Source organism: Equus asinus, chromosome 3, assembly GCF_041296235.1.
Source record: "Equus asinus isolate D_3611 breed Donkey chromosome 3, EquAss-T2T_v2, whole genome shotgun sequence".
NCBI classification, from domain to species: Eukaryota; Metazoa; Chordata; class Mammalia; order Perissodactyla; family Equidae; genus Equus; species Equus asinus.
Genome location: NC_091792.1, coordinates 108,528,229 through 108,585,288, shown reverse-complemented (window position 1 = coordinate 108,585,288; position 57,060 = coordinate 108,528,229). Strand labels below are relative to the sequence as shown.

Below are 57,060 nucleotides of genomic sequence, written 5' to 3'. Positions count from 1 at the left end.
GAATTTTATTTGATCATGGTGTATGATCCTTTTAATGAAATGTGAATTCAATTTGCTAATATTTTGTTGAGAATTTTTGCATCTTTATTTATTAGGGATATTGTAATTTTTTTATGTGATATATTTGTCTAGTTTTGATATCAGGGTAATTCTGCCCTTGTAAAATGAGCTTGGAATCATTTCTCCCTCTTCAATTTTTGAGAATAATTTGAAAGAGATTGGTATTAACTAGTCTTTAAATGTTTGTAAGAATTCACCAGTGAAGCTGTGACTGTTGCTTTTTGGGACATGTTAATTAGTGATTCAATTCATTACTAGTAAGTCTTGTACTCAGATTTCCTATATCTTCATGATTCCATCTTGGAATATTGTGTATTTGTTGATATTTATTTTCAGTTTTCTGATTTGTTGGTGTATAATTGTTTGTAGTAGACTTTTAGTATTCTTTTTCTTTCTGTGCCATCAATTGTGGCAACTTCCACTCTTTCACTTCTGACTTTATTTATTTGTGTCCTCTCTCTTTTTCTTGGTGAGTCTAGATAGATGTTTGCCAATCTTCTTCCTCCTGTCAAAAATCAGCTTTTGTTTCATTGATATTTTCTATTATTTTTTCATTTTTATTTTGTTCATTTGTGCCCTGATATTCATTATTGCCTTCCTTTTACTAACTTTGGGCATTGTTTGTTTTTTTCTACCTCCTTTTAGTGTAGAATTAGATTGTTTATTTGAGAGTTTTCTTGTTTCTTGAGGTAGGCCTGAATTGCTATCAAGTTCTATCTTAGAACTGCTTTTGCCGTGTTCCACAGGCTTTGGAGAGTTGTGCTTCCATTTTTATTTGTCTTGAGGTATATTGTTATTTCCTCTTTGATTTCTTTGTTGATGCATTAGTTGTTTAGTAGCACATTGTTTAGTCTTCACAGATCTGTGTTTTTCTCATTTCTTCTTGCAATTGATTTCTAGATTCATACACTTGTGGCCCGAAAAGCTACTTGATATGTTTTAAATCTTAAATTACTGGGACTTGTTTTGTGGTGTGATATGTGATCTATCCTGGAGAATGCTCCATGTACACTTGAAAAGAATGTGTATTAAGTAGTTTTGTATAGAGTGTTCTGTACTCTCTTAAGTCCAGTCGGTGCAGTGTGTCGTTTAAGGCCAATATTTCCTGATTGATTTTCTGTCATGATGATTTAACTTTTGATGTAAGTGAGGTATTAAAGTCCTCTACTATTATTGTAGTATCGTCAACTTTTCCCCTTGTTTCTGATAATATCACCTTACATATTTAAGTGCATCTATTTGGGTCTATAAATATTTTAAATCATCTTGTCAGATTCACCACTTTATTGTTATGTAATTTCCTTCTTTATCTTTTGTTACAGTCTTTGTTTTAAAGTTGTTTTGGTATGATATAAGTATTGCTATTCCAGATTTCTTTTCATTTCCATTTACATGGAATATAATTTTCCATCCCTTTCTCTTCAGTCCTTGTTTGTCTCTGGATGTGAAATGAATGTCTTGTAAACAGCATATAGATGGGTCTTGTTTTTATCCATTCAGCCACCCCGTTTCTTTGATTGCAGCGTTTGGTCAAGGGACATTTGAAATCATTATTGATAGATAGGTACTTATTGCCATTTTGTTAGTTGTTTTCTCATTGTTTTTTACAGTTCTTCTGTGTTCTTTTATTTTTTTATTGATCTGCTCCCTTGTAGTTTCATACATTTCTTTAGTTTTATATTTGAGTTCCTCTTTATTTTTTGTGTACCTATTATACATTTTCTTTTGTGGGTACCTTGAGATTTATATACAGCAATCCATATATATAACAGTCCATTGTAAGTTGAAAGTCATTTAAATACAAATTTGAGCGCAATCAAAAACTTCACATTTTTACTCATCCCACGCATGGTTTATAGGTTTCATGTCATATTTTACATCTTTGTATTTTACGTATCCCTTAACTAATTAATGTAGTTAGTTTTGAGTTTACTACTTTTATCTCTTAACCTTCATAATAGTTTTCTAAGTTATTGATCCACTACCTTTACTATATAATTTCTTTTACCTCTGAAGTTTTTCCCTTTCATATATATATATTTTTTTACTTCTAGTTATGTCCTTTTCTTTTCTTTTTAATAGTCTCTTTAACATTTCTTGTAAAGCTGTAGTGGCAGTGAACTCTTTTAGTTTTGGCTTGTCTGAGAAACTCTTTATCTCTCCTTCAATTCTGAATGATAACCTCACCAATTAGAGTATTCTTGGTTGTAAGATTTTACTTTCAGCATTTTAAATATATCATGCCACTCCCTTCTGGCCTGTAATGTTTCTGATGAAAAATCAGCTGAGAGCCTTATGGAGGTTCCTTTGTATGTGATTAGTTGTGTTTTTCTTTCTGCTTTTAAGCTTCTCTCTTTATTGTTAAGTCTTGACATTTTAATTATAGTGTGTCTTGGTGTGTGAATCTCTTTGGGTTTGTCTTGTTTGAGACTCTCTGTGCTTCCTGAGTGTTAATGTCTGTTTCTTTCTCTAGCTTAGGGAAGTTTTCAGTCGTTATTTCTTCAAACAAATTTTCTGTACATTTCTCTCTTTCTTCTCCTTTTGGGACCACTATAACACAAATGTCAATATGCTTGCAGTTGTCCCAAATGTCCCTTAAACTTCTCTCATGTTTTTAAATTCTTTTTTGCTTTTGCTGTTTTCATTGGGTGATTTCCACTATGCTGTTTTCCAGCCCACTGCTCTGTATTTCTGTATCATCTTATCTGCTGTTGGATCCCTCTAGTGTATTTTTCATTTCAGTTATTGTGTTCTTCAGCTCTGATTGGTTCTTTCTAATATTTTCTAGTTCTTTGTTGATATTTTTGCTGTGTTCATCCATTGTTCTGCTGAGTTCAGTGAGCATCCTAACCACCATTACTTTTCATTCTTTATCAGGTGGATTACTTATCTTGTACCATTAAGGTCTTTTTTCTGAGGCTTTCTCCTGTTTCTTTGTTTGGAGCCTATTTCTTTGCTTTTTCATTTTGCTTGGCTTTCTGTATTTGTTTCTATGTATTAGGTGAAACTGCTACCTCTCTCAATATTGATAGAATGGACTTGTGTTGGTGACGATTCTTCTTTTTCAACCTTACCCTAGTTCTTTGTTCTCTCTCTAACCTTTATGGTTATGTAAACCTCCTGATTTATACTTCATAAGCCCCTGTTGTTAAGGATGTGCCTAGTCCTTCAGTGTTCCAAAGGGTGTAATCTCATTCATTGAGCATCTAGTTTCAATGTGATTAGAAGCTAGACATTCAGGCAGCTGCTTTGAAAGTATGGAAATGTATATATAGTCGTTTGAGGCCACAATCATAATCCCTGCTGACCTCCAGACTAGGAGATCTAGATGTGTCCCCTGGGCAATAGTTGCTAATATCGGGCCTCCTGATGAATGTATTAGCGCCTTTTTGGAGAGTCTCATTGAAGCACAGTGAGGCCAAGGACGTGCACAGGGTTGGTGTCTCTCTGTTGGACTTCCCGGGAAGTGCCTCCTTAGCATCTAGATGTGTTGGAAACCTGAAGTCTGTCCCTCAAGGTGATGCTCCAATATTAGTAAATAGACCTTTTTCTCAGGAAAGTGGGCCTTGTGTTTCTGTCTGCTGTCTGTACAGTGCCCTGGGTCTGGTGACCTGCCAAGAACTGTCTTTCCAATTGTTACAGTGCCATGGAGGTCAGGAACTCCAGCCCACCCTGGTCATCAGGGCCAGGCAATCAAGGGGTATCCCTTATGTGGATTGCACAACTCTATTGGCATTAATTAGGCAGTTTGAGAGTGTAGAGGGCAGGACTCGCTATCCAGCTTCAGAAAAGGCAGTGAGAAAAAATGACTTGAGAACTGGTGCCCACAGATTTCAGCAGTACAACAGGAAAGTCCCTTGTCTGAGCTCTTACCTCGTTTTTAGGCTAAGCGTGGCAGAGTGGTTCTGGGCTGGGTGTGGGAGAATGTGGACTAATCCTACTCTCTAGCCCTAGGCAGGCCGAGGGGGAGTCACAGCTTCCTGCCTCTCAGTCTTCAGGTAAGGAGCAGAATAATGCCTTCTGTTTACACCTTCCCATGCCAGCCAGAAAGTAGGGGAGTGCTGCAACTGCCATATCTCTCTGGATTCAGCAGGGTGGTGAGATAGTGCCACCACAGCTTGTCCCTGCATCTGAGTACCACTATCTGTTCTGTTATGTTAGGTGGGAGCTCTACAATGGTGTCTGCCAGCATCTCTGTCCCTGAGGAGTGTTTCAACAGTCAAGCCCCTCTGGCCATTGCTTTTAGATTCACAAATGACTCTCCTTCACATATAGTATTGGTACTTTTCAAACTGCTATTGTTTTGCTGGGTCTCTGTGAGAGTGAGACCCCACACAAGCCCTTTAACAAAGAAATCTCAGTTTCTCATAGCATTTTGGGTCCCCTGGCTGTCAGCCCCAGTGGCTTTCTAAGTCAGTTTTGAGGGCTCATCTCTCTGATGCAGATCCCAGAGGCTTGGGCTCCTGCTGTGGGTTGCCAACCGCTTGCTCCTCCAGGAGATGTGCCCATCTTGTTACAATCCCTCACTATAGTTGTGTACTTCAGATGAGGATCCATTCTGAAAAATGACTCTTTAGGTAATTTCATCATTGTGACAACATCACGGAGTATACCTAAAAAACCTAGATTGTCTATCCTACCATACACCTGGCTATATGGTACTACTCTGATGGGAACACCATCATGCATGCAGTCTGTTTTTGAATAAACATCAATATGTGGTGCATGACTGTATTGTGTGTTGTATAGCCAGGGTTGGGGTATTTGGTGAAAGCCTTTCTATGCCTCTCCTACCAGTATTGCTCTGGTCCTTTTCATCCTTAATTGTGGACAAGGTGTTCCTTCCCCTCTCAGTTTCTCTTCAGGGGGAATTGATACAGATGTAGCTGTACATTTGTTGTGTCTATGAGAGGACACAAATTCAGACTCTTCCTACACTCTCATCTTGAATCCACATCATTTAGTGCTCCTTCTTTCTTGTTTTAGAAAATTTATGGAAATAAAACAGACAAGATTTTGTGATGATAAATTTATCACTTGCCACACAGGTCAGCGGGAACCCAATCACATCCAAAGAATGGTACTGGAACCCAGTGAGGTCAGGAGAGGCTGGCTGCATCTGTTTGGTTTCTTTGTGGTGCATGGAAAACTTGACCCAGAAGACTGTTTCATTGGTTGATCATAATGAATTCTTGATAATATTAAAATATTCATTTCTTTATGTAAAAAAGAAACACAAGGATATCAACATTGAAAGGAAGTTAATTTGCCCAAGCATATTATTCCCATGAAGGTTTGGACAAGTGTCATACGTATGACATAAAATGAATGATGTAGAATTGAAGAAGAAGTAGTATATTTTTTATTTGGGCCTCATAGTAATCTGGCTTCTAAATTTGAGTTTTCTCTTTGACAAATATTTTAAAAACTGAAGATGGAAGTTCTGGTGGGTAAGTTAAATTTACTTTAGCAGAGGAAATGACAGGAGCCATTCTAAGCTCTGTAACCCAGATGGTAGAAATGCATACTAAGGATGGTACTCTTGAAGTTGTTAAAGAGGAAATGTGTCATCGTGGAAGAAATGCCTCCTCACCAGTCCCTGTGCTTCTACTCTTCTTTTCATAGCTCTACAGTCTATTTTCCAATCAGTAGCCAGAGTGATTTTTTTTGAAACACATCAGATTATGACACTTCCCTGTTCAAAATTTCCATCTGGTTTTTCATCTCATTTACAATAAATTCCAATCTGTTGTTTGCCCTATAGGATTGTGCGAGTTCATACTCCTGGCAACCTCTTTTCCTATCACTTTGTCCTATGCACACTCTGTTGTAGGCACATTGACCTTCTAGGTATTTGTTGATACTGCCAAATGTGTTCCCACTTCAGCACCTTTCCACTTTGTGTCACCTCTGTTTCTTTCCAGGGGCATCATTCACACCAAGGCTTGCTCCTAACTCCTGATGGAGGCTTTGGCTTCAGTGTAACATCTCAGAGAGGCTCTTCCTTGCCGCACTGTGATAGCATCTCTAGGCATTTCTTCTTGTTCTTTTTTTTTTTTTGCTATTTGATTCCTAGAATTTATAAATACATTTTGTAAAACCTACTTTTAATTTAAGTTTGAAATAGGTAAGTAAAATGCACATATCCTAAGAGAACAGGTCAAAATTTCATAATTAGCTAGAAAATTGTCACAAAGTGAGTACAACAACTTACCTACTATTGAGATATTGATATAGGATATCCCAAGTTACAAAGAAGAACCTGATTTTCCTAATGTTTTAGTCAGTTTTCCTTGCTGAATGAACTATTATCCTTACTTCTTATCACTTAACATTAGTTTTTCTTGTGTCTATATTGAAATCATATAGTAAGTACTCACTTGTTTTCATCTTTTCTGTGGAGTTTTTGGTTAATTCCATTACTGTATAGTATCCATTGTATGACTGTACCACTGATTATCGTTTTGCTTAGTGATTGACGGACATTTGGATTGTTCATAATTTTTTGGCCATTTCTACTAGTGCTGTTATAAATATTCTTGTATATGCCGTTTGGTTTACATTTTATACATTTTGTAGCATATATACCTGAAATTGGAATTGTTGAGAAGTATGTGCATGTATGATTTTGACTTATTAGTTGATGCAGAATTATTTAGAACTGTACTGCTATTTTTTTTTTATTTGAGGAAGACTGGCCCTGAGCTAACACCCAAGCCCATCTTCCTCTACTTTATATGTGGGACGCCTACCACAGCATGGCTTTTGCCAAGTGGTGCCATGTCCGCACCCCGGATCCGAACCAGCAAACCCTGGGCTGCCATGAAGGGGAACGTGTGAACTTAACCACGGCACCGCAGGGCGGGCCCCAGAACTGTATTGCTTAATTTTGAAAATTTAGAGGTTTTTTTAGTTATACATTTTATTGATGATTTCTAGCTTTATTCTAGTCAGGTGAGATAATATACTGTTCATGATTTGAATGTTTTCAAATACTAAGTCTGGGTGTATTCCCCAACATGTATGGTCAATTTCATTAATTATTCTGTATGAACTGGAAAAATGTATGTTCCCCATTGTCTTATATATGTATACATACAATACAAATATATTATATACATATATATAGCTATAACTAGTTACATTTTAAAACAGTGATCTTCAGATATTTCATGTACTTATTATTTATTTTATCTTTTTCATAATATAGAAAAAGATCTTTAAAAATATCCTATGATGACAGTAGATTTGCATGCTTTGGATTTTCTTTTTTTGTCTGCTTTTGCTTTATGCGTAGGATTTATTAGTAGGCGTTACACTTTGATAATTTGCATTGTTGTGAAAGATTTACCTATTTATCACTGTGAAGTATTTTTCTTTATTTTTATAGTGTTTCTCATCTGCCATGTCTGATATTAGCAGAGCCACATACCTCTTTCTCTGGTTACTGTTGAAATAGATATTTTCCTACCTCTGCACATACAATACTCTTGTAAACTTCTATTTAAACACGTCTTGTAAATAATATATATAGTTAATTTTTAAAATCCATTCAATCTTTCTGTTTATATTATTCAGTCTGTTTAGATTTACTGTAAGTACTGACATCTTTATATGTATTCAGACAAAAGCATATATAGCAAGATTTGTGACAGCTAAAAGTGGAGCAACCAAAATACCCATGAACTGATGAATGAGGTAATAAAATGTGCTATGTCCTTATTGTAGATAGCATTCAGCATTAGAAAGCTACAACAGGGAAGAAAGTCGAAAGCATTATCCTACGTGAAAGAATCCAGTTGCAGAAGCCCATTTATTGTATGATTCCTTGTATATGAAATGTTCAGAAGGGCTAATCTACCAGGACAGAAACTTGATTAATGGTTTCTTGGGCAGGGTCGAATGAGAAGTGTCTTTTAAGACATATCAGTCTTCTTTTTGAGGTGATGAAAGTCTCCCAAACTTATATTATGATGATGGTTTCACTGCTCTATAAACATACTGCATATATTTCATTTTTCTATTTAAGCAGGTGAATTTTATGGTGTGTAAATTATATTTCTTTACAAAATCTGTTTAAAAATGATAATAATGAAATAAAATTTTAAGCACAAAGAGATTTATGGTTTCAGAAATTTTAGGTACTGAATTGATATATTTTATGGTATTTCATCTAGTTCATCATTCTTTCCTTCTATGTATTCTACTATAGTTTTAAAAATATGTCTTTCTTACCATTACCTGTATAACTTTCTATTTTTCATGTAGAAAGTTTTTGCACCAGTTGGCTACCCACTGTTTCTATGTGGCTAAAATACAACTTTGAAATAAACATCTGAATAAAATAAAAGTAGATTCAAGGTGGATTGTCATGTTAATAATTTCTAAATTAGCCTCTTAAAATGGGATGAAACTCATTCTCAGTATTGACAAAAAGCTGTGTGTAAATACTATCTATTACGTAAAAATTGTAATACTCACAAAGGATCATTAACGACTGTCTTTAAAGGATTGAGCAAATCTGTACTTGACGTTTTGTTGAAGATCAATCTAACAGCTGCTCCCTTGGTCTTCATATGAACCATCTTACCAGGTTGATTCACAAAAGAAGGAACGGCAGGCATAGGGATCTCATGGTAGATCACCTCATGGTTGCTGTTGGTTCCACCATGAGTTGTAAAGGCTTTGGTTTTGGATGACCTAGGACCAGGTGAATTTCAGCAAACTATTAAGTATAAGTCTTAGAACAAAATGAGAATAGGGCAGTATAAGGCACTGAAGAAGCATTGCATTCTATATAACAGATCAGTATACACATACATTAAAAAGTCTTTCAGAGCTCAAAGGTAGAAGTGCTTAAGTCTGCTGTAGAGGTAAGTGAAGGCTACTTACCTCTACAGGTAAGTAAGAAGGTAAGTAGAAGATTAGTGTATGACTTGAGATGTGAAGAACGAACACAAGATTGCCAGGTGGACAAAACTTAAAAAGAGCATGCTGGATAAAAAAGGAAAGGGTTAGAAAAGAAGGGGAGAGGGTATATGCTAGAATATATTCTCTTAATGAAATAGTGAAGTCACTCAGCCTGATAAGTAGCATGTCAAGGCGCAGAAAGTTGATGATTGTGGTGCAGGAATCAGAAGAAGGAAAGGTTACACTTATCCTTTCCCCCATGACTGGGAAACAAATATGACAGTAATTTTTTATTTTTTATTTCCAATAATAAATGTTCAATAAATTTGTTTCCTGCTGAAGTATTATGATCTGGTTGGAGTTCCTCTCACCTCAGTGGTTCCAGAATCGTACCGAGAAGGTTATTCTGGGGGATCCATTTATAGAGCCAAGTATTTGACCCTAAGGTATCTGGTTTCTTGCCACCAAATCTCCATATAACCTGTTAGAGTAAAGCAAATGCCTTATTCCATGAGTTCAAACTCTAAGATATAGCATGTCAGAATCTCAATAGACTAAGAGACATCTGTTTAAACCCATTCATTATGAGAGATGAGGAAGTGAGGATATAAGATGGTAAGTAAAAAGACCTGCTAAAACAGTGGTATAATAGGAATATTCATCTTTCCTGAACTCTTTTCATATTCAATCTTGTATGAAAGCAATCCTGATGTTTCACTTTTGGAATAGACAAATGAGATTATGAATGATGAATTCAAGTGTATATAAGTTTTTTTGGGCAGTGATTATAATCCTAGTGCATAAAACAGTAGCAAATTACTAATGATATGTATATTTATTTTCTTCTAACTATTATCTTCCAAATTAACTATTAACCTGTTTATCTCCTTATGAGTGATATGGAAAGTGATTTACTTATATCTGCTATTCTATAAGTTATTTTATTAGAGTTTTTCAACTTCGATTTAGGAAAAGGAAATGTATGCAATCAGATATCTGTGAAAATTAAGTAATTTTGATATTTAATAATTTATTTAATAATAATAAATAATTCCTACCTGATAAGGACTTTTACTTTGCTTTAGACTACTAATTCTTAATCACTACTTCCAAGAGAATTTTCAACTGGTAATTTATGGCCTGTATCCCGAGTATTATCACTCTTGCTAGGTTGGAAAATTCTTTAAACGTAGAAAGGAAGAACCTCTTGGCACTTTATGAATGACAGTATAAGTTTTTCATAAAATTCAAATATCATGGGGATGTTAAATTTTATTCAACTGATGATTAATACTTCAAGGATGCACTCTAAACATTGAAAGCATTGATTTCTTTCTTTTTTTAATTGAAGTAATATTGGTTTATAACATTATATAAGTTTCAGGTGTATAATATTGTATTTCAACTTCTTTGTAGTTTAAATCGTTTTCACCACTCAAAGTGTAATTACCACCCCTCACCATACCCATGTGCCCTATTACCCTTTTGGCTCTGCATTCTCCCCCCTTCTCCTCTGATACCCACCAATCTAATCTTGGAATCTATGGGTTTGTTTGCTGTTGTTGTTATTGTTTTTATCTTCTACTTATGAATGAAATCATATGCCATTTGACTTTCACCATCTGACTGATTTCACTTAGCATAATACCCTCAAGATATATCAAGGTTGTCATCAGTGACCAGATTCCTTTGTTTGTTATGGCTGAGTAGTAGTCCACCGTATATATAGATCACATCCTTTTTATCCATTCATACATTGATGGGCACTTAGGTCGTAAATCTTGGCTACTGTGAATAGTGCTGCAATGAACATAGGTGTGCAATTATCTTTTGGACACAGTGTTTTGTATTCTTTGGATGAATAAACAGAAGTGGAGTAGCTGGAACATATGGTAGCTCTATTCTGAATTTTTTGAAGAATCTCCATAGTGACTGCACCAGTTTATATTCCCATCAGCAGCATATGATAGATCCCTTTTGTCCACATCCTCTCCAATACTTGTTATTTATTGTCTTGTTAATTGTAGCCATTCTCATGGGCACAAGATGATATCTCATGGTAGTTTTGATTTGTATTTCCCTAATAATTAGTGATGTTGAAAATCTTTTCATGTGTCTGTTGGCCATCTGTATATCTTCTTTGGAAAATATCCCTTCAAATCTTCTGCTCATTTTTTGATCGGGTTGTTAATTTTTTTGTTGCATTGTATGAGTTCTTTTCATACTTTGGATATTAAGCCCTTATCAGGTATCTTATTTGCAAATATCTTCACCCAATTGTTGTCTTTTTGTTTTGTTGAGGGTTTTCTCTTTGATGTGCAGAAGATTTTAGATGGTGTAGTCCCATTTGTTTATTTTTTCTTTTGTTTCCCTTGCGTGGTGAGACATTGTATTCAGAAAGATACTGCCAAGACCCATGTCAAAGAACATACTGCCTACATTTTCTTCTAGGAGTTATATCAGTTCAGGTCTTACATTCAAGTCTTTAATCCATTTCGAGTTAATTTTTGAGTATGGTGTAGATAATGGTCTATTTTCATTCTTTTTCATGTGGCCGTGCACTTTTTCCAAGACCATTTATTGAAGAGATTTTTCTTTCTCCATTGTGTGTTCTTGGCTCCCTTCCCTTGTGGAAAATAAGCTGTCTATAGAGGCTTGGGTTTATTTCTAGGCTACCAATTCTGTTCTATCAATCCACATGTCTGCTTTTGTGCCATTACTATGTTGTTTGTTTGAACTCAGGGAATGTGATACCTCCAGCTTGTTCTTTTTTCTCTAGATTGCTTTGGCTATTTGGGGTCTTTTGTAATTTCATATGAATTTTAGGATTCTTTGTTCTTTTTCTGTGAACACTGTCATTGGGGCTTTCATAGGGATTACACTGAATCTGTAGATTGCTTTAGGAAGTATGGACATTTTAGCTGTGTTAATCCATAAGCATGGAATATTTTCCGTTTCTTTGTGTCTTCCATGATTTCTTTCAACAATGTCTTGTAGTTTTCAGTGTACAGGTCTTTGACCTCTCTGCTGAAATTTATTTCGAGGGGTTCTATTCTTTTTGTAACAATTGTAAATGGAATTATATTCTTAATTTCTCTTTCTGCTATTTTGTTCTTAGTGTATGGAAACAACTGATTTTTGTGTGTTGATTTTGTACCCTGTCACTTTACTGTATTCTTTTTTTATTTCTATTAATTTTTTGTGTATACTTTAGGGCTTTCTCTATAAAAATCATGCCATTTGCAAATGTTGATAGTTTTGCTTCTTTCTTTCCAATTTTTATCTGTTTTATTTATTTGTCTTTCCTGATTGCTTTGGCTAGAATTTCCAACACTATGTTAAATAAAAGTGGTGAAAGTGGGCGTCCTTGTCTGGTTCCTATTCTTTCTGAGATGGCTTTTACTTTCTCACCATTGAGTATGATGTTAGCCATGAGTTTGTCATATATGGCCTTTATTATGTTGGATTACTTTTTTCTAGACCTATTTTATTCAGAAGTTATATCATAAATGGATGCTGTATCTTGTTGAATGCTTTCTCTGCATCTCTTGAGATGATCATAGGATTTATATCTTAATTTTTATAATGTGACATATCACATTGATTGATATCCCTAAGTCGTACCATCCATGCATCCCTGGAATAAATCCACTTGACTATGGTATATGATCTTTTCACTGGATTGTTACGTTGGATTTCCCAGTATTTTGTTGAGGATTTTTACATCTGTGTTCATGAGCGATATTGGCCTGTAATTTTCATTTGTTATGTTGTGCTTGTCTTGTTTTGGTATCAGGGGAACACTGCCTTGCAGAATGAGTTAGGAAGTTTACATTATTCTTCAATTTTTGAGGAGAGATTGAGAAGAGTAGGTTTAAGTCTTCTTTCTTAGCATTCACCAGGGAAACTGTCTTGTTCTGGGCTTTAGTTTTTTAGGAGGTTTTTGATCAGTGTTTCCATCTCCTTACTAGTGATCAGTCTATTCAGATTCTTTTTCTCTTCTTGATTCAGTTTTGCTAGACTGCATGGTTCCAAAACTTTATCCATTTCTTCTAGCTTATTTAATTGTTTGGCATATAGCTTTTAGCAGTTCCTATAATCCTTATATCTCTGTGATCTTTGTTATAATTTCTCCTTTTTCATTTCTGATTTTATTTGCCACGTCTCTTTTTTTCTTGATGAGTCTAACTAAAAGTTTGTCAATTCTTTTTTATCTTTGCAAACAATTAGGTCTTCATTTCATTAAGTTTTTCTCTTACTTTTCTTAGTCTCTATTTCATTTATTTCCACTCTGATTTTTTTTCTTTACTTCTCCTGATTTGGCACTTTGTTCTTCCTTTAGTTGTATTGTTAGATGTTTATTTGAGATTTTTCTTCTTTCTTGAGGTTGGCCTCTATTGCCATAAACTTCCCTGTTATTACCACTTTGTGTATCCCATAAACTTTTGTCTGGCATACTTCAGTTTGCTCCAGGTACTTTTTGATTTCCTCTTTGATTTTTTCATTGACTCATTGGTCGTTTTTTGGCATGTTGCTTAGTCCTCACATCTTTGTGTTTTTTTCCAATTTTTTTCTTAAAGTGATTTCTAGTTTCATTCTATTGTGATCAGAAATGATGCTTGTTGTAATTTCAATCTTCTTATATTTTTTGAGATTTATTTGTGGCTTAATCTGTGATCTATCTTGGGAATGTTCCGTATGCACTTGAAAAGAATGTGTATTCTGCTGTTTATGGATGGAATATTCTGTATCTATCTATTAAGTCCATCTGGTCTAGTGTTTCTTTTAAGGCTTATTTTCTGAGTGATTTTCCTTATTTATTTATTTATTTTTGAGGAAGATTAGCCTTGAGTTAACTACTGCCTGTCTTCCTCTTTTTTGCTGAGGGAGACTGGCCCTGAGCTAAAATCCGTGCCAATCTTCCTCTACTTTATATGTGGGATGCCTACCACAGCATGGCGTGCCATGCGGTGCCATGTCCTCACCTGGGATCCGAACCAGCAAACCCCGGGTCACTGAGAAGCAGAACGTGCGCACTTAACTGCTGTGCCACTGGCCTGGCCCCTCCTGAGTGATTTTCTGTCTGGATCATCTGTCCATTGATATAAGTAGGATATTCAAGGTTCCTAATATTATTGCATTACTGTCAATTTCACCCTTTATGTCTTTTAAAATTTTCTTTATATATTTAAGTACTGCCATGTAGGTGCATAAATATTTGCAAATTTTGTATTTCTTCTTGGATTGGCCTATAATTACTACGTAGTGCCCTTCTTTGTCTTTTGTTACAGACTTTGTTTGGAAGTCTGTTTTTTCTGATGTGAGTATTTCTCCTCCAGCTTTCTTTTCATTTCCATTTGTATGGAAGATCTTCTTCGATACCTTCACTTTCAGTCTGTGTGCATCTTTCGATCCAAAGTGAGCTCTTAGAGGCAGCATATAGATGATTCTTGGTTTTTTACCCATTCTGCCACCCTATGTCTTTAGATTGGAGTATTTAATCAATTTTCATTTAACATAATTATTGATAGGTATGTACTGATTTGCATTTTGCTAATTGTTTTGTATTTGTCTTTGATATTCTTCTTCTTTCTTCTCAGCTTTGTGTCTTCCTTGCATTTTAATGCATTTTCTTATTATTATGTTTATATTTCATTCTACTTATATTTTTTGGAAGTTTTTAGGTTTCTGTTTTGTGATTACCATGAGGTTCATATGTATCAACCTGTATTCATAGCCATCTATTTTGAGGGGATAATTGCTTAATTTTTAATGCTTTCTAAAAGTACTATCTACGTATGACACTCCATGTCTTAAGATTTTACCTCATATTTTACATTTTTTTATTCTGTGTAACCCTCCACTACTTATTCTAGTTATAGTTAATTCTACTACTTTTGCCTTTTAATGTTCATAATAGCTTTTGTCCGTGTTTATGAGGAAGATAGGCCTGGAGCTAACATCCATTGCCAAACTTTTTCTTATTTTTTTTTTTTGCACGAGGAAGATTGCCCCCGAGCTAGCATGAGAGGCAATCATCCTTCGTCTTCCACATGGGATGCTTCCACAGCACGGTTTGTTGATGTAGGTCAGCACCTAGGATCTGACCCTGCGAATTCTGGGCTGACAGAGTGAAGTGCACGAATTTCACCACTATGCCAGCAGGTTGCACCCCCCTAATAGCCTTTTAATTGGCTCATCCGTTGCCTTTACTAAATGTTTTCCTTTACCACTGAGATTCTTTTTGGTACATTTTCTTATTTCTAGTGAATTCCTTCCTTAAAGAAGGTGTTTTAACATTTCTTGTAAGGCTAGTTTAGTGGTGATGGTATCCTTTAGCTTTAGCTTTTCTGAGAAACTCTTTATCTCTTCTATGATTCTGAATGATAACCTTGCTGGGTAGAGTATTATTGGTTGTGTTATCCTTCAGCACTTTAAGTAATTCCCAACACATCTTCCTAGCCTAAAAACTTTCTTCTGAAGAATCGACATGTTGTCTTATGGGGGTCCCCTTTGTAGAGGCTTCTTGTTTTTCTCTTGCTGCTTTTATTTATTTATTTATTTATTTTTTATTGAGTTATTGATAGGTTACAATCTTGTGAAATTTCAGTTGTACATTAATGTTTGTCAGTCATGTTGTAGGTGCACCACTTCACCCTTTGTGCCCACCCTCCACCCCACCTTTCCCCTGGTATCCACTAAACTGTTCTTAGTCCATAATTTTAAATTCCTCATATGAGTGGAGTCATACACAGATTATCCTTCTCTCGCTGGCTTATTTCACTTAACATAATTCTCTCAAGGTCCATCCATGTTATTGCAAATGGAATGATTTTGTTCTGTTTTGCAGCTGAGTAGTATTCCATTGTATATATGTACCACATCTTCTTTATCCATTCGTCTGTTGATGGGCACTTAGGTTGCTTCCATGTCTTGGCTATTGTAAACAGTGCTGCAATAAACATTGGGGTGCATAGGACTTTTGGGATTGCTGACTTCAAGCTCTTTGGATAAATACCCAGTAGTGGGATGGCTGGATCGTATGGTAGTTCTATTTTTAATTTTTTGAGGAATCTCCAGACTGTTTTCCATAGTGGCTGCACCAGTTTGCATTCCCACCAGCAGTGTATGAGGGTTCCTTTTTCTCCGCAACCTCTCCAACATTTGTTGCTATTAGTTTTAGATATTTTTGTCATTCTAATGGGTGTAAGGTGATATCTTAGTGTAGTTTTGATTTGCATTTCCCTGATGATCAGCGATGATGAGCATCTTTTCATGTGCCTATTGGCCATCAGTATATCTTCTTTGGAGAAATGTCTGTTCATGTCTCCAGCCCATTTTTTGATTGGGTTGTTTGATGTTTTGTTGTTGAGTTGCAAGAGTTCTTTATATATTATGGATATTAAGCCTTTGTCAGATATATGACTTGCAAATATTTTTTCCCAGTTAGTGGGTTGTTTTTTTTGTTTCAATCCTGTTTTCATTTGCTTTGAAGAAGCTCTTTAATCTGATGAAGTCCCATTTGTTTATTCTTTCTATTGTTTCCCTTCTCTGAGAAGGCATGGTGTCCAAAAAGATCATTTTAATACTGATGTCAAAGAGTGTACTGCCTACGTTTTCTGCCAGAAGCCTTATGGTTTCAGGTCTCACCTTTAGGTCTTTGATACATTTTGAGTTTATTTTGGTGAATGGTGAAAAAGAGTGGTCAATTTTCATTCTTTTACATGTGGCTTTCCAGTTTTCCCAGCACCATTTGTTGAAAAGACTTTCTTTTCTCCATTGTATGTCCTCAGCTCCTTTGTCAAAGATAAGCTGTCCATAGATGTGTGGTTTTATTTCTGGGCTTTCAATTCTGTTCCATTGATCTGTGCACCTGTTTTTGTACCAGTACCATGCTGTTTTGATTACTGTAGCTTTGTAGTATGTTTTGAAGTCAGGGATCGTGATGCCTCCCGTTTTGTTCTTTTTTCTCAGGATTGCTTTAGAAATTCGGGGTCTTTTGTTGCCCCATATGAATTTTAGGATTCTTTGTTCTAATTCTGTAAAGAATGTCATTGGGATTCTGATTGGGATGGCGTTGAATCTGTAGATTGCTTTAGGTAGAACGGACATTTTAACTATGTTTATTCTTCCAATCCATGTACATGGAATGTCTTTCCATCTCCTTATATCGTCATCCAATTCTCTCAGAAAGGCCTTGTAATTTTCATTATATAGGTCCTTCACTTCCTTAGTTAAATTTACCCCAAGGTATTTTATTCTTTTTGTTGCGATTGTGAATGGTATTGTATTCTTGAGTTCTTTTTCTGTTGGTTCATTACTGGAGTATAGAAATGCTACTGATTTATGCAAGTTGATTTTATACCCTGCAACTTTGCTGTAGTTGTTGATTACTTCTAACAGTTTTCCAATGGATTCTTTTGGGTTTTCTATATATAAGATCATGTCGTCTGCAAACAGCGAGAGTTTCACTTCTTCCCTCCCTGTTTGAATTCCTTTTATTCCTTTTTCTTGCCTGATTGCTCTGTCCAGGACCTCCAATACTATGTTAAATAAGAGTGGTGATAGAGGGCATCCTTGTCTCGTTCCTGTTTTCAGGGGGATGGAGTTCAGTTTTTGCCCATTGAGTATGATGTTGGCTATGGGTTTGTCATATATGGCCTTTATTATGTTGAGGTAGTTTCCTTCTATGCCTATTTTGTTCAGAGTTTTTATCATAAATGGCTGCTGGATCTTGGCAAATGCTTTCTCTGCATCTATTGAGATGATCATGTGGTTTTTATTCCTCAGTTTGTTGATGTGGTGTATCATGTTGATTGATTTGCAGATGTTGAACCATCCATGTGTCCCTGGTATGAATCCCACCTGATCCTGATGTATGAGCCTTTTGATGAATTGCTGAATTCTGGTTGCCAAAATTTTGTTTAGAATTTTTGCATCTATGTTCATCAGTGATATTGGCCTGTAGTTCTCTTTTTTCGTGGTGTCCTTGTCAGGTTTTGGTATCAGCGTGATTTTGGCCTCATAGAATGTGTTAGGAAGTGTTCCATCTTCCCTAATTTTTTGGAATAGCTTGAAAAGGATGGGTATTAAATCCTCTCTGAAAGTTTGGTAGAATTCCCCAGGAAAGCCATCTGGTCCTGGGGTTTTATTCTTTGGGATGCTTTTGATTGCTGTTTCAATCTCTTTCCTTGTGATTGGTCTGTTCAAATTGTCTGCCTCTTCTTGAGTGAGCTTTGGGAGATTGTAGGAGTCCAAGAATTTATCCATTTCCTCTAGGTTATCCATTCTGTTGGCATATGGTTTTTTGTAGTATTCTCTTATAATCTGTTGTATTTCTGCAGAGTCTGTTGTTATTTCTCCTCGCTCATTTCTGATTTTGTTTATTTGAGCTTTCTCCCTTTTTTTGTTTGTAAGTCTGGCTAGTGGTTTGTCAATTTTATTTATCTTCTCAAAAAACCAGCTCTTTGTCTCATTGATCCTTTCCACTGCTTTTTTAGTTTCAATAGTATTTATTTATGCTCTGATTTTTATTATTTCTCTCCTTCTGCTGACTTTGGGCTTCATTTGTTCTTTTTTCTCTAGTTCAGTTAGGTGTGCTTTAAGGTTGCTTATTTGGGATTTTTCTTGTTTGTTAAGATGTGCCTGTATTGCGATGAATTTTCCTCTTAATACAGCTTTTGCTGTATCCCATATGAGTTGGTATGGCATGCTATCATTTTCATTTGTTTCCAGGTATTTTTTTATTTCTTCTTTAATTTCTTCAATGATCCATTGCTTGTTCAGTAGTGTGTTGTTTAGTCTCCACATCTTTGTGCCTTTCTCAACTTTTTTCTTGTAATTAATTTCTAGCCTTATAGCACTATGATCTCAGAAGATGCTTGTTATTATTTCAATTTTTTTAAATTTGTAGAGGCTTGCCTTGTTTTCCAACATATGATCTATCCTAGAGAATGTTCCATGTGCACTTGAGAAGAATGTGTATTCAGCTCTTTCAGGGTGAAGTGATCTATATATGTCTATTAAGTCCAACTGTTTTAGTTTTCATTTAGCTCCACTATTTCCTTGTTGATTTTCTGTCTGGATGATCTGTCCATTGATGTGAGTGGGGTGTTGAGGTCCCCTACTATTATTGTGTTGTTTTTAACATCTTCCTTTAGGTCTGTTAATAGTTGCTTTATGAATCTTGGTGCGCCTGTGTTGGGTGCATAGATATTTATAAGCGTTATTTCTTCTTGATGAAGTGTCCCTTTGATCATTATATATTGTCCCTCTGTGTCTCTCTTTACCTGTCTTATTTTGAAATCCACTTGGTCTGATATGAGAATTGCAACACCTGCCTTTTTTTCCTTGCTATTTGCTTGAAGTATTGTCCTCCACCCCTTCACCCTGAGTTTGTGTTTGTCCTTGGGGCTGAGGTGTGTTTCCTGGAGGCAACAAATTGTTGGATCATGTTCTTTAATCCATTTTGCCACTCTGTGTCTTTTTATTGGAGAGTTCAATCCATTCACATTGAGAGTGATTATTGATGCATGTGGACTTAGTGCTGTTAATCTGTAGCTCATTATCTTGTTTTCCTGCATTTCTTTTCCTGTTTGCTTTAGACTACCCATTTAATACTGCAATTTCTTATGCTGGGTTGCTTAGATTTATCCTTATTTATGATTTGTGACTCTGTTCTGTACTTTATTTTAGTGTCTACCTTGAAGTTTGTATTTAGAATCTCATGTATAATATAGTCTATTCTCTGGTGGTCTCTTACTTACTTGACCAAAACTGATTTAGACCCTTTGCTCTACCCCTCCTAAATAATTATTTTCATTTTTTATTCCAACTTGTCTTATTAATTGGTAGTTAGAGTGCTAAGATCGTCCTTGTTTTGGTAGTTTCCTTACCTTTACCCTAATGCTATAATTGAATATTTGCTATCCTGTTCTGGTTCTATCCATCAGTCTCCCTAGTCTGTGGATTGTGTCCCCTTTCTCCCTTTTTTCTTTTTTCAGGTATGAGAGCCTTCTTGAGGATTTCCTGTAATGGAGGGCTTTTAGTTACAAATTCCCTTAACTTTTGTTTGTCTGGAAAAGATTTAATTTCTCCCTCATATCTGAAGGAAATTCTTGCTGGATAGAGTATTCTTGGCTGAAGATTTTTATCCTTTAAAGCTTTGAATATGTCACTCCATTCTCTCCTAGCTTGTAGGGTTTCTTGAGAGAAATCCTCTGACAGTCTGATAGGGGCTCCTTTATAGGTTATTCTCTTTTTTTTTCTTACTTCCCTGAGTATTCTTTCCTTGTCTTTCCTTTTTGCCAACTTTACTACTATGTGCCGTGGGGTAGCTCTTTTTACATTGACAAATCTAGGAGATCTAAAATCCTCCTCTACACACATTTCTCTGTTGATCCCTAGATTTGGGAAGTTCTCTTCAATAATTTCGTTAAGCACACTTTCTGCTCCATTTTCCTTTTCCATATTCTTGGGAATTCCTATGATCCTTATGTTCTTACTCCTCATTGAATCTGTTATCTCTCGGAGACTTTCCTCAATTTTTTAAATTTTTAGTTCTCTTTCTTCCTCTGTCTGGCACCATTCAGCCTGTCTATCTTCGATTATGGTAATTTGCTCCTCTATGTTGTCTACACGGGCATTCAGGGAATCCGTATTCTGTTTTATCTGGTCCATTGTGTTTTCCATCTCAAGTAATTCTGTTTGATTCTTCTTTATGATTTCAATCTCTTTTGTGAAGTAACTCCAGAACTCGGCTTGTTTCTCTATCTTTCTCTCTACCTCACTGAGTTTTTTGATTATAGCTGCTCTGAACTCATTATCACTTAGTTTACCTAATTCCAAGTCCTCAGGACTTAATTCTATGTTTTTATTGTTTTCCTTCTGGTCTGGGGCATTTATAAATTGCTGGATGGTAGAGGAGTGGTTTTTTCGCATGGTGGTAGAATTCAGTTGCAGTTACAGCCTGTTGCCACTAGATGGGGGTCAAGAGCCACGTGTTATGAGCTCTCTGCCTTGGGGCAAGATGGCTGCGCCCACTGGCTTTGCCAGGGGGGAGGGGCTGTTACTCACACGCGCCCATCTGGGTTCAGATCAGTTCTGTTCTCTGGTCTCCCAAGTCCCTTGATTCATGGGGTCCCTGTGGATGGAAGCTTTCCCCCCTTCAGTGGGTCTCCACTGAATCAGCGGCAGGAGTCCTGGATGATCCCCTGGTCATGCGGCCCCTCCCCCGCTCCTTTCCGACCTGCACCGCAGCGATCGCAGACTCTAGGGGAGGGAGCGATCTTCTCTCCTACCGTTCCAGCGCCTCCGAAGGTGTAAGCAAGGTTATGATCTCCGCCTTCTTGGTATTGTAGGTCTCTAACGAGCTGGCATTATATTTATTCTCTGAAATTCAGTTCTTCCAATCTTTTGTTGTATTTTGGAGGGGAGAGAATCCCGGGTCAGCGCACCCCACCATTTTACTCCACCCCCTTCTCCTCTTGCTGCTTTTAAGATTCTCTCTAACTTTTGCCATTTTAATCATAATATGTCTTACTGTGGATCTCCAAGGGGTCTTCTTATTTGGGACTCTCTGTGCTTCCTGGACCTGGATCTCCATTTCCTTCCTCTGTTTCAGGAAGTTTTCAGCCATTAATTCTTCAAATAGGTTTTCTATCTCTTTCTCTCTCCCTTCTCCTTCTGGGACATATATAATGCAAATGTTAGTATGTTTTATGTTGTCCAAGAGATCTCTTAAGCTATTCTCATTTTTTTAAAATTCTTTTTTCTTCTTGCTGTCTGCTGCAGTGATTTCCACTACTTCGTTTTTCAGATTGCTGATCCGCTCTTCTGTATCATCTAATCTGCTATTGATTCCTTCTAGTGTATTTTTCCTTTAAGTTATTGTATTCTTAAGTTCTGATTGGTTCTTTCTTGTATTTTCTAACTCTTTGTTGAAGTTCTCACTGTGCCTCTCAATTCTTATCATGAATTCAGTGACCAATTTTATCAACATGCTTTTGAACTCTTTATCAAGCTTATTTTCTTTAACCTGGAGCTAGTTTTTTATTTAGCCATGTGAGGTGGAGAGCACCCAACAATAATACTTGTTATCCACTTGTTCTCTATAATTGCTGTGTATGGTATAACTTTCATAGGAGGTGAGTATGTTCCTTGATGGATGCTATTTAAGTGCTTGAGAGAACTTCCTGCACATATGTGGATGTGCAAGCATTTCTGCAGACAGTTTCCTAGATGTAGAGTCATAGGGTTAAATGATATGTTTAAGCTTTATTTGAAAGGATTATTCCACATTGTACTCCCTAAAAAATAACTTTCTCTGATTCTTATATTTGATAAATCTTCTCTGGCAAAACAATTTATTGATTTATTTTGCATTTCCTGAAATGTTAGCGCTTTTGCTAATTATTATACATTATAGTTCATTTTTAGTTCTGTGAATCGCCTGTTCAATCTTCCATATTTTCATATTGAGCTGTCTTTTTGATTGTGATGTAAGATTTCTCATCATAGAATGGCTACCAATCTTTTTCCTCTTATATAGGTTGTAGGACAGATTTGAGTAAGAACAAATTTGGCCCATATGCATGATTCAACACTATTATTTACTATGGCAATTTACTTTTTATTAATTTACTTATTAAGGCACTTCATGTTTCTTAAATGTGTCAATCATGTAGAGGAGTCGTATGGAAAAATCTGTGATAAGTTTATCCTATAATTCCCTCAGCATCAAAGTTTTAACTTGTTTTAAAAATAAATTCATGCTGTAGCCTGAGAGATATTTGTTTTGAGAGTTGGGTGATTGTCTCTTGACCAGTGAGTATGATATATATTTTTCAACCAGGACTACTTTGATCATAAAGTGAGTCCCTAACGTGTACTATTAGGGAGGCCTTTAGAATGCTTCTGGTGTTATTTACGTATTTTCAAAAATTTACATAATTTTTATATTCTTTGCATTTATGTTGATTTGGGTATTTCACAGTGTGTCTAGGTTTAAAGGAAGATGGTGATTGTGTTCATTTCTTGTCTCTTCTAGTGTCAAAGGATCTAATGTTTCCATATTAGTTTAATGTGAGAGGTGAGACAATAGGCTTCTGAGGAAAGAAATAAGGAATGAGACATGCTGACCTAGTATGGTTTCCCAGAATAAGAATCATTATTTCAAACTGCCTTCAAAAAGCACACTGAATTGCTCACATATATGTAAGTAGCTAAGTGATTCAATGCCTTTTTTTTTTTTTAGGTAAGTGGACATATGTATGTACACACACATTTGGAGAGAATGAAAATTCAATAATTTCTTTAGAGCACAAGTTTGATATTAGCAAACCTAAAATTGGGACCTTACATGCATTATCAAAGGATAAAATGGAAGGAAAAACAGCCAACTGATCATTTTAAAGGGATGTGAGGTAAACAGTAAGCTAGTGAAAATATAATCTTTCATAAATAGCTCAGTGGTATAATAGGAAGCATGTAGCAGTTATATTTCTAAAACGACATACATTCCACTGGGAAAGCGTTAAACTGGATGAAGGCAAACATCTTGCCATCTCTTTAGACAAGGAGTGATGCTGAGCCTGGATACACAATAAAAGTCAAGCAGCATTAGTGGTCTCCCAAAAGGAAAGGGAAGGCTGAATCTTTTTACACAATTCTAAATATGGAATACTTTCTTTAGCAAAAGATAAAAACTACGAAGTTCTGCCTCAAAATTAAGTTAAAATATTTTGAGTATTTTCACAATAATATTGATATTATCAATAGACTACTTAATGTTTTTGTGTCTGTATGTAATGTTTGAAACACAATTAAGCTGAATTTTTTTGGTACAAGTTTCTTTTTTTTTTTTTGCTGGCCCCTGAAGTGAGCTTTTTATTTTATTTTATTTTATTTTTTTATTGAACTAACATTGGATTATACCATTATATAGCTTTCAGATGTACATCACAATATATTTTGAATTCTGTGTAGATTACATCATGTTCACCACCCAAAAACTAATTATAGTCCGTCCCCTCATATGGGAGCCTGATCACCCCTTTTGTCCTCCCCCACCTTCCACCATGGTAACCACCAATCCATTCTCCGTTGCTGTGTGCTTGTTTGTCGTTGTTTTTATCTTCTACTTATGAGTGAGATCTTATACTATCTGACTTTCTCCCTCTGACTTATTTCACTCAGCATAATACCTGCAAGGTCCATCCATGTTGTCACAAATGGCCGGATTTCATCATTTCTTATGGCTGAGTAGTATTCCATTGTGTATAAATACCATATCTTCTTTATCCATTCGTCCCTTGATGGAACAAGTTTTGAATGGGAATAATAAATTTCAGTGTGTACTGAATATACTTTTAATTCTATTTAATTTTTGCCAGGATTATTTCTCTTTGAATGACATATTTCTAACTCTTAAAGAGGGAGTAAATTCCTTGAAAACAAATTTTGATCTCAGAAGGTAAATTGTGAAAGGTTGTTTTGTCTCAAGAGGAGGGAACCCTTATACTATATCTTCTTCTTTCTGGAATAAACTGGAGGACTCTTATCTATGAGGCATTGCAGCTTCAGGCTTCAGCTACAACTACTCCCTTTTTTCCTTATTTCCTATTTTAGTAAACTTCCAGCAACAAATGAGACAACATTTGTGATGACAAATATAGCAGCTGCCACACAGTCCAGTAAACCCAATCACACCCACAGAGTGATACTGGAACCAGTTGAGGTCGTGGGAGCCTGGCCACAGGTGTTTGGCTCCTTTGTGGTGCATGACAAACTCGATCTGGAACACTGCTTGATCTAGAGGCTTCATTGGCTGATCATGGTGAATTTTTGATAATTTCATAGCATTCTCTCTCTACTTAAGGGAAAAACACAAAGATAGCAGCCTTGGAAGGCAGTTATAGGATTATGCATATCATTCCCATGAAAGGCTTTTGAAATGTGTCATACATATGTTCTAAAATTAATGTAATAAAATTGCATAAGTAATATTATGTTTTTATTTAATCTTCATAGATAGTTTTGCTTTTAAATTGGAATTTTCTGAATGACAAATATTTTAAAAAGTGAAGTTAAGTTGGCGTAGTTTCATCTTTCCTAGCAGAGGAAATGATATGATCCATTGTAAGAGCTATATATGAGATGGTGGAAATGCAGTTGTAGGATGGTCCTCAAGAAGCATTTAAAGAGGAATTGTGTCATCGTGGGTGAAGAAGTCCTTGTGCTTCACCTCCTCTCTTTTACCCTATGCTCTGTACCTTTCTTCCTACAACCAGAATCATTTTTGAAACAGACATTACATTACGACATTCGCCTGCTCAAAATTTTCATCTGGCTTCTCCTCCCTTTTATAATAAATTCCAAACCTGTTCTCTGCACTACAGGATCCTATGTGTTTATATCCCTAGCAATCTTTTCTATCACTCTGTCCCATGCAGACCATCTTGTAAGTATCTTGGCTTTCTAGCTCATTCTGGAAGTTACCTAAAGTGTTCTCACCCCCTCACCTTTGTACACTTAGTCTCCTCTGTCTCTCTCATGGAGCACTCTTCCTTGCAACATCCCAAGGCTTGCTACCATGTCCTTATAGTAGAGGTCGTCCCAACTCAGAGAGGCTTTTCCTAGCCATGCTCTTATAGCATCCCCCACATTTCTTTGATTTTTTTTGGTATTTTTTCTTTGTTTGTGACTTGATTCCCAGAGTTTCTAAATACAATACATTTTGTAATGTTTTGTAAAATATTCATTTTAAGTATGAGATACATAAGAAAAATGCACATATCCTAAATTATCAGCTCAAAATTTCAAAATTAGCTAGAAAATTGTTTTGAAATGCATACACCAGTGTCCCGACTCACAGATATTGATATAAGATTCCAGAAGCTACATAGAACCACCCCAGTTTCCCAGACCCTTTCACTACTTCTTTTCCGGAATTAACTACATCTTAACTTTAAATACCATAGTTTAGTTTTCTTGTTTACCTATTGGAATTATAGTATGTACTCATTTGTTTTTGTCTTTTCCTAGCAGTTTTTTTTTTTTTTGAGGAAAATTATCTCTGAGCTAACTACTGCCAATCTTCCTCTTTTTGCTGAGGAAGACTGGCCCTGAGGTAACATCCATGCCCATCTTCTTCTGCTTTATATGTGGGACGCCTACCACAGCATGTCTTGCCAAGCGGTGCCATGTCCACACCCGGGATCTGAATAAGCGAACCCCAGGCCGCCGACAAGCAGAACGTGTGAACTTAACCGCTGTGCCTCCATGCCAGCCCCTAAGGAGTTTTTGACGGATTACTTTGCTGTGTTATATTTGATTGCATGAGAACACCAGAAATTCTCTCTTCATTTATTGATTGACAAACATTTGGATTGTTGCTAATTTATTGGCCATTGCTACTAATGCTGTCATAAGTATTCTTATACATGTTTTTTAGTTTATGTATTTCTGCACTTCTCTTGTGTAATACCTAAAAGTGTATTTGATGAGAAGAATGTGTATGCATGATTATGATTTACTTGTTGACTGAATTATTTAGAATGGTATTGCTTAATTTCCCAAATTTCTAGATTTTTTAGCTATCTTTCTTTTGATGATTTCTAACAATTCTAGTCTGTCCAGATAATGTACTCCTATGATATGAAAATTTTCATCTACTGCATTTTGGTTTATGCCCCAGCATAAATGGTCAATTCCATTAATAATTCTATATGTTCTTTAAAAATGTGTTTTCCTCATTTTCATATGAATAACATAGGTTACATTTTACAAATGTGTTCTTCATATCTTAATTTATTCTTTATATCTATTCATTATTTTCTCATCTTTTTCTATATTACTGAGAAAGGGAATTGTGAAGATAGTCAAAAAACTAGTATTACAGGCAATTTCTTCAACATGATAACTGTATCTATGAGAACCCATTGCTAACATCATACTTAATTAGTAAAGACTGAAAGCTTTTCCCATAAGATGAGGAACAAGACAAATATATCTGCTTTCATCACTTCTCCTTCACACTGTACTGGAAGTTTTGGCTAGAGTAATTAGACAAGAGAAAGAAACAAAATCATACAAATTGGAAAGGAAGAAGTAAAACTATTTCTTTTCAAAGATGATATTATCTCATGTATAGTAAATCCTAAAGATTCCACAAACAAAAGTACTAGAGCTAATAAAGAGATTTAGAAAATTTTCTGGATGTGATATTAACACAGAAAAGTCCCTGTATTGCTATACACTAGCAGTGATAAATGCAAAAAGAAAATAATTGCATTTACAATACCTTCAAAAAGAATAAAATATTTAGGATTAAATTTAGCTATGGAGGTGTAATTGTTGTATCATAAAAGTAAAAATATTGCTGAAACTACTTAAAGAAGACAAATAAATGGAAAGACATCTTATATTCACAGACTGGAATACTTAATATTGTCAAAATGGCAATAACCTCCAAACAATCCACAGATTCAATGCAACCCTTATCAAAATTCCAATGGCCTTTTTGCTGAAGTGGAAAATTGATCCTGAAATTCATATGGAATACTGGGGGGTCCTGCACAGCCAAAACAATCTTGAAAAAGAACAAAGTCCATGGACTCATACTTCCTGACTTCAAAACCTACTACAAGTTCACAAAAATTAAGACTGCGTTGGACAGATATCAATAAAACAGATGTGAGAATCCAGAAATATGTCTTCAACTTATGGTCAATTGATTTTTGACAGGGATGCCAAAACTATTCAATGAGGAAACAATTGCCTTTTTAAATATGGTTCTAGGAACATTGGATATCAATATCTAATGCTATTAAATATAGTTACATTCTTACATCATTTCCAAAAGTAACTCGATACAAATCTAAACCTAAGTGTAGGAGAGAGAATAATAAAACTATTAGCAGAAAACAAGAGGAAAGCTTGATCTTGCCTTTGACAATGGTTTCTTGGCTATGACACAAAAGCACAAGCAACCAAAGTAGAACTAGTTATAATTAGAACTCACGAAAATTAAAAACTTTTGTACATCAAAGGACACTATCAAGAAAGTGAAAAAAGACAACCCACAGAACTAGAGAATATATTTGGAAATCATGTGTCTGATAAGAGAATGTGTCATGAATATATAAGGAACCCTTATAGTTGAACAACAAAAAGACAAAACAACCTAAATTAAGAGATGCACAAAGATTATGCATACACATTTCTCCAAGGAAGACATAAAAGTTGTCAATAACCAAATGAAAAGGTGCACAATATCATTAGACATCAGTGAAATGTAAGTCAAACCCACAATGACATATCACTTTGCAACTACTAGAATAGCTAAAATCAAAAAAGTAGGAAAAGACAAGTCTGGCAAAGATGTGAAGAAACTGGAAATCTCATGTGTTGCTTCTATGAACATAAAATGGTACAACCACTTTGGAATACAGTCTGACAGTCCTCAAATGTTAAACCAACTATAACCATGTAAGCCAGCAATTCCACTCCTAGTAAAACATGAAACCCTGTCACTTACATGTCTCACATGTTTAGGATACCTCTCAAGTGCTGAAAACAGAAGGCAGTTCTCAGAGACAGTACTATAATTCTTTAATAAGTACATCAGCCAAAAAATTACAATAAAAAAAGCTCCTTGTAAAAAGGAGTCCATGTAATCACAGATATCTTAGAACTCCAGGTTAGTCTGTACATTACTGAAAAAAGTGCAAATAAATGTATCTTTAATACTGTTTCTGAGAACTACCTAGTGTTTTCAGCACTGAAGGGGTGTCAAACATCTGAGATATCATGATAGAGACAGGATTTTGTGTTTTACACCAGAGATTATATGCCTGCCCTACTTTTTTTTCCACCTTACCAAATAAAAAAGCTCTCTAAATTGTGCATTATATGGCAATCCACACTTTTTTCAGGCCAGATTATGCCAGCCACATCAGTACTTCAGAAATGTGCCATCTGTTTTGGCGTGAGGCCCTCCACAACATCCTGGGTTGTTAAAGAGACTAACGCTTGGCTGCTGTCAAGGACTGCAGGGTCTTCAAGGCTTTCTGGGAGTCACTGCCTGGATTGCAAATCACTTAAATGGGGAGAGCTGCCCCTTCTGTGTGCCCTGCTTCCCTTTTTGGATTGTCTCTCTTAAGAGTTTCAGGCTCTCTGCACCCCTCTGTTCCAAATATTTCAAAGGGATGTGTAGGCATGAGGCACACAACAGATGTCCACGTCCACATGAGGCCTGATGTGCACATTCCCTTCAGCCTGATGTCCAGGAACAGGTAGGGTGATCCAGAATCTACAGCTCACTTAAAATCACTGAGAAGAATTCACTCTTCTGGGCTCAGCAAATGCACTGGGCAGCACGTATTGGTGGCCAGGAGTCACTAGTCCTGCAAGTAGTGACAGCGGTTCTGCTCTCTGCAAGCCAGACAGTGAGGCTTGTGGCTTCTTAGCCTAACACAGCAGAAAGTCCTCCCCAGGAATCAAAGAGCAGCAGGCTGCCAGTGTAACAGAGACCCGGTCCTGCAGTGATCTTCAACATGTCCAGCCTCTGCAGGCAGCGCAGGATTCCAGTTACTAACCCTAGCACCTCGTCATCTGTGCAGTTGATCTCCATCTCTCCTGGGAGTGGTTGGAGAGAAGGCCGTTAAGGCCAGGACTGATGTCAATTTGGCCCTGGAAGCGCAGGGCGCTGGTCAACACAAGAGGCCGGCTGACCAGCACAGAGGCGTCGTTAGCCAGGTAGCAAGTGGGCACGCTGTCTCAGCAATCAGCCACCAAGTCAGAGTGTTGGACAAGGTCCAGAGCTCTGGGTGATGTAAGCACCTGAGAGCAGCGCAGGCAATCCAGGTACAAATCAAGGCAGTGCAGCCAAGCTGTGACCAAAACACCTTGGGCTGGCATGTCAGTGCCTCTGCATGCAGCACTTGGGAGGCCAGCTTGCTCATTTCTACTAGGTCGTGGTCCACAAGGCCAGGGTGGCTACACCACCTGCCACCATGCCCACCACAGCCCACGACCAGTACGGACACGGTCTGCAGGCACAGCTGTCCGGGCATGGCAAGCGCAGGCAGGATTTTCTGCTGACTCTGTGTATAATCTCATCTGTGGACAGAACGGCCTTCCGGGGCAGGGTGACACCACAACCAGCTTCCGTGGCTCCTGCTCCACCAGAAGAGCCGCCGGCCAGCCTCTGCTTCAGGGAGCTCAGCTCCTCCTCTTGCTGAACAGTTTCAGCCTACAACGCCTGGACTTCCTACTTGGCAGCAATGGTGGCTTCTGTCCTCTCAGATTCGTATGCTTGATATATCTTTCGATATATCGAAACAATTATATGGGTTTAAACGATTTATGAACTGAATTTACAGTCTCCTAAAATCGGTGCCTTTTGCCATCTTTTCTATGTTAGTGACCAGTTTTACTCCCGTGAGTTGCCTTTTCAATTGCTCCATCTATTTTAATATTGGACTATCTGTCTTTCTGTTTGTAGTTTTGATATTTCTCCCTGTACAATGATTACCAACCTTTATATGTTACGTTTGATACAGGACAGTTGTAGGAAAATTAAGCCTATATGCATGATTTAAGAATATTATCTACCATGGCACCATATTATTTCTATAAAACTATGTCACTTATCTAGAGGAATTGTATGGAGAAACCTCTGATGTACTTTTCCTATAGATCCCCTAGTATCAAAGTTTTCATGAGTTTTTTAAATAAACTCATGCCTGATGCTAGGGAATGTTTGTTGTGAGACTTTGATGTTGGACTTCTTGACAACTATAGATAGATATGTTTTTCTCACCAGGACCACTTGGAGACTAAAGTTATTCCTGGATTGTATATCTTAGGAGGGTCTGGAGCATCTTTGTTATTTGATTTTCCTATTATTTCCATAAAATTTGCATAATTTTTACAGTTTTTGTATTGTTATTGATTATCATCAGTCTTAGTGTGCCTAGGTTTAGGAAAATGATGATGTATTTGGTTTTTGCTCTGCAAAGGATGTAATGTTTCCACATTAAGTTCATGAGAGGGGTGAGACAACAGGTTTCTGAGGAAAGAGATAAGGAAGGAGACATGCTGCTTTAGTATGGTTATCTAGAATAAGAATCATTATTTCAAATTGTCTTCAACAAACATATTGAATTGCTCACCATATCAGTAGTAACTAAGTGGTGGTGTGCCGTGTTTTGAAGAACTGGACATGTGAGTGTGTGTGTGTGTGTGTGTGTGTACACATACATTTGGAGAGAATGAAAATTCAAGAATTCCTTAAGAGTATGGGCTCTATATTAATCAAACCTGCAATTGGGACCTTACATCCATTATCAAAGGCTAAAATGAGAGTGAAAGCAACCAGATGAATCCTTTCAAAGAGCTATGAGGTAAAGAGAATAAGCTAGTGAAACCAAAGTCTTTGTTAAGTAGCTCAGTTGTATATTAGAAGCATGAAGAAGCTGTTATATTTCTAAATCCACATGCATTCCACTGGGAAAGGAATTAAACTGGATGAAGGCAAACATCTTGCCATGTCTTTAGGTAAGGAGTGATTCTGAGGCTGGATGCATAGTAAAGCCAAGCAGCATTAGTGGTGGAAAATGAAGGGTGAACCATTTTAGACAATTCTAACTATTGAATAGTTTCTTTTGCAAAAGATAAAGTTACAAAATCTACATCAACTTGAAGTTAAAATATTCTGAGTATTTGCACAATAATAGTGATATTGTGAATGCACAGCTTAAGGCTATTGTGTCCATATTCAATGTCTGAAACACAGTTAAGCTCAAGAATCTTCTTTTGGTATAGCTTTTGTATTAGAGTAATTAAGGTCAATATCCCATAGAGTCTTTTTATTTAACTTTTGCCTCTGCTTTGCTTTAGCATGACATATTTCTAACTCTTAAACAGGTAGTAATCACTTGAAAACAAATTTTGATCTCAGAAGCTAAATTATGAAAGTTCGGTTTGTCATAAGAGGACGGAACTTTTACATCACAACTACTTGCTGGAATTAACTGGGGGAGTCCCATCTGTGAGGCATACCAGCTTCAGGTCTCAGGTACAACTACTCCCTTTTTTCCTTCTTTCCTCTTTTAGCAAACTTCCAGCAATACACCAGACATTTTGAGATGACAAATACAGGAGTCGCCACACAGGCCAGCAGGAACCCAATCACATCCAAAGAGTGGTACTGGAACCAGTTGAGGTCATGGGAGGCTGGCCTCAAGTGTTTGGCTCCTTTGTGGCGCATGACAAACTCGATCCAGAAGACTGCTCGATCTAGAGGCTTCATTGGCTGATCATGTTGAATTCTTGATAATTTCATAGCATTCTCTTTATATCTAAAGGAGAAACACAAAGATAGCAACATTGAAAGGAAGTTAATTTGCTGAAGCGTATCATTCCCATGAAAAGCTTTTGAAGTGCCATACACAAGGTTCAAAATAAACGTCAGAGAGTTGCGGAAGAATTATATTTTTCTTGAAACTTCATCGACAGTTTTGTTTTTAAATTGCAATTTTCTGATGACGAATATTTTAAAAACTGAAGATCTAGATAACGTGGGAAAGTTAAATCTTTTCTAGCAGGCATAATGATAGAAGCCATTCTGAGGGCTCTAAGTCAGAAGACGAATGCAATTTTAGGATGATGCTCTTGAAGTTTTTAAAGAGGAATTGTGCCATTGAGCTGTGTTCCCACCTCAGAATCTTTGCACTTTGTGTCCCCTCTCTCCCTGTCCTCGAGCACTCTTCTCTGCGACACCCCAAGGCTTGCTTCCTACTTTTGAGGGAGGCATTAGCTTTAGTGCCACATCTCAGACAGGCTCTTCCTGGCCACCCTAATAGCAGCCCTAGGCATGTCTTCCATATTTTTCTTTTTTTTCTATTTGAATTCTAGATTTCTAAATACATTTTGTAAAATATACTTTAATTTAAGTTAAAAATACAGAAGAATAACACACATATCCTAAGCGAAGAGCTCAAAATTTCACTATCAGCTGGAAAATCATCCTGAAGTGAATTCTAAATGTACCTACAACCTACATATTGGTATCGGATACCACAAGCTACTAGAAGCTCATCTTTTTCTTCTACTGTTTACTCACTAATCTCTTCTACAACTTAACTGCTATCATTATTTTTAATAGCATAGATTGGTTTTTCTGTGTCATATATTGGAATTAGATAGTATCATTCATTTGTTTTTGTCCTTTCTGTAGCAGTTATTGAATTCCACTACTGTATAGTATCCAATGTCTGACAATGCCATAGATTATGTCTTCATAGTTATCCATGGACATGTGGATTATTAATAATATTTTGGCCATTTCTACTAATGCTGATATAAATATTTTTTAAATGTGTTTTGGTTTAAATATTTATACATTTCTGTTGGATAATTCCTAGAAGGGAATTGCTGAGAAGATGGTGCATGAATGATTATGATTTCTTTGTTGATTCTGAATTATTTAGAAATGTATTTCTTAATATTCAAAATTTAGTGATCTTTTTAGTTCTTTCTTTTCCTTTTTGATGATTTCTAACTTAATTCTTGTCTGGCCAGACAATATACTCTTTATAATTTGAAAAATTTCAACTACTAAGTCTTAGTTTCACCCCAGCATGATTGTCCATTCCATTAATTATTCTATATGCTGTTTAAAATGTGTTTTCTCCATTGTTATACATATATCAAATAGGTCACTTTTTCAATTTACGTTCTTCAAATCTTTTATGTAATTATTTATTTTGTTATCTTTTACTATATTATAGAAAAAGGTCTTTAAAAACACCCTAGTATGTCTATAGTTTGGTGTATTTGTTTTTGGATTTTTACTCTTTACTTATTGCTCTAACAGTGATTTACATTTATAAATTTCAGGTTTACCTCATTATATATTTCGATTTCTGTATAGATTACATCCTGTTCACCACCCAAAGACTAATTACAATCCATCACCACACACAAGTGCCTAATCACCCCTTTTGCTCTCCTCCATCTCCCCTTCCCGACTGGTGACCACCCATCCAATCTCTGTTTCTATGTGATTGTTCGTCATTGTTTTTGTCTTCTTCTTATGAATGAGATCACACATTTTTGGGGTTTTTCCTCTGGACTTATTTCATTTAGCATATTGCCCTCAAGGTCCATCCATGTTGTTACAAATGACCAGATTTCATCATTTCTTATGGCTGAGTAGTATTCCATTGTCTATATCTATGACATCTTTTATTTTCCATTCATCCCTTGATGGGCTCCTAGGTTGTTTCCAAGTCTTGGCTGTTGTGAATAGTGCTGCGATGAACATAGGGGTTCATATAACTTTATGTATTTGTGTTTTCATGTTATTTGGGTAAACACCCAACAGTAGAACAGCTGGATCTTATGGTATATCTATTTTTAAAGTTTTGAGGACTCTCCATACTGGCTATATCAGTTTTCACTCCCACCAGCAGAGTATGAGGGTTCCCTTCTCTCCACATCAGCTCCAACACTTATTGTTTCCTGTCTTGCTAATTATAGCCATTCTGATGGAAGTGAGATGATGTCTCATTCTGGTTTTGGTTTGCATTTCCCTAGTAGTTAGTGATGTCGACTGCCTTTTCATGTGTCTGTTGGCCATCTGTATATCTTCTTTGGGGAGATGTCTGTTGAGATCTTTTGCCCGTTTTTTAATTGGGTTCTTAGTTTTTTTGTTGTTGAGATCTGTAAGTTCTTTATATATTTTGGATATTATCCTCTTATCAGATATATGGTTTGCAAACATCTTCTCCCAGTTGTTAGGTTGTCTTTTTGGTTTTTTGTTGTTTTCCTTTGCTGTGCACAAGGTTTTCAACTGAATGTAGTCCCATGTGCCTATTTTTTCTATTGTTTCCCTTACCCAGTCACACATGGTACTTGAAAATATGCTGCTAATAAGACTGATGTCAAAGAGCATACTGCCTAACTTTTCTTCCAGAAGTTTAATGGTTCCAGGTGTTGCATTCAAGTCTTTAATCCTTTTTGAGTTAATTTTTGTGTGTGGTGAAGGTAGTGGTCTAGTTTCATTCTCTTGCATGTGGCTATCCAGTTTTCCCAGCACCATTTATTGAGGAGACCTTCATTTCTCCATTGCATGTTCTTGGCTCGCTTGTTGAAAATTAGCTGTGTATAGATGTATGGGTTTCTATCTGGGCTTCCTGATTCTGTTCCATTGATCTGTGTCTCTGTTTTTGTGCCTGTACCATGCTCTTTTGGTTGCTATAGCTTTATAGTATGTTTTAAAATCTGGAATGTGATACTTCTAGAGTTGTTATTTTTTCTAGAGATTCCTTTGGCTATTTTGGGTCTTTTGTTCTTCCATATACATTTTAGGATTCTTTGTTCTATTCCTGTGAAAAATGTTGTTGGAACTTTGATAAGTATTGTACTGAATCTCTAGATTGCTTTAGGAAATATACATATTTTTAGCTATGATAATTCTTCTAGTCCAAGTGCACAGAATATCTTTCCATTTCTTTGTATCTTCCTCCATGTCTTTCAACAATGTTTTATAGTTTTCAGTGTACAGATCTTTCACCTCTTTGGTTAGGATTATTCGTACATATTTTATTATATTTGTTGCAATTGGAAATGGGATTGAAGTTTGAATTTTTCTTTCTGCTAATTCCTTGTTAGTGTATAGAAATGCAACTGATTTTTGTATGTTGATTTTGTATCCTGCAGCTTAACCATATTCATTTATTATTTTTAAAAGTTGTTCAGTGCATTCTTTAGGGTTTTCTATATATAAAATCATGTCATCTGAAAATAGTGACAGTTTCAGTTCTTCCTGATTTTGATTCCTTTTCTTTTTGTTGCCTGATTACTCTGGCTAACACTTCCAATAGCATGTTAAATAAAATTGGTGAAAGTGGGCATCCTTGTCTGGTTCTTGTTCTTAGAGGGATAGTTTTCAGTTTTTCTCCATTGAGAATGATTGTAGTTGTGCACTTGTCAAATGTGGCCTTTATTGTTTTGAGGTACTTTCCTTCTATATCCATTTTATTGAGAGATTTTATCACAAATGGATGCTGCATCTTGATGAATGCTTTCTCAGCCTCTATTGAGACGATTGTGTGATTTTTATTTCTCATTTTGTGATGTGGTGTATCATGTTGATTGATTTGTGAATGTTGAACCATCCCTGCATAAATCCCTGGAATAAATCCCGCTTGATCATGGTGTACGATCTTTTTAATGTGTTGGAATCGATTTGGTAGTATTTTGTTGAGGATGTTTGCATTGAGGTTCATCAGTGATAAGGGCCTGTAATTTTCCTTTTTGTGTTTCCTAGTCTGGTTTTGGTATCAGGATAATGTTGGCTTTGTAGAATGAGTTAGGAACCCTCCCTTCCTCTTCAACTTTTGGAAGAGTTTGAGAAGGATAGGTATTAAGTCTTCTTTGCATGTTTGGTAGAATTCACCAGAGAAACTGTCTGGTCCTAGGCATTTATTTTTTGGGAGGTTTTTGGTTACTCTTTGATCAGCTTACTGGAGATTGTTCTATTCAAATCCTCTATTTCTTCTTGATTCTGTTTTGGAAAGTTATATGATTCTAAGAATTTATCTATTCCTTCTGGATTATCTAATTTGTTGTCATATAGCTTTTTGTAATATTCTCATATAGTCTTTTGTGTTTCTGAGGTGTCTGTTGTAATTTCTCCTCTTTAATTTCTGATTCGATTTATTTGAGCCTTCTCTGTATTTTTCTTGTTAAGTCGAGCTAAAGGTTTGTCAATTTTCTTTATCTTTTCAAACACCAGCTCTGTTTCATTGATTTTTTTCTATTCTTTTTTAGTCTCTATTTCATTTATTTGTGCTCTGGTTTTTATTATTTCCATCCTTCTATTGATTTGGGGCTTTGTTTGTTCTTCCTTTTCCAGTTCCTTTAGTTCTAGAGTTAGATTGTTTATTTAGGATTTTTCTTCTTTGTTGTGGAGTCCTTCATTGCTATAATCTCCCCTCTTAGAACAGCCTTTGGTGTACCCCATAGATTTTGGCACTTTGTAATTTCATTCCCATTTGTCTCCAGGTATTTTTTGATTTCTCCACTTATCCAGTCATTGTTCAGTCACATCTTGTTTAATCTCGACATATTTGTGTCTTTTCTTAATTTCTTCCTGTAGTTGATCTCTAGTTATATACCTTTGTGGTCTGAAAAGATGCTGGGTATTATTTCAATCTTCTTAAATTTATTGGGACTAGTTTGTGGCCTAATATGTGATCAATCCTCAAAAATGTTCATGCACATTTGGAAAGAATGTGTGTTCTATGGTTTTTGGATTTAATGTTCTATGTATATCTACTAAGTCCATCTGGTTTAATACGTCCTTTAAGGCCACTATTTCTTTACTGATTTTCTGTTTGGGTTATCTATCCATTGGTGTCAGCAGAGTGATAAAGTACCCTAAGATTCTTGTATTGCTGTCTATTTCTCCTTTAATGTCTGTTAATAATTGCTTTATATATTTAGGTGCTCCTAGGTTGGGTGCATAGATATTCACAAGTGTTATGTCTTCTTCTTGGATTGTTCACTTTATCATTATGTACTTCCCTTCTTTGTCTCTTGTTGCATTTTTTTGTTTTAAAGTCCATTTTGTCTCATATAAGTATTGCTACCCAGCTTTCTTTTCATTGAAATTTCTTGGAGTATCTTTTCCATCCCTTCACTTGCAGTTTTTGACTATCGTTAGGTTTGAAGTATGTCTCCTGTATGCAGCATATATGACTCATGTTTTTTATCCATTTGGCCATCCTGTGCCTTTTGATTGCAGTATTTAGTCCATTGACATTTAAAGTATCTATGGATAGGTATGTACTTATTGCCATTTTGTTACTTTTCTTCTGAGTGTTTTAGTAGATCTTCTCTGTTCCTCTCTTCTTCTCTTGACTCTTCCCTTGTGGTTTCATGGCTTTCTTTAGTATTGTGTTTGGGTTAATTTCTTTGAATTATTTGAGTATTCACTATGGATTTCTGGTTTGTGATTACCATGAAGCTCATACATAATAATCTACGTATATAGAAATCTATATTGAATTGATGATCTCTTTAGTTTGATCTCCTTCTATAAGCTCTACTCCCTTAATTCTCTCCTCCCACTTTTTATGTTTTTGATATAATATCTAACCTCATCTTTTCTGTATGTGTATCTATTACCCTTTTATCATTGAAATAGTTGAAATCATACCTTTTGTCTTTTGACCTTCATATTATCTTCATACGGCATTGATCTACTACCTTTACTGTAGTTTTGCCTTTACCAGTGATTTTATTGCTTTTTTCTTTTAATTTTCTCATTCCTATTGTTGAGTTTCTCTTTACCATTTAAATAAGTCCTTTTGATATTTCTTTTAAGACTGATTTCTTGGTGATAAACTCCTTTAATATTTGCTTCTCTGTGAAAATCTTTCTGTCTCTTTCCATTCTGAATGATAACCTGGCCAGGTAGAATATTCTTGACTGTTGATTTTCTCCTTTCAACACATTAAATATATTGTGCCACTCCCCTCTAGCCTCTAAGGTTTCTGCTGAGAAATCAGCTGATAGCCTTAAGGGATTTCCTTTGTATGTCACTTGATGCCTTTCTCTTGTGATTTTTAGGATTCCCTCTTTATCTATAATTCTTGACATTTTAATTATAATGTGTCTCGGTGTGGACCTCTTTGGGTTTATCTAATTTGGTGCTCCTTGTGCTTCCTTTACTTGGATGTCTGTTTTCTCCCTTAGGTTAGTTAAGTTTTAAGCTATTATTTCTTCAAATAGATTCTCTGCCCCTTTGTCTCTCTCTTCCCCTTCTGGGACACCTAAAATATGAATGTTAGTGCACTTGATGTTGTCCCAGACTTCCCTTAGAGTGTTCTCATTGTTTTTAGTTCTTTTGTCTTTTATCTCTTCAGCTTGGGTGATTTTCTCTAGTCTTCCATCCAGTTCACTGATCCATTCTTCTGTATCGTCCACTGTGCTATTGAGACCATTTAGTGAATTTTTCATTTCCAGTATTGTATTCTTCATTTCTGATTAGTTCTATTTTATGTTTCCCAGTCCTTTGCTGATGATCTCACTGTGTTCATCCATTCTTCTCCCAAGATCAGTGAGCACCTTTATGACATTTTGTTTGAACTCTTTGTCAGATAGATTGTTTATTTCTGTTTCACTTTTTTCCTTTCCTGGAGTTTTATCCTGTTCCCTTGCTTGGAATGTATTCCTTTGCCTCTTCTTTTGCCTCATTCTCTGTGTTTATATCTATGTCTTAGGTGGGTCACCTATGTCCCCTGATCTTGAAGATGACCTTGTGTCAGAGATAGCTTTGAAGGTCCAACAGTGTGCTTGCCTCTCATCACCAGTTCCAAATGTTCCAGGAGTGACCACTGTGTGGGCTACATGTGTGTTTCTGTTGTGTCAGTGTTGCTGTTGCTGCACATGCCCAGGGAGTCTAGATTGTTCCCCTGATCAGCTGATTGTTGTGCTATGCTGCATGTGGCTGCTATGGACCCTTCAATCAGTTTATTATATTTGGAGAGACTCAGCACAGTTTGCTGCAAAGTCTAATGGCATATTCCTGTTGGAGTTTTTCTCTTAAGTGAGTAGGCCATCATCATGGCTGGTTGTGAGGCTCAGGGTCTTACAATTGCTCTAGGCCTCCCACCTGTAAGGCTGTTGTCAGTTCTCTTGGGATTGCAGCTTAGTGGGGCTGGCCACAGCCATGAGTGTCTCCAGTTGTTTCAGGCATTGGAAGGTGAGGCAGATCATCCATCTGGCTTTTTGAGAAGCACAGCTCTTCAGCTGCCAATAAGGCCCAGGGCTGACAGGTCTGCACCCACTGTCATCACAGTCCTGGCCCTTGCAAACTTCTTGACTCCCTGGAACTGACTGAGTAGCACCAGTGCAGAGGCCTCCACACACATCACCATCACCCTACACTGGCTCTTCCCACATGCCCTGTGCCACAGAGGGAGACCCACTCACCTGTCTGCAGAGGATCCAGGCACCCAGTCAACGCAAGTGGAAAAGTTGCTCAAAGGCTTGCTTTGGGTGGGGCCAGTCCCTAGGGAGGGCTACCTGCACTGTCTGAGATGGATTAAACTTTCCCTCTAGGTGGTGGTGCAGACCCTGGGCTAACAGGCCACAGGAAGAACTCCAATGGCATCTGCCAGCATCTGTGTCAGCACACATCTACTACATCACAATAATGCCTGCCTCCAATTTCTCAGTTCCTTGAGAGTACTCACATCTCACTGGGATGAACCCAGAGCCTATCAGCTGAGTGTCTTTTCACCAAACGATTGTTCACCTTTCTTTCTTGTGATTTATGTTGCTTTCCACAATGGGTAAATTTGTGCATGGGCCCTTTAAGAGCTGGCTTTTTTCCGCTTATGTAGGATAGCTTTCCTAGGGGTATTCTTCCTTCAAGTTAAAAGCCAGCAAAGCCAGATATTATGAGACTTGTCTCAGTTGTGCTAAGTCTGAAGGATGCTTATAGTTGCAATACTCCCCTACTCAGGTCCCCTACTCCTCCAGCGAAGGGTGCATAACGTATGATTGTTCCAGGCCAGATTGCTGTGAAACTCCATGGCTTGCAAAGGTGTTTTTTTTCTCTCCAGACAGGAATTTCTGCCTCAATCAGTACTTTCTTTTGTTGTGGCAGTTATTTTTACCCATTTTTCAGTTATCTCTCATGGGTAGTTGTTCCAAAAATCGTTGTATCTTGTTTGTGTTTGTGGCAAGGAGTTCAGTTCAGAGTTTGCCTATGTCACCATCTTGATACACTCCCCATCTGTTTTATCTTCTTGTCTACTTTTACTTTGTGTATTTTGAGGATTTACTGGTAAGTATTTCTAATTAATCATTTGCATTATTTTGAAGGATTAACCTATTTATCATTATGAATTATTTATTTTTATTTTAGAAGTGTTTCTGTTCTACTGTGTCTGATATTAGTATAGCTTTACATCTTTCTATAGCTATTGTTGAAAAAGATATTTTATTACCTTTGTACTTACAATTTTCTTGTACTCTTCTATTTATGGATGTCTTGTAAATATGATGTGAAGTCAGTTTTTAAAATCCATTCTCACTATCTTTGTCTTTAAATGATTTAGTCTGTTTAGATTTACTGTAAGTAGTGATATCCTTATATATGTTTACACAAAAGCACATATAGCAATATTCCTAATAGCCAAACAAGGAACAATGAAAATAGCCATGAACTGATGAGTTGGTAAATAAAATGTGCTATGTCCTTATCATAGAATATTACTCAGCAATACAAAGCTATGACAGGGAATAAAGTCAAAAACATTATCCTATGTGAAAGAAGCCAGTTGCAAAAGACCGTATATGATATGTTTCCATGTATATGAAATGTCCAGGAGGTCTAATCTATAGAGACAGAGAATTGATTAATGGTTGCTTAGGCAGGGGGCAATAGGAAGTGACTTCTAATGCATGTCACATTTGCTTTTGTGGTGATGAAAATTTCCTAAATTTATATCATTATGATGACTTCATAGCTCTGTAAATGTACTCCATATATTTGAATTTTATAGTTTTAAGGGTTTATTTTATAAGTATGTAAATTATATCTCATTATAAAATCTGCTAAAGTGATAAAATCAATTTTTGACATAAAGAAATTTATAGTTTCAGAGATGTTAACTACTGAAATGAAAGAATTTATGATATTTCTTGTTCATCATTCTTATCTTCTTGGATGTCATATCATAAGAAATGTGTCCTTCTTACAATTAACTATGTAATGTTACACTATTTGAGGAGAAAACTGTTGTCCCAATTGGTTACCTATTAAATTTATGGGGTTAAGATACAACTTTGAAATAAATGTCAGGGTGAAAACAAAGGTAGCTTTAAGATTGGTTAAGTCATTAATAATTTTATAATTAGCCTCTTAAAAAGAGATGAAACTCATACTCGTCATTGGCAAAAGGATCTATCTGTAAATACTACATATTAAGAAAATAGTGATACTTACGATGGGTCATTAATGACTCTCTTCAATGCATGGAGCAAATCTGTACTTGACATTGTAGTGAAGTCCAGTCTAACAGCTGCTCCCTTGGTCTTCACGTGAACAACATTATCAGGTTGATCCGCAAACAAAGGAATGCCCACCATAGGGATCCCATGGTAGATCGCCTCATAGATGCCATTGGCTCCACCATGAGTTATAAAGGCTTTGGTTTTTGGATGTCCTATGATAGGGTGAATTTCAGCAAACCATTAAGTATAAGTCTTAGAATAAAATGAGAGTGGGGCAATATAAGACACTGAAAGAGGCACTTTATTCTAGATAACACATTATTATATACATGAAACTATATTAAAATGCCTTTCAGAGGTCATAGGAAGCCAAATCTAAAGCTGCTGTAGAGATAATTGAAGTCTACAGAGAAGATTAGTGTATGTCTTCAGAAATGAAAAGGGAATACGTGATGGCCAGGTGGACAAAATTGAAAGAGAACATGCTGGATAAACAAAACAATGAGTTGGAAAAAAAGGGGGGACGGGATATGTTAGAATATATTCTCTTAATGAAATAATGAAGTCACTGAATCTGATAAGTATCATATCAAGGCAGCAGGAAGTTGATTGTGGTGGTGCAGGAATCAGAGGAAGGAAAGGTTACAGTTATCCTTTCCCCCTATGACTGCGAAATAAATATGAGAAAGTTAGTTTTTAATTTTGAGCTTCCCAATAATAAATGTTCAATAAACTCATCTCATGCTGAACTGTTATCATCTGATTTGAGTTACTCTCATTATAGTGTTTGCTTTCCAGAATCTTACCGAGAAGGTCATTCTGGGGGATCCACTCATAGAGCCGAGTATTTGGCCCTAAGGTATCTGGTTTCTTGCCATCAAATCTCCATATAACCTGTTAGAATAAAGAAAATGCCTTATTCCACGAGTCAAACTTCAAAGTATAGCACATTAGAATCTAAATAGATTGGGAGGCCTCTATTTAAATCTATTCATCATGACAGATGAAGAAATGAGGGAAGAGATGCTAAGTAATGAGAACCAATAAAACACGGATATAATAGGAATTCTCATGTTTCACGTACTTATTTTATATTCAGTCAAGTTTGATTGCAATCATGATGTTTCACACTTGGACTAGACAAATGAGATTTTCAATCACCAATTCAAGCACATAAAATTTTTTTAGGCAGTCATTTTAATTTTAGTGCAAAAAAAAGGCAAATCATGAATAATCTACTAATTTAACTATTATATTAGCTCTCAGCTGCCAAATTTAATATTAGCTTGCTTATTTCTTTTTGATGGTTGGCAGAAGTGATTTATTTATATGCACTTGTCCTATAAGTTATATCATTAGAGTTTTACGTCTTTCGATTTGCCAAACGTGAAATGTGTGCATTCAGCTATTTGTGAGAAGAATAATTCTGATTTTTAACTATTTATTTTTAATAACAAATAATTTCTACTTGCTAAGTATGTTTAAGTTTACTAATTATTAATCCCAATACTTCCAAGAAAAATTTCAAGTAGTAATCTTTTACGTGAATCCATAGTATTATCACTATTGCTAGGTTTGAAAATTCTTTACATGTTGAAAGGAAGAGCCTCTTAGTACTTCATATATAAGAGTATTGCTGTTGAAAAAAATTGAATATCATGATGGTGCTAAATTTTACTCAACTGACTGTTAACACTTTCAGGATGCATTCCAACCTTGACAGTATTGATCAATATGGTTTCTTATAGCCAAGCCATTTCCAAGCCCAGTACCAAAATTAGTTGAAGATTTTGCAATTCCTCAGCAACCCTCATAAGCCAGATTTTAAATTACCAGTGGTTAACATCTATTTGCTATGTGAGTCTTAAAGCAACTTCAGTTCTCAGAAAATTTGCATAAATGATAAGCAGAAAGCTGTAACAGGAAACTAAAAAGTAGTTCACAAATACACTGAGAGACTCAAGTATGTTCTATATATTAGAAATAATTTACTGCCGTATTTTACCAAGAAGAAAACATCAGAAACTTTCTTATGCTAGCCTGGCTTCTAATTGGCTCCTTTTTAGATTCCCTCCTCCTTCTTCAATTGAGAGGATTTATTATTCAGATGGATTAGAAGCAAGGTCCTTGCAGATCCATAGTTTGTAAAACACAAGGTCACCTTAAGGGCTGACCCATCTCCATGATTTCTTTTGTTTCCCTGTTTCAAACTTTAGCAGGGACCTGATGCACAAGGACATTTTTTTCTCTTTCTTGTTTTCCAGTTGTTTATTGTCTCTCGTTAAATCATCGTAGCTGGATAGGAACCTGGATGCAGGTTGGTGAGCCTTGGCTATCCTTTCTTTTCATAGCACCCTGAACAGCACATTGAATAGGGCTTTTCTGAAATTGAAGGGAAGTAAATGAGGCCTGGATTGCCTGGCAAACCTAAACTTCAGGATGCCTTTTAGACTGTTATCATTTCTTGTTTAATGTTAGTGTTAAAATTTACCTCCTTTCTTTCTTTCTATTTTTTTTTTTTTTTTTGCTGAAGAAGATTAACTCTGAGCTACATCTGTGCCAGTCTTCCTCTATTTTGTATGTGGGTCACCACCACAGCATGGCTGACTAGTGGTGTATGTCCATGCCCAGGATCTAAATCTGCAGCCCTGGGCTACTGAGGCTGATCACTCTGAACTTAACTGTCACACCAGGGGACAGCCCCTGACTCCTGTCTGAGAACATCTGTAACATACACAGTGCCCTGAGGAATCTTACAAGGAAAAGGAGCAAATGACAGAGCAGAATTTGATGATAGGTGTACCTGCCCGCAATATCATTATAATACCCAAACTTCATGCTGCATCTGTTAAATACGTTTAATCTGATACCAATGTTAATGGCAAAATTATTGTCAATCAAAATCATCCTCTGCACTGTTGACACCTGCCATGTATACTTTCGCTTTTACACTCATTTTTGACATAAATTGGATCTATCATAGTACAGTGTAGTTTACCTTTCCTGTAGGAAATTTCTGTAATCACACCCTTTTCAAAATATGACAGATAAATTAAATAGCTGTCCAGTATAAGGTACTTTATCTAACCTTTTGTGGAATCTGGGCAAGGGCTGATGCAATCACATTGGCTCTTTCTTCTGTCATGTTGCTGATCATTGACCCCAGACTAAATACCACAATACCGTTTTCTCCAGAGCTCTGAGCAAATTCTTCCAATTCCTGTGAAGAAATAATTTACTCCATCACCAAAGAACAACAGCAACATAAACATTATTGAAAGGATTGCTGCAAACAAATAAGGAGAGAAAATCATCTACTATCAGGAATTACTAGTATAGTGCCTGATTTTTTTTTCCTTGAAGAAGATTAGCCCTCAGTTAACTACTGCCAGTCCTCCTCTTTTTTGCTGAGGAAGCCTGGCCCTGAGCTAACATCCGTGTCCATCTTCCTCTACTTTATACGTGGGACCCCTATCACAGCATGGCATGCCAAGTGGTGCCATGTCCGCACCCAGGATCTGAACCAGGGAACCCCAGGCCGCCGAGAAGCAGAACATGCGAACTTAACTGCTGTGCTACTTGGCCAGCCCCTGATTATTTTTAATTGTGGTAAAGCATACATAATGTAAAAGTTACCATCTTTACCATTCCTATGTGAATAGTTCAGTAGTATGTACCTTCTCATTGTTGTACAACCAATATTCAGAACTTTTCACCTTGCAAATTGAAACTATACCCATTATACAATAATTCCCTGGCAACTGTCATTCTACTTTCTGCTTCTATGAATTTGGCTAGTCTAGATAATTTATATAAGTGAATCATATGGTATTTGTCATTTTGTGAATGTCCCATATCACTTAGAATAGTGTCATTAAGGTTCACTACTGTTGCAGCATGTGTTAGAATTTCCTTCAATTTTAAGGCTGAGTAATATTCCATTGTCTGTAAATTCCACATTTTGTTTATTAATTCATCTGTTGATGGACACTTGGGTTGCTTCTGCATTTTGACTCTTGTGAATAATGCTGCTATGCAGATGGCTGTGTATATATCTCAGTGGGATCCTAATGTCAATTGCATTTGATACATAGTCAGAAGTGGAACTGATGGGCCTTATGGTAATTCTACTTTTAATGTTTTGAGGAACCTCCATTCTGTTTTCCTCAGTGACTTTGTATAACAGATCTAATCTTTCAGTTCCTTTGCCATGATACAATTGATATGAGATTAATTTCCTTTATTATGTATATCTGTACAAATGTGTGTGTGTGTGTCTGTGTGTAAGAAAGAAGTGAAATAGAGCCAATATACAGTAGTGCAGACAATATTATGCCTAGTCTCTTCATTTACACTGTCATTAATTACTAACATAGACTCTTGGAAGGAGGCCACACAGCAAGATCTTGACTCACCTTTGATTCTTTACTGTTATAGTTCTACTAAATCATTTGTGTTTATGCCACACAGGTTTTCTGAGGAATTATTTTAGTTTAGTCATTAGTATTTACTGTCTCTGACTATGAGCACTATGAAAATTTTGTATGAGTGCGGTGACTTTACATCTTTTTCCTCACAGCTCTATAATAATTTATACCTCATCTAAACTTCGTATTTCCCGAGCTCCCCCTAAATTCTCTCTTTAAAGGCTGGAGAATGCTGATGAGTAATCTCAGACTCATCAGAAAAATGAATCTGATATTACTGTTTGGATTTTCCATGAAATAGCCCTAAGATTCCTATTTATAATCCAGAAATATACATGCATATTACTTATTTGATTGACCATATTTCTGGTTTGTTTATGTATGACACCTTTGGCCATGAAATCATATTGTAAACTGGATGTCCTAGTAGAACGTACTTTGTGTAACTGGCTGGGAGGGGCCTTCATCATCACCTCCCAGAGTTCTCCAGGGAGCAGCTGGCCCACAGTGGGAGAGATACAGCAGGCTTTCTGCAGCAGAAAGCTGGTCACCCTCTTGCCTGGAATTGTTTCAGAATTATTCTGACTTGTATTCCCACATTCTTGCCTATTTAGAATCAATTTACTACTCTCAGTCCTGGAATAATTCCTTATGGCTCAGTACACACTCATACCAAGAAAAAGGAAATGTAGAAGAGCCGAAAGTTTCCAGTATATGTTGTCAAAACTGCATACTCATCCTCTTTTTTGATTCAGTCCTTCTGTTTGAAATTCATCATTAGTTCTTTTCTCTCTAGAAATTAATGATGTAACCTTTCCAATACAAAGAGTGTACTTTCTGCTTCTCATCATTGTTGTTCTATGATGCCCACTGGATATTCTTTAGCATTGTGGCCGTTCCCTATTATAATACTTTTTGCACAGTTTTTATTACATGTTTATATTCTAGGTTTCCAAGTAGAATGTATGGTATGTATGGGGGAAAATTGTGTCTCCGCTGCTTCTCTGCATACCAGCACATAGCTCTGGAATATGCTAGTCACTTTAAGAATATTCTTTGAGGGCCAGCCCTGGTGGCCTAGTGGTTAAGTTCGGCACACTCCGCTTTGGTGGACCTGTCTTGGTTGCCAGGTGCGGACCTACACCACTTATCTGTCATGAGTGGCCATGCTGTGGCAGCAAATGACATGCCAACAGAGGATGTTGGGCAACAGATGTTAGTTAGGGCAAATCGTTGTCAGCCAGAAAAAAAAAAAAGAATATTTTTGAAAGAGTGACTGATACGTTTTTATGTGATGAATAATGAGGCCTTAATTTAACTGACCCTATTCCCAAAGTCTTTCAGGTGTATTACTTTATTCAGTCATGATAATGAAATTCGGAGTCTTGTAATGGTTTTGAAATATATGAGTTTCTAAGTGGTAGGTCACTTTACACAGCTTCCCATATCTCTCACTGTAATCAAACATTCTAAATAAACAACACAGAATCAGTTCTAATGAAAATTCAAAGCAAACCAACCACACAAACAGGAATAGGTCACCTTAGGCAGGGGTTTGGCAGGTTTGCAGTGATATCCTCCAATAAACTGAAAATGTGGTAAGAATGGGCGAGGAAATTCAAAATCCCAATAGTTTCGAACGAGCCACATTTCAGCTTTTCTCATTAACTCAAATAATGTAGTAGGTCTTCCTGAAGGAAAAAAAGCAAATAAAAATAAGGAAATGAGAGTTTTCTAAAGTGAATATACCAGGTAATTTTCTGAAAAGAGCTAACAATGACATAGCCAAAGATGTTGAAACTTGTGTGTGGTTTCACAATACAATTACGTGTGAGAATATATATAATATACATATATGTTGTTTATATATATGACAAAGCGTAAGAGACTTTCATCTGTAAGATCACACCAGTGAATTCACAATCATAAACAGTTATTAAACTTAAGCTGCTAAAGAAATAAATTTAAATTTTCTTTTCTGTAAAGCTGCAAAAGTAATTGATGCAAATGTAAACAGTGATTTCAACTGCTCCATCAATTCTCCCTACCATACCCATGGACACTTGTTTCCCTGAAGCACTCCCTCCAGTTTTACAATTTAGCAAGCTATTCCCTTGATCCTAGATTTCCCCAGTAAACTAAGGCTTTGAAAGTATGGCCACGCTGGTACTTGGTTCACATAAGGAGCTTAAAAATTTTTGCATATTAAATAAATGTATTTACAAAAAATAGCTGGAAAGTTTTCATAAAGTATGGAAATAGGTGGGCTCACCCTTAATAGTGGCTCATTTTATCTGTAAAGTAGAGACATTGTTTTTAGAAAGTATGGCTTGCAACTTGTATGTCCACCTTTTGACAAAATTCTAGGCCTTTAAAACAGATGTTTTATAAGTACTTAGTGAAGGAATATGTAATCATTAAAAATTGTAATTATATGTTCACGTGTTTGAGATAGAGCAATTGTGAAGGACTCCTTCGGGTAATACTCATTCAGGTAACACAGCAAAATAGTTTATTTTTTAAATGAAACTAAACTAAATAAGGGGAAATAATTACCTCATGGCTCCATAGACTGTTGTGCTAGAAATATATTACTGCTCAATACTATGTCTTTTTATTTATTTATTTATTTATTATTTATTTTTTTAAAGATTTTATTTTTTCCTTTTTCTCCCCAAAGCCCCCCCCGGTACATAGTTGTGTATTCTTCGTTGTGGGTTCTTCTAGCTGTGGCATGTGGGATGCTGCTTCAGCGTGGTCTGATGAGCAGTGCCATGTCTGTGCCCAGGATTCGAACCAACGAAACACTGGGCCGCCTGCAGCGGTGCGCGCGAACTTAACCACTCAGCCACGGGGCCAGCCCCAATATTATGTCTTTTTTGATCAAGATATTTAGTGAAATTTCTAATCATTTGTATTGAATATGAAATAAATTACAGTAAAATTGATGTGGAGGATGATTAGGCAGAGCACAGAGTATTTTTAGGGCAGTGAAACTACACTTATGATATTTTAATGGTGGACACGTGACATTATAATTTTGTCTAAACTCAAAGAACGTGCAACACCAAGATAGAACCCTAATATAAAATATGGACTTTAGATGATAATTGTATGTCAGTATCGTTTTGTCAACTGTAACACATCTACTTCTCTTGTGGGGAATGTTGATAATAAGGGAGGCATTCATGTGACGGTGCAAGGCGTAAGGAAAATCTCTACTCAATATTGCTGAGGACCTAAAAGTCTTCTATGAAATAAAGCCTATTACAAACAAACAGACAAGAAATGATATGCGATTGCTTAACAGCTCCTAAGTGCTCTAACTTTTAATTTATGATTTCCTGGAGGGTCCTGTAGTAGTAGTGGACCACAGCATTCTAACTAACCCTATAATTTAAGTGTTTCCATAATATTTATGAGTTTGAGAGATATTTTATATTTTTATTTCAACATTGCACTTATAAAAGACAAATTCCTATGACTTTATACAAACCCGCATTCCAAGGCACTAGGAAAATTAGGACTTCAAAGCACCACCCAAACACATGACTTACCTAGTACTTCACTGTAAAACTGATTCCACTGCTTCTCATTAAATGTTTGGAGCCAAAAGTCAAAATAAAGCACATATAACATATTTTTTACCCTCTCCATGAATGTCATCTGATCACTTAATTCTGACATAACAGCAGGTACATAAGACGGTGGGAATGGAAGTCCTCCACTATACTTTTCAACTTTATGGCCTGGAACGAAGCGGAGACTGTACATGAAAGGTATTTTCAGCAGCTCAGCAAACAGCTCACCACACGGTCCAACGGCATCTGCCAGAATGAGATCAAACTTTGATTCTTGTAATTTTCTTATAAGTTTCTTGTTCAAAACTGCATCTTTACAGAGCTTTTCAAAATAATCAGAAAATTCCTGAAGGACTTCTTGCAGTCGTGAAAACTGTGTCCAAAATGGTTCTTTTGTCAGATACGTCCAATCATTGATTATTTTCCTGACAATATCCTCAAATTCTTGTCTTGTTGAAGATGCAGGATAAATCTCAAATTTAATATCAGATGGTTTGTTGGGATCAACAAGAATGGAAGCTGAAGCTGTCAGAACAGTCACTTCGTGACCTCTCTGGACAAGTTCATCCAGGATTTTCTTCATATTGATCCAATGGCTGTATTCTGTGGGCCACACCAGCACCTTTCCAGCACTCCCAGGGCTAAAGTAACAACTCAGCTGTAGCAGCAGCAGAAGTGAAATCCATTTCAGAGACATGTTGGTGGAATGCAATGCTTCCTTTCAAATTGCTGATCCCTTGTACCGCTGCTCAGGCTTAAATTTAAGGAGAAATCAATCAGGAAGTTAAAATATAACTCCTACAGCTCAAAGTAAATAGATGATATGGACAGTCAGAGCTTTGGATAGCAAGTGGAAAAGCAAAAAGTAGATGACTTTGTTTGTATGCATGTGTTTAATATCTGTTTTAACTTAAAAGTACTATTGTCTGCTAAGAGGTGATGCCCTTGTATGTGTAAGTCAGCTATATTTGGAAGATTGTCAAGAACAAGTGGCAAGTGAGATGCAATTGTGTCTGCAGTCTTGTTGAACCTTAAAGTATACAGTTCAATAGTTCATAGTATATTCACACAATTGTGCAACCACTACAACAATCAATTGAAGAGCATTTTCATCATCTATCAATAAACCTTTACCCTTTAGGTGGAACTGCCTCATCTCTCTGCCACCCTCAAGCCTCATTCAACCATTAATCTAGTTTCTGTCTTTAGATTTGTCTATTCTGAATATTTCTTATGAATGGAATCATGCAATATGTGGTCTTTTGTGACTTACTCCTGTATTTTAGCATAACATTTTTAAAGTTCATCCATGTTGTAACATGTCAACCTTCATTCCTTTTTATTGGAAAATAATATTCCGTAGTATGTATATCCCCTATTTTGTTTAGTCATTCATAAGTCGACCAACAATTTCTTCTGCATTTTCTGAATATTATGAATAACGTCATTAACATTCACATAAAAGTTTTAAATGAACATATTTTCCTTTCTCTTGCTTATACACCTAGAAGTAGAATTGCTGGGGCATATGGTAACTCTGTGTTTCACCTTTGAAGATATGGCATACCATTTTCAAAAGTGAATGCACCATTTTCCATTTCCACTAGCAACATGTAATGGTTTGAATTTCTCCATATCCTTGCCAACACTTGTTATTTTGTCTAATTATATCAGTGGGAGTGAAGTCATATTTCGTGTCATTTCTTATTTTTCCCTCATCTTAATAGTGTTAAACACCTTTGCATATGTTTGTTCAACACTTGTATACCTTTCATGGAGAAATATCTATTCAGAACCTCTGTGTAATTTTTAATTGAATTATTTATCTTCTTATTATTCAATTATAAGATCCTTTCAGTTATATTTGGTATATACATCCCTTGTGAAATTTATGATTTGTAAATATATCTTTAATTATGCAGGTTGTCTTTTCACTTTCTTTATGGTGTGCTTTATAGAACAAAAGTTTTAAGTTTTGATGAAGTCCAGTTTCTCTATTTGTAATTTGGTTGTTGTGCTTTTGGTGTCATATAAGAAATCATTGCCAATCCCAATATCAAAATGTTTTACCTATGTTTTTCCATAAGAGGCTTATAGTTTTATTTTTACATTTAGGCTTTTGATCCATTTTGAATTTTTATATATGGTTTGAGGTAGGTGGTCTGACCTCATTGTTTTACATGTAGATTTTAGCTTCATTTGAAGAATTTGTTTAAAAGAATGCTCATTCCTTTGTCAAAAATCACTTGATCATCAATGTGTGAGTATATTTCTGAATTCCAATGTCTATTTTGTTGATTTATTTGCTTTTCTGTATGTTGTATCAAACTCTCTTGAATAGTGTTGTTTGTTGTTGGCTTTGAAATCAATTAGTATAATTCCTCCAACTTCGTTCTGTCTTTTCAAGATTATTTGATAAGTTTTTGGTCCTTTCAATATCTATGTGAATTTTAGGATTAGTTTGGCAATTCATGTAAAGAAATCAGCTGGGATTTTGATAGAGGTTTTGTTGAATTTGTGTATCAATTTGTGGAGAATTGCCATTAAAACAATATTAAGTGTTTTGATCTTAGAATATGAGATGTCTTTTATTTAGATCTCTTTAATACATTTTACAATGTTTTGTAGTTTACACAGTATAAGGTTGAAATTTTCTTGTTAAATTTATTCCTAAGTATTTTATTTTTTTGTTGCTATTATACAGTCATGATCTCATATCGACATTTCAGTCGAGGGACTGCATATTCACTGGTGATCCCATAAGATTTTACCATATACCCTAAGTGTGTCATAGGCAATACCATCTAAGTTGTGTAAGTGCACTCTATGATGTTCTTACAATGTCAAAATCGCCTAATGACGCATTTGTCAGAATATATCCCTGTTATTAAGGGATTATGACTGTGGTGGCATTGTTTCCTTAAATTCATTTTGGATTGTTTATTGCAATGGTATATTGTATATTTTCCAGTGAATTCTCAAACATTTTCTCCATGTAAAATCGTTTCATCTGCCAATAGAAGTAGTTTTACATCTTCCTTTACAATGTGTGTTTCTTTATTTTATGTTATTCCCATATGTCTTGGCTTGAATCTCCAATAAGTAGTCGAGTAGGAATGATGACAGTGGATGTCCTCATCCTATTCCTTATCTTAGAGAAAAAACATTTAGTGTTTCACCATCTAGTATGATGTCTGCTGTGGGTTTTATGTACATACCTTTTACTTATTTGAGGAAGTTTCTCTCTGTTCCTAGTTCACTGAGTATTTTCGTCATGAAAGGTATTGGATTTTTTCAAATGATTTTTCTGCATTTATTGAGATGATCATGCAGTTCTTCTCTTTCATTTTATTGATAATGGTATATCATATTAATGATTTTTCAGTTGCTACAGCAGCCTTGCATCCTAGGATAAATTCCAGTTTTTCTTGGAGTAGTATCCTTTTTGTATATTTCTGATTTTGGTTTGCTCGCATATTGTTGATGACGTTTGTATCTACATTCATAGGAGATTTTGGTCTGTAGTGTTCTTTTCTTGTCATATCTATGTGTGTTTTTAATATCAGGGCCTCACTGAGTATCCTAGCAAGTGTTTTCTCCTTTTCCATTTTCTGGAGAATTTTTTCAAAGAATTGATATTAATTCTACGTGAAATTCATCAGTGAAACCAACTTGGCATGAGCTTTTCTTTGTAGGTAATTTTGATTACTAATTCAGTCTTTTTTTAATTGTCCTATTCAGTTTTTCTCTTTCTTTTTGAGTTAATTTAATAGTTGATCTTATCTGCACCCACTAGTACTGGAATTTCTTTTCTTTTAATTGAAGTATAATTGATATACAATATCATATTAGTTTCAGGGGCATATCATAGTGATTTGGTATTTATGTGTATTATGAAATGATCACCACGATGAGTCTATTTCTCATCTGTCATACCAAGTTAACACATTATTATTGACTATATTCCCTCTACTGCTCATTACATCCCTGTGACTTATTTTATAACTAGCAGTTTGTACGTATTAATCCACTTCACCTATTTTGCGTGCCCACCAACCTGTGTCCCCTCTGGAAACTACCAGTTTGTTTTCTGTATCTATGAGTCTGTTTCTGTTTTGTTCATTCATTTGTTTTGTGTTTTAGATTCCACATATTAGTGAAGTCATATTGTAATTGTCTTTCTCTGTCTTATTTCATTTAGAATAACACACTTTTCCATCCATGATGTTGCAAATGGCAAGATTTTATTCTTTTTTATGGCTGAATAATATTCATTGTATTTATAAATACATATCTCACATCTTTATCCATTCATCTGTTGATGGACACTTTGGTTGCTTCCATATTTTGGCTATTGTAAATAACGCTCCATTGAACATAGCAGTGCCTATATCTTTTCAAGATAATGTTTTCATTCGTTTCAGATGAATACCCAGAAATGGAATTGCTGGATTGTATGGTACTTCTATTTTTAATTTTTTGAGGAATCTTCATACTGTTTTCCATAGTTCCTTCACTAATTTTACATTCCCAGCAACAGTGTACGAGAGTTCCCTGTTTTCCACAGCCTCACTAGTACTTGTTTTTGCTTTTCTTTTTTATAATAGCCATTCTTACTGGTGTGAGGTGAATTTCCTTGTGGTTTTCATCTGATTTGCCTGATGATTAGTGATATTGAGCATCCTTTTGAGTGCCTGTTGGCTGTCTGTATGTCTTCTTTGGACAAATGTCTATTTAGGCCCTCTGTCAATTTTTTACTTTGATCTGCTGTTTATTTGATGTTAAGTTGTGTAAGTTTTTTGTATATTTTGAATATTAATCCCATATCAAGTATATGATTTGCAAAAATCTTTTCCCACTCAGTAGGTTGCCTTTTTGTTTTGTGAATGGTTTCCTTCACTGTACAAAATGTTTTTAGTTTGATGTAGTTCCATTAGTTTATTTTTTTCTCTCATTGCTATTGCCTAAGGAGACTGGTCTAAAAATTATTACTCAGACTGATGTCAAAGAATGTACTGCTTAAGCTTTCTGCTAGGAGTTTTATGGTTTCAGGCCTTACACTCAAATCTTTAAACTGTTTTGAATTTATTTTTGTATATGGTGTAAGATAGTGGTGCAGTTTCATTCTTTTCCTTGTAGCTGCTCCGTTTTCCCAGCACCATCTATTGAAACAACTGTCTGTTCTTCACTGTATATTCTGAGCTTCTTTGTCATAGATTAAATGACTACATATGCAAGACTTTATTTCTTGGCTCTCTATTTTGTTTCATTGGTCTTTGTGTCTGCTTTTGTGATGCTACCATACTTTTTTGATTGCTATAGCTTCTTAATATAGTCTGGATCAGGCAACGTGATTCCTCCAGCTTTATTGTTCTTTCTCAAGATTGCTTGGCTATTTCGGTCATTTGCAATTCCACACAAATTTTAGGATTCTCTGATGTATTTCTGTGAAAAATCCCATTGGTATTTTGATAGGGATTACATTAAATCTGTAAATTTCTTTGGGTAGTATGGGCATTTTAATGAAAATTTTTCCCATCCATGAGTACAGCATGTCGTTCCGTTTATTTGTGTTATCTTCTATTTCTTTTATAAACGTCTTATATTTTTCAGAGTACATGTCTTTTACTTCTTGTTAAAATTTATTCCTAGGTGTTTTATTCTATTTTTAAAAAATTAATTTTTAGAGCTCATATTGGCTTAAAACTTACAAATTTCAGATGTACGTTATTATATCTGAGTTTCTGTATAGAATGCATCATGTTCACCACCAATAATCTAGTTTTTTCTGTCCCCATACATATGTGCTCTTTACCATTTTTCCCTCCCTCATCTCCTTCCCCTCTGGTAACCACCAGTCTATTCTCCTTATCTATGTGCTTGTTTGCTTATCTTCCACATATGAGTGAAATCATGGGATATTTGTCTTTCTCTGTCTGAAAATTTGCTTAGCATAATACCCTCAATGTCCATCCACTTTGTTGCAAATGCCATGATTTTGTCGATTTTATGGCTGAAGCTTATTTCATTGTATGTATATATACACACATTGTATACACACACACACATATATACATATATATATATATATACACACACACACAATGAACATATATATATATATATATATCACACCTTCTTTGTCCAACCATTTGTGATGGGCACTTGAGTTGCTTCCACATCTGGGCTATTGAGAATACACATACATACACACACACACACACACACATACACACAATGAATATATATATATATATATATATATATATATATATATATATATATATAATCTCACACCTTCTGTGTCCATTCATTTGTGATGGGCACTTGAGATGCTTCCATATCTTGGTTATTGAGAACTATTGAGAATAATGCTGCAATGAACATAGGGGTGCATACATCTTTTTGAATTATTTTGTGTTCTTTGCATAAACACCCAGTAGAGGAATAGCTGGATTATATGGTAGTTTTAATTTGAGTCTTCCCTTTTCTCCACATCTTCTCCAATGATTATTTCTTGTCTTGTTAATTTTAGCCATTCTGACATGTCTAAGGCATATCTCAGTGTAGTTTTGATTTGCATTTTCCTAATTGTTGGTGATGTTGAACATATCTTCATGTGCCTGTTGATCATCGGTATATCTTCTTTGGAAAAATGTTTGTCCATATCCTGTGACTTTTTTTGGATGAGGTTCTTCAGTTTGTTGTTGTTGAGTTGTATGAGTTCTTTACACATTTTGGAAATTAGCCCCTCATCAGATATATGATTTGCAAATATTTCCTCCTTGGGGGTGCGTTGTCTTCTTGTTCTGTTGATAGTTTCTGTTGGCATGTAGAAGTTTTTCAGTCTGATGTAGTCCCGTTTGTTTAGTTTTTCTTTTGTTTCCCTTCCCTCAGAAGACATGATATATGAAAACTACCCCTAAGACCAATGTCAAAGAACATACTGCTTATGTTTTCTTCTAGAAGTTTTATGGTTTCAGGTCTTACATTCAAGTCTTTAATCATTTTGAGTTAATTTTTGTTTATGGTGTAAGATTATG

The 57,060-nt window shown here is 35.9% G+C and overlaps 1 protein-coding gene across 2 annotated transcripts; it reads right to left on the bottom strand.

Moving 5' to 3' along the window:
- Positions 1-31,783: 31,783 nt before the first annotated feature.
- LOC106843231 (UDP-glucuronosyltransferase 2B4-like) lies at positions 31,784-50,766 on the bottom strand. 2 transcript variants are annotated; one of them, XM_014860184.3, is made up of 6 exons: positions 49,994-50,765; positions 47,979-48,127; positions 45,098-45,229; positions 42,816-42,903; positions 42,002-42,221; positions 31,784-32,333 (listed from the first exon to the last, which is right to left on the bottom strand). In XM_014860184.3, the coding sequence occupies exons 1-6, from the start codon at positions 50,712-50,714 to the stop codon at positions 32,057-32,059; spliced, it is 1,587 nt and encodes a 528-aa protein (XP_014715670.3). In that variant the 5' UTR covers positions 50,715-50,765; the 3' UTR covers positions 31,784-32,056. The 2 variants fall into 2 exon arrangements, with proteins under 2 accessions (XP_014715670.3, XP_070361828.1); XM_070505727.1 differs by lacking the exons at positions 31,784-32,333; positions 42,002-42,221 and adding an exon at positions 42,407-42,676 and having other exon boundaries at positions 49,994-50,766.
- Positions 50,767-57,060: the final 6,294 nt, after the last annotated feature.

Bases quoted from the DNA above. Each gene is read 5' to 3' on its own strand.
- LOC106843231 (XM_014860184.3), bottom strand. From the start codon at position 50,714: ATGTCTCTGAAATGGATTTCACTTCTGCTGCTGCTACAGCTGAGTTGT. The intron at 42,904-45,097 runs GTTAGATAAAGT...TTATTCTAACAG, and splicing joins TTGCCCAGATTCCACAAAAG to GTTATATGGAGATTTGATGG. The intron at 42,222-42,815 runs GTAAGATTCTGG...ACCCTATCATAG, and splicing joins CCCCCAGAATGACCTTCTCG to GACATCCAAAAACCAAAGCC.